Below are 72,089 nucleotides of genomic sequence, written 5' to 3' on the forward strand. Positions count from 1 at the left end.
GGCCACAGAGAGTTCACTGGTATATCTGACAAGGTGCTTTTACAGAAAATCACTACATAGAGTAGTGTGTGTACAGTACACAGTATAATATTGAATGTGTATATTTTTATTAATCTAGCCACAGTCAAGTCACTTTTATTGTCACATCACCACAGCACATGTGCCTTGGTGAGTGAAATTCTTGGGAGCGTACTCGTAGAAATTGCAGAAACATACAGGTGTGTACTATTAGACATACAGTAGCACTACATATTATATGCAATATGTACCTATATAGCCCTGCGATGGGTTGGCACTCCGTCTAGGGTGTATCCTGCCTTGATGCCCGATGACGCCTGAGATAGGCACAGGCTCCCCGTGACCCGAGGTAGTTCGGATAAGCGGTAGAAGATGAATGAATGAATGAATGTACCTATATATGTATATGTGTAAATATATATTATATATAAAATACGCTAAGGTGCAACACATTGTACGTATACAGAAATGTCATGGATGTCATGGATGTGCATCGGATGGTATCTAGTAGTAACAGATAGATTATTGTATTAAATGCAGTGTGTATGTATAGTCCAGTGTTGAACTGTTGAATTTAAAGTACAGTGCGTGGCATACCATATTGTGGAAGTATGCAGTAGGGTGTATTAGTTGTGACTGTTAATTAGTCTTATAGCCTGAGGGAAAAAGCTATCCCTCAGTTGGCTTGTGCGGGATCGGATGCTGCGGAGACGTCTTCCTGAGGGAAGCAGAGAGAGCAGTCTGTGGGACGGGTGGCTGGAGTCACTGATGATCCTCTGGGCCTTTCTTATACACCACCTCCAACAATGTGGCTGTCAGTTCGCAACGACCCTTTTCAGAGCTTTACGGTTGCCAGCGGTGCTGTTTCCAAACCAAGCAGTGATGCAGCCCGCCAGGATGCTCTCTATAGTGCAGGTGTAGAATGTTCTGAGGATGCTGGGGCTCAATCCACTTCCTCAGCCGTCTCAGGAAGAAGAGGCGTTGATGTGCTTTCTTCAGCACTGTGTCAGTGTGAATGGACCAGGTGAGATCCTCACTGATGTTGACGTCGAGAAGCTTGAAGCTGCTCACCCGCTCCACAGGTGTCTTGTGGATGGTGATGGGCTTGTGTTCTCTGCTCTGTTGCAAGCCAGTGACTTCTGTGCTGGTCCCATGCCTGGATAAATAAAGAGGGTTGTGTCAGGTAGGGCATCTGACATAAAAAGTGCCATTTTTAACCATGCAAATTGTCAGTGGGAATACCATACTAGATCGGCTGATGCCCGGGTTAACAATGCCACCGGCTCTGTTGACCTACAAGGTGGAAATGAAATGGTAAACGGAAATGGCTGTAGTTAACACATATTTCCATAAAAGAGATGAAAATAGAGTTAAATATCAGACTGGAGGTAAGATTACGTAGGTAGACAACATTCTATGTATACGAGGCAATTTGAGAGAGATTAATGGCTGCAAAGTGGCGGAAGGAGAGGGTGTAGCCAGACAGCATCGGATGGTGTAAGACGTCTCTGATAGTCAGGAGGAAGAGGAGAGGAAAGATAGAAAAGAAGACCAAGGGGTGGAAGTTAAAAAAGGAAGAATGTCATGAGGAAATCAGACAGAAGCTGAGACAGGCTTTGGGTGGTCAGGAAGAGCTTCCAGATGACTGAGAAACTACAGCAAAATCAGGGAGACATTTAGGATGGTGTTAGGTGTGCCTTCTCGAAGTAGAAAAGAAGATAAGGAAACGTGTTGATGGAACAAGGAAGTACAGGACATGTTAGACATGAGGGAAAGACTTGTACACATTGGAGAGACAGAGAGATAGATGAGGTGAGGAAGGCTGTGCGGCGAATCAAGATTGGAAAGGCTGATGGTCCAGATGATTTACCTGTGGAGGTGTGGATATGTCTAGGAGAGACAGCAGTGCCATTTCTATCTAGATTGTTCAACAGGATTTTAGAGAATGAGCAGATGCCTGAGGAATGGAGGAGAAGTGTTCTAGTGCCGATCATCAAGAACAAGGGTGATGTTCAGAGTTGTAGCAACTGCAGAGGTATAAAGTTTATGAGCCACACAATGAAGATATGGGAAAGAGTAGTGGAGGCTAAGCTAAGAAAGGAAGTGGATATTTGTGAGCAGCAGTATGGCTTCATGCCCAGAAAGAGCACTACTGTTGCTCTGAGATTGTTAACAGAGAGGTACAGAGATTTTCAGACGGAACAGCACTGTGTGTAGGTCAGACAGAGGAGTTCAAGGTGGAGGTGGGATCAAGGATCAAGGATCGGCTTTGAGCCCCTTCTTGTTTGCAATGTTTGACAGATGAAGTCAGACAGGAAATTTCCGTGGACAATGGTGTTTGTGGATGACATTGTGATCTGTAGTGAAAGTAGGGAGCAGGTGAAGGAAAACCTGGAAAGGTGTAGGTCTGCTCTGGAAAGAGAAATGAAAGTCAGTCATAGTAAGACAGAATACATGTGTATGAGCAAGACAGTGTTAAGTAGAACAGTGAGGTTACAGGGGGCTGAGATCAAGAAGGTAGAGGAGTTTAAATATTTAGGGTCAACCATAGAGTGCGACGGTGTAAAAGAGGTAAAGAGGTGGGCGCAGGTGGGTTGGAGTGGGTGGAGAAAAGTGTCAGGAGTGTTGGATGTAGAAAGAACCGAGGAAAGTAGCAGGATGGACATGAGGGAAATGTCAAAGGCCAACCAGAAAGCATACGATGAGTTGTATGCCTTGTTAGACATGAGGGAAATACTTGAACACATTAGAGAGACAGCAAGATAGAGATGGTAAAGATGTGAAACAGATAAGGGTGTTTAAAGAGTGTCATCAAGAATCAAAGGAAAGGTGTAGAAGACAGTATTGGGAGCAGATCTGCTGTATAGGTTAGTGACTGTAGCAGTGAGGAAAATACATGAGGCATAGATGGAGGTAGCAGAGATGAGGATGTTGAGGTTCTCTTTAGGAGTGACGAGGATAGACAGGATTAAGAATGAGCACATCAGAGGGACAGCTCAGGTTGGCTGTTTTGGGGACAAGGTCAGAGAGGCTAGATTGAGATGGTTTCAGATATGCAGAGGAGGGAAGGTGGTTATATTGGTAGAAGGATGTTGGAAATGGTGCTGCCAGGTAAGATGTCAAGAGGAAGGCCAAAGTAGAGATATTGATGTGTTGGAAGAGAACATGAAGTTAACTGGTGAGATAATAGAAGATGCCGAGGTTAGAATTAGAATTGGAAACAAATGATTCGCTGTGGCGACCCCTAACGGGAAAAGCCAAAAATAGACGAAGAATTGTATGTATTTTTTAACATTATTATTATTATTATTATTATTATTATTATTATTATTAGTAGTAGTAGTAGTAGTAATAATAGTAGTAGTAATAATAGTAGTAGTAGTGGTAATAGTTGAAGTACATTCAAATTAATCATGTTTCTCAGTTTTCCTTGGCTTCTTGTTAAAACTAATATTTACTCTCAAAGATACAGTAAGTGGTGGTGACGAAACATATTATACAAGCACATGGACTTCAAAAACTCTCCAAAAGTTTAACAACATTAATACTGTCACATGCATCACTTCTGAAACTAATTCATCTAAAACATTTATAAATGTTCCTACAAATTTAAAGAATAACTTCAATGCACATTACTGTACTTTCATTTACTTTCAATTGTAGTTTATAGACTGATAAGTATAAATCAAAGTCCAGTTGACACAAAGCACTATGTTTGATCTAGTGTTTTGGCTTTCCTCTCCTTGAATGGCTCACCATTTGAGTCAAAATGGGTCAGTGACTCTCATATACCCTTTTGTATTCCATGTCTACATGTCTAAAGGCAGCTAAAAGACTGGAAATATCCCTTTTATTTAGACAAATGTTATATCTGGGGGATTTGGAGGCAACACTTTCAGCGTTTTGTCATGTTCCTCAAGCCATTCCTAAACAATGTTTGAAGTGTAGCAGGATACATTATTCTGCTTAAAGAGGCCATTGCTATCAGAGAATACTGTTGCCATGAATGGGTGTACTTGGTCTGCAACAATGTTTAGGTAGCCATTATGTGTGAAAGTAACAACATAAATGACAGGACCCAAGCTTTTGCAGCAGAAAATTGCCTGGAGCATCACACTGCCTTCACCAACTTGCCTTCCCATCTTGGCATCCTTAAAGTAACACACACTCACCCGGCTGTCCAAATGGAGAAAATGGTCAGTTCTAATGATCATGTGCCCATTGTAGGCACTTAATGCGATGGACAGGACATGCCGTTTTAGAGATGTTCTGACACCATTGTCAGGTGCCATTGTAAGGAGATAATCAATATCATTCCATTCACCTGTGAGTGGTTTTAATGTTAAGGCTGGTTTGTATATATATATATATATATATATATATATATATATATATATATATATATATATATATATATATATATATATACACACACGTATATATATAGTATATATATATATATATATATATTTTTGTATATATATATATACACACACACACACACACAAATATAATATACTTATAATTATATTACATATATTTTGTATATAATAATTCAATTCATAAATAATAAAAAAAAGTCTCGTACACACATATCGACAAGAGTTATCTGATTTTTCGTATATTTTATTGAATCTTCTCTACTAATTTTTTCTCAGTCCACATTTTCATATTAATCACTACTATGTTAGACCAGTTTCCCCTTCACTGCAATAGCAGTCAACTACATAAGAGCTCAAACCCAGACCTTCCCTCCAACTCTCCTCTACTGCAAATTCCCTAGGAAGCTACAGTACATAGCCGTCCTTATAAAATAATGTGTTTTCTGGATATTTAGATGTCACCAGAGGCATCAGAACATCCACATACTTAAATGTTGATGACTGATATAAATAAGATAGATTAAGTATTAGACATGGTTGGAATTTCACATGCTGAGACATTATGCACTGATGGTCATACTGCCCTGAGCTATACTTTAAGTATCCATAGTCTATACAGGTAAGGTTATTAAGAGAGATGGAGAGTCGGCACTGTGGTTGGAGATCTCGTTAAAAACACATCTCTAACTCTATCTGTACATCAAACACAGATTTCTTTTTTTTTGTAATACTAAAAAAAAAACAAATAAACATTAATTATTTTAAGAAGAGCATGATCTCATCTCATTGGCAAACAAACATCACAAAAATTAAAATAACATCTAAAAAAAAAGGCCACAATGCTAAACAGTATGTCACCTTCCAGTGGTGTTTGTTGGAAAATAGCAGTTCAGCAAGAACTGGAACTGAATGAATTGAGTACACAGAATAATGCCAAAAGGTCTGATAATGTTGATTGCAGAGAAAGAGAGAGAAAGAGAGAGAGAGAGAGAGAGAGAGAGAGAGAGAGAGAGAGAGAGAGAGAGAGAGAGAGAGAGAGAGAGAGAGAATGATAAGACTTTAGAGGTGATAACATTTAGGTAGAAGTTGAGAGAAGATATAGTGTAGTTTACTGTAGGTGCTTTTGGTGAGAATTCAAAGTACTTGAGGAAGTGTGCAGGACAAAAGGCACAGTGGCTTGGAGTGTAATCTTTAATGACCACCACGTCAGGGGCTACCAAACTCATAAGGTGCTCTACACACAAAACAACACATGCACATTTATATAGTAAGGCCAGCAGTAACAATCAGTACCCATCTCTATCAGTCAGTGGCACAAGAGGCAAGATAAGGTACAGTTCATTCAATCACACAAATTGTTTTTGGGGTAAGTAATGTGTGAGAATGCCATAAACATTATTAGTATAGAAAACAGGGAGTCAGTCCCTTATAGTTCATTAGTCAGTCAAACTGACAATAAAGTGATATGTCCTTGACACACTTTTTGCAATAATTAATAAATAAATTATCAATACATTACAGTGCCAACACTTTAGTGCTGAAGACTAGATTTTTGATTGTATGCCTGATTAGATCAATAGTGGATTTGTTGATTTCATCAACTTTTTTTGATTGATTGATTGATTGATTGACCACTTTGTAGTATGATTAGGAACAGACATTTGAATCTGCAGCATTACTTCAAAAGAAAGTGACTCAATATAAACAATAACCCATAAACAAAAGGTTTGGTCTATATTCAAAAGACAAACAAAATTCTACTTTCATTGAAAACAATGAACTTTGCACAGTGTTTTTAACATTCCAGACCAGTATTCTACCACAACCATTATTATTACTGATATTGATATCACGTTTATTCATTAAGTAATGAATTCTTCTTAAAATAAAAAAAACATTTAAAAAGAGCTTTTTTCTGTTTTTATTTTTTTTAATAGTTATAAAAGCTACACATTTCTATTGGGATGTCTATGAAGGTGTTAGTGATTTTATTAATAATGCTTCTTATTGTTTCTTTAAAAAACTATTGATCTTAAAGATGCCACAGTTATTAATATTTTTTATTGGATTTGCCCTGATGCTTAGGGACCTATGTCTTTCTTGTCTCTCTTTTGGGTGATTTACAGGTGAGAGAGAAAAAAAACTAGGAATGACTGACTGAGTCTCTTTGAGTTGGACTCAATGTTTTTGAAATGCTTCATTCCATACATGAAAACCAGTCCTCAATCCTTCTTAATGTCTCCTCGGAGACTGTGATCCAATTTCATCCAAAAACAAAGTCATAGTGGTATTTATGATGTAAACACTACAATTTGTTCTCTGTCAGCTGGCCATCTGTTCTCACGCTTCTAAAAAGTTCCGCTCCTTCAGGCTCAACAGACAGGTCACAGTAACTGCTGCCACAATGTTCCAGAACTATTTTACCTTACCTAGCTTTTACATAAATTGGAATATACTGTATATATGAAATATAATTTCCTTTGTTGTAGAATTCCCCTAAAAATAAATACAGCACCAGGCACTGAGACAGAATGAAGTAGAAGGAATCTTGTTCTCTAGAAGACTGCCAAACCTAGCTGATAGCATATTTGGGGAGAATATTATTTGCCCTGTTGTTTATTATTAAAAAAATTTCATCATCAGTACCATTTTGTCATCACAGCATACTGTGCATAAAACCTGGTAAATGTATGGAAAGAAATTTTATCCATTTGGTTATTGGTGCAAGAGTTGTCAAAATGCAAAAAAGATTTTTGTCAGATGGATATTGTAGACTACATCTAGCTCTTATTTTAAGCCTTTTTTTTTTTTAGTTAACACAAGATATTGTATTAGTACAAAAAAAAATCTGATTTATTTTTCTTTTTTGCTTTTCCTGTCCTAGCAATTAATATTTCCAGATGCTTTTGACATAGGAATGTCTCACAGTAGAAAGAAATATAACTTGGCAATTACCTTAAATGACAAAAACGAAAAAAAATATACAAAAAGAAACCAGCAGTCAAGAAGGCCTCGGGACCCCTGAAGGCTAAGACTAGCATAGAATACTGGATATATATCTGTGTGCAAGTCTTTGACTATGTATGAAACTAGGACATGATGTCCTTGTGTTGGAAAGAACATGATCAGCCTCATTTTAGTTTTCTGTGTCTAATTTTGCCAATAGATCCTTGATTCCAGCTCTGTGTTCCTCTGGGGGATTTGAAATCGCTTAGTTCTTCACAAGTTTCTCCCCATCCTCGTGCAACTCCTCCTGCATCATGTCTGATAGATCCTTTGTCATGCCCTGTTGATGGCAGTTAGCTTCAAGTTCACTTGTTGTTTCCAGAACATCCTCTATTTCTTTCATTTCATGATCATCTATGTTATCCAGTTTGCCATCTCCTAGTTTAAGCCCTTGCTTTGTAGGTTCCATCTCTAGGTCCCCATCTTCCAGACTGACCCCATTTTTAGACCTTGACCTGTATTTTATCCAGTCATCCATGGCCATGATTTCATCACCTTCACTAAGAAATTTCCACAGTGCCAAAGGGTCATGGTTCATTCCATATAGGGTCAGTCTGGAAGAGTGGTTGTCACTTGTTACAACTCCCCCCCTTTTACGACGGGACTTGCTGGTGTGGTTGACTTGAAGATGCATTGCCATCAGCTCAGAAGAAGAGGTTCGAAATGGACAAAAGACACACTGATTTAGAGTATCTCCATCTCCTTTTGGTCCCCCTGTTGGACTATCAGAGCTACTCACTACTCCTCCGACTTGTTCCACTGCACCTATACTAGACACAGGGCGGCGAGAAAGGTCTAGGGGTCCACATTCTTGGGAAGCACTAGAATTGACACTGCCTTGATACCCATTAGCTGGCATCATACGACTTGTAACCATTGGCTTGCGTCTGGATATTTTGGGTGTTTTTGGAGCAGGTGTCTCAACTCTCCATCCCCCATCTAGTCCTCCTGGGTACAGTTCCTGCATCATACCAGACAGAAAACGATACTGACTCTCCAAATTTCTTTCCTTTTGAGCATCTCTGGATTTCAGATGACTCTCTTTCTTTTCAGTGGATCCAGTGGCCAAGTTCTGGCTGTGTCTGAATGTAGGAAATGAGCCCTGGTTTGCAGTTGATGGACGATGTTGTTTCTCTCGTGGAGAACCAGTCAATGAGGGGGGGTGGCTTGAAGAGGAAGAGCTAGGAGAGTTTGCCATGGCATTTCTCTCACGATGGTGACGTTGTAGATGGTATTTAAGAGATCCAGACTGTGTGCCAGCATAGTCACAGTGGGGACATTTGTATGGTCTTTCACCTAAAAGAAAGCATACATCAAAATACTCATTACAATTTGCAGTTTTGTTCCATAACAGCAGATGGCACTCTTTGTCATTTTTGACTTTCTGAATTTCTATGTAAACAGTAACTGGTAAGTGATTGCTATTGTAGAAGAATACTTCAGATGAGAGAATGAGTATATTATTAGAGTAAGTATACTATATTTATTGCATGCATTACTTAATTTCTTGTAGCAGGCTCACCTGTGTGCACACGTAGGTGTACTTTAAGGTGATGGGAAGACCGGAAAGATTTACCACAGTAGGGGCAATCCTTCATTCCTGTTCCTCGCACCCGCTCCCTTGAAGCTCCAAATGATGTTCCTCTGAGACCGCTGTCCCCTGGGATAAAAAAAAACCAAAACAAAATAGATTCTAATCGTTAATATATCTTTAAAATATGTTCTAATTTAAAACAGAATTCATCCATTACATTGTTGAATTTCACTTGAAAGCAACAGAAAACTTTTGGGGAAAACATCTTCCTTAAGCTTACAGTAAGTATTCGGTTAGGAACAGCATGAACCGATTGATAGAATCACTGAGAAATTATGCAAAAGTCACAACAAACAATAAAAACAAAAGCATATTAATAAAATCAATAATATGGCTTTTAATTATATTTTTATTAGATTATCCTTACCAGAGAGATGTGCTATAGTTGAGTGGAAACCTCCAAGTGTCCCCACTCCAGATTGGAGCTGTTGAGAATCTTGTCTGCCTTCTTTTCTGTGCCCTCGTCCTTCTCCTGCTTGGAGTCCAGCAGTTTTTTGTAGACCATCCTCTTCTTTTCTCCCATGTACACTACGATACTTTTGTGGTCTCTGAGAATGAACACGAGCATGAGCCACTACCTGCTGAAGATTCTGGAAAAGCTTTCCACATTCAGGACACTCCCAAGGGGCTCTGGAAGCTTCCAGGTCTTCTTTGAAGCCATGGCCACCTAAGTAGGCATTCATCTGGTCAGCTTCCCCAACAGCAGAGCATTGTGAGGAAGGGTATTGTTGCTGCACCTGGGACCTCTGCTGCTGCTGGCTCTGCTGCACTGCTGCCAGTCTATGTGCTACCAGTTCCCACATAGCTGCCTGCTCTCGTCCATCCAATACCTCTGTTCCTACTCTCTCTCCACCATTACCGATCTCTGCCACCTGCGCCACTGCCTGAAGGCGTTCCATACAACTAGCACCACTGCTGTCATTTGGCAACCTGAGGTAACCCCATAATGAAGATCTGCTTGATCCTTCACTGAATTCTGACCTTTCTGTCCGATTACCTGCCTTTGCACTTCCAGCTGCCCCACTGTGTGAGAGGAGCACATTAGAATAGAGAGCCCCTAAGGCATGGCTCCTAGCAGCACCTTTGGAATGTTCAGTCCCTGAAGGTCCCAAATCGCCTAGACCAGCCTTCAGGCCCAGTTTGTTGAGGTGCACCTTCATATGGTTCTTGAGGAACCAGGGCTCCTTAAAACCACGGCCACAAACCTGGCATTTGTGGTCAAGCGAGGCCTTGTGCTTGCGCATATGACCCTTGAGGAACCAGGACTGGGTAAACCGCTGACCACAAGTCTCACAACGGAATGCTGGAACAGCAGGTGCTTGTGATGAAGGTGTCTGTGGTTGCAATGTGATTGGGGAGGAAGGGAAGGCAGGATGTGTCAAAGGCTCTTCAGGTGGGTGGCTTTCCTGTAGGTGAATAGCTAGGCGTTCCTCCTTATTGGCTGAGAATGGGCACAGTGTACACTTGTATGGGTTATGGAGAATCCGAACATGACGAGCTAGCTCAGAGGCTGTACGGAATTTACCCTTGCATGCATGGCAGCGGAAGGAAAGTGCTGCCACAGGAGGGCTTGGATCTTCCATGAGGGCAGACCCTAATGGAGAAAAGGTTGAAGAGACCGGTGCATCTTCTGTTAGAGGTGGAGTCAGAGTTGAGGTTTCATCCATTTCAAACTGAGGGCTATTGAGGGTTTGAAAAGAATCCTCTGGTACAGTCTCTTCTCTCTGATTCAGGTGAAATGACTTATATATTGAATTTGAATTAAGCCTTCTGTGTTTTCTAATAACAGTATCATTTAAATGGTTTTTTTCTGGTTTAACATGTGACGTTTTGTTCAGGGCAGTGGACTGGCGGTCCCTGTCCAAACTATGAGCTCGGGCATGCAAGGACAGAATGCTCTGAAAGCGGAACCTCTTCCCACAAACATGGCAAGGGAACCTGAGGGCTGGACCAGTGGTAGAACCTCCTTGGACAGCCATGCTTTCGTTGTTGAAAAGCTGCAGGTCTAGTTCATCATTGCAGGTAGCACCATCCCCAGAAGAAAGTACTTGCTCCAGGGCTACAAAGTCAGGTGGTGGCGCAGATGGAGTGGCTGGAGGACTGCTCTCTGAAGAGGGAGTACACAACTGTTCTTCGTCTTGAAACAGTGTAACTGTATTGGGAGATGGTGGCCCTGACAGGTCCTCATCTTCATCTTCATCTTGCTGGTTGCCGTCATCAAAAGGTGACAGTTGTGTATAGGGGTTAGTAAGAGGGCTAGATTGGGCAGAGTGAGGGCTTTGGGGTAAGGTGTGAGGACTGTCATCTAGTGAAGGCATTGATGGAGGGGACAGGGGAACCTTAGAGGAAAGGGCAATCAAACATTCTCTTGGAGAATCCATATTCTGTGCCTGACAGATAGTGACAAAAGTCAGAAATATGAAAAAGGTGTCATGCCCACATGTTTAAATATGACCATGCTTCTGTTATGTAGAAGAGTGTTTACTCACTAGTAGTGTGTGTATTCCATCATTTGCTTCCTTAGATGAAAGAGGATGCAGTTCTGAAAGGGTCTCTGACACCACCTGCAAAACAGAAACAAGTGTGCATGCTTATACACTTTTTGTTCACAATTTGTTCAGATTTTAAGGAAGACATATTTTACTGCCATTTTGGATAATATTCCTTGATCATATGAATGTTTATTGTTGGTCTTGAATGCACAAATATGCATGCCTGAATAGTAGTAAAAGCTTAGGGTACAGCAGGACACAACCTATCCTAAACAGGATGGGCGCGAGATGTTTTGATTTCCACACACACCCTTCCTGCACACACACATACACAGACATATATATACAGTAGCTGTTTAAATAAGAAAGAAATTATAATCTATTACCCACTCCCACAGCCCAGTCAGAGGTAACAATCATCACAATCACAGATCTTCACTGGCATGTACATGCAGACTTATACACACCAGGGCAAGAAATATGCTCTGTATGAGGACATGTCCAGACATAGCATGAAGAAATGCTGAAAGAAAATTGAGCTCATTGATAATTGTGGCAAAAATCTGCTGAATAGATGAACATGTGTGGGTGCATCTGTGTTTCCGTATGTGTGAGTCACAGTTTGTGACAGTTTGTGTTTTTCTGTGTTGATGACAGTATGTTTCTAATTTTGCACAGAGACAGTGCATATGAATATAAGTAATTGTTTAAATGTGATTGTGTGCATATGCGATACCGTGGCCAATTGACATTTTAGTTCAATCACGTATCTGTCGCTACAATATCAATAGCACTCTCTCCTGCCCTCCTTCTCTCCTCTTTAATACACCATTATTGCTAATTCTTTTCTTTCCATCTTTTCACCTCGATAGACTCCCATCCCCCTCTCCTTTTCTCTCTCTTTCTCTCCTCCTCCCTCTATTACTCACTAATTTTCTTTCATTCTCTCTCTCTTGCATCGTTGCCAGTTGGCACTATGCCAGGGAATGCTGCTATCAGCTGGTAGATTGGGGCCTCATAACATGGCGAAGGGAGAAGAGAAAGAAAGAGCGAGACAGACGGAGAAAGGGAGAGGGGGGTGGGGGTGGAAAAGAGACTCACATCTGAATGAGCCATATTTGAGTGGCAATTTTCTCATGAAAAAGGGGGCATGAAGCATTCCCAGCTCTAGAGTAGAGGATGCTGAACCTCTTTGGTCTGATGGTATTATTTTCATATGAATATTGTTTGTGCCAACACATTGTTCAGCCATGACAGATTATGTTTGTGACTGACCAGGCCTGTCATTCTAATAAAGGTCTTTTTTTTGCCTGAATTTGGATAGAAGGAGTGATAAGGTGCTAGACGGAGGGGGGAGGGGAAAGATGAAGGCAGGAGAGTGATAAAGCAGCATGCACAAATAATACACACACACACACACACACACACACACACACACGCACACACACAAACACACACATTTGCAGTATGGCAGCAAGTCACCAGATGATTCATGCATGCTAAACACCTTTGTCCAAATGGCTACATGGTACACAAGAGAAACAACATAGTTTTTGTCAACTACTACATCCAAAGAAAAAATTATTTAAGACAGTATGTTTCCAGATTTCAAAATTGGCATAGATAAAGAAGTGGATACCAACACAGACAGTGGAATTGCACTACACTTCTGTTGCATTGTTTAAATCAACCTTCTCCAGACTTTAATCTTGCAAGTAAATATCTTACCGGACAGAGCCTCTCATACAAATCAAAGCTTATTATATACCTATTGAATGTCATTTTCAAAGTACAGACAGAATGTTACTTGCATAACATTTATAATGACTATAATAACAAGCATAGTGAATGTAATTATACAATAGTAACACGAGCAGAGTTAATCATATCTAAATTGCTCAGTGTCAACCTTCTTAGATTAAAAAGATTAAAACTGGAAGAAAAAAAATCTAACATTAGCTGAAAACCTTTCTGATAACGTCTAAGAAACATTTAAGATTTTTATGGTGACCTTAAATCTTGAGTGGTGTTCTCAATGATTAATATGTTAATAACTATATACATCAGTGATATGAAAGTATACAGAGTTGATTCAAATAGAGGAATCTTAACACAGAAATAGATGCATTCCTGGTTTATTATATCACACATTTACTGGATTTGCTCTTCTAAATCTGTACACTCTGTTACCATGTAATGTATCTAAAGGATGAACAAGCGGCTATTCATGCAGTGTGTAACAGATGCCCTTGAGAAAATTTATGTGAAAAGGGTGTGTGTCTACTCGTGTGTCTTTGTGGGTGTGTTGATGTGCCTCTGTGTGTCTGTGTCTCTGCCTGAACCAAAATCATTGGGTATGGACTATACTATGTTAAATTGTGTTTGTATGTGTGGATTTGTGTGGATTGACTTAGGGAGTTTGCCTAATATCACAGGACAAGCTTGCACATAGATGCAATTCATTTCCTTTAAAAAAACTAATAAAATCTTGGCCTGAACTTAAGTCCGTTCTTAAACCTCTCTCTTCTGTTTTTCTTATGCACATCCATAACATCTGTATGTTTACTTTCAGTACTCAATACTTAGTTTGGTAGTTGGTGGTTTCATTTCTTCTAACAACAAACATTACAATGGGCATCATTTATCATTCAGCTTTTAGGCCAGAGCTCAAGGTCAGCTCCATAGAAGTTGCCATTATACATATGCAATGTTATTTATTTAAAACTCTATAAAGCATTTTTCTTTTATTATATTTCAAGATCTGATGCCTGTTACTACTTTTGCAGTGATTAGACAGACAGTTGCTAAGAACAACATGTTTCTAAGCTTGTGAGAGTAAATCTTGGTCAATGGCGTTTTTGTCAATAAATTGCCAGTGTATCTGATTTAAATATATATAAATTAATTAAATAAAATAATGTACAAAATCTCAAATAGTAGGTCTATTGGAAATGCAAATCCATATTATTCACACAACTATAAGTGCTGATGTGGCAAAACACTACTTTCACTAGTAAGAATAAGATACCGCATGGCATTAATTTGCAATTCCAGAAAAACAGTTTATGCCCACGTCTCAACTTCCCTTTAATTGAAAATCCCACCTCGATACAGACTTGGTAGACTTGTACCTAAGAATATTTGCTGTAATCATTAAAGATTGCTTTGTACTCATCCCAGGATTCTTATTCACACTGTGTTCACACTGAAAAAACAACAACAAAAAAACAGCCTTCTAAACATAGCCTTTTTTCTTTATTATTCTCTAGGTGTGTACTGTAATGTCTTAAAATCCTAATGTCTGGTCTGTCTGGTGTCACCCAGCTGCTAAGTCTGTTTCCTATCAAGGTTGCTTCCTTATTTAATCTCAAGAAGTATCTTTTTGTGACGTTTGACTCCTCCTAAAATATTAAGAATCTAAATTTCAGAATTCTGTGAAGCTACTTGAAAAAAGCAACCAGAAGATTAATTCTGAGTAAGTAAATAAAATGCTGAGCACCAATGCCTGCCATTAAAAGGTACAAATAGGAGGGAAAAACATTGATTACATTAATAAATCAGAGAAATTAAGACAGTGATTTGACAGAGATGTTAAAATGTATATACATTGAGCAAGCCTCTTTCACTGACCATTCCACTTAAATTCTTTATGTGTTGTTAACTAAAGATAGCTTTTGCTCATTTACTAGTCTGACAAAATAACTCAGCACAAACTGCAAGCCTGTGGCATTTTAGCAATATGTGCAAAGCGTTTTACACAGACCCAGGAGGGATGTAAGAGAAGTAGCGCTTCCTCTGCAGGGGAGAACGAGCAGATCTACTTCCAGCTGAGTGTTAATTGCCCAATTAAACCAATCAGAACTTTCATTAGTAAAGTCGACTATATAGTTTCACCAGATGCAACCCAGAAATGCATCTGGCTACTGTTTAAAAAGTGGTATTGAAATAAAGCTGCAGTCACATTTCCACTCTAAGGTGATGAGGCTGCATTTATGCTAAAAATCTGCTAAAATTTCTCACTCATACCAGGGGTTCTCAAATATTTTGCAGCCAAAAACTCCCTTATCTTTATACAGACACCCTCCAACCACAAAATGTTAGGCTCATTATTTAGAAATGTGTACAGAAACCATTGGCTATTTATTATTATTATATTTATTATTATCCATTGGCTATTTTATTCCAGAAATTTCCATCAACAGAACAGATTTGATTGAAATTTACTGTATTTTTCTCAGATTGTGCTTAGAGTTACTTAAGTTTTGGCTAAGTGACCAGTCAAACATGCTAACAAGTACAACTTGGATAATAACAGGTTGTGATTTCATGCACTAACAGAGTAAAGATAAATTAGGCTACGAATCCCCAGGCTATGCTTCATAGACCCAATTTTGTGAATCATTGACCTACACTCTCAGAAAAAATATTGCTAAATTGCACCATCAAAGATGCATCTTTTGTACATTTGCTATATTTGGAAACACAGATATAGTGTGCCAAAGTACCTACATGGACTGCAATTAGTTTCTAGAGTAAAGCTTTAATAATACACTAAATGTAACTTTCTAGGTAAAAGACAATGTACATATGAAAGGTACAAAGGTCTCCCCTTCAGAGTAGCACCCCATCAACAAGGATAGATACAGTTTATTAAGTTTTTTTTCTGAAATATTATTTATACGCCTGTGAATTATCGAGCTTTTGTACAAGTGACCAGTCAGCTCAGTTAACTATAAGAACTGAATTCTGATAAAGTTTGATAAAATAGGAGGAAAAAAGTCTGAAATGTATGGATCCTCTGTCTGAGAGCTCACTGTGATAACTTACCTATATATTTACTACACCAAAAAACACAATATTTCAGGGGGTGTTTTAGCTTTAGTCTTTCTTCCTTAAATCTGTTTCAAGGAGTTTTACGTGTAGATATTTTTGAAACATGCAAGGTTTCATGCAAAAGAACATTTATTTCAATTCCAAGTGATTTTTAGTCTTATATTTTCAAGCTTATTGTTCACCTCACTTTAAAAGGTTAGTTGGAAGCATCAAGGGGAAAATTATACCCTAATGAATGTCTAGATTGTGTCACCTTTGAAAGTTAATAAGAAAAAGAGCTACGTTTTAGAGGGAAAGGTGGAAATGGGTCTTTGGGACTGTATCCTTCTTTAAAGAGCGGAGGGCGACATTTGATGACACGTCCGCTTGCTTATCTCGAGAGGAATTTCCACCACGGCCTTTGGGCGTCAATAACGCGCAACCATTTTCACTGGCTTTTTCGCCCTTCCCTCTCGCGGCCATCTCAATTTTTTAAGGAGAGAGAGAGAGAGAAAGAGAGAGAGAGAGAGAGAGAGAGAGAGAGAGAGAGAGAGCTCATTAATAAAATAAATAATGGCTCGAGAACAAACGCGTGCGCTCGCGAGCATCGGGTTTAACCAAATCACAAAACAACATAATGGTGCGCAGTGATTTGAGGTTTGATGCTGTTTGCACGCGATTCAGGGCTGTTTTTTCTTTCTTTTTTTACCCCTACATTTTTCCTTTTCTTTCGACAAAAGATAATGGAAGGGGAGGGGGTAAAGGGACACGAAGAAGGAGCAGCTGAAAAGTGCCATCACGGGTTTCATCTTGAATTTCGCTGCCAATATCGGTTCCAAGCTTAACTCCGTACCTCGTAGACCAACAGGCACTTTCAGAACTTTTGTCAGATTTCTACATTTAGGAAAAGACGGCCTTTGCACGCATGCATCCGTGTTATTTTTTTCTTTACCTTAAATAGTGGCACGCATTTCGAAACAGCACTTACGGAGAGTTATTTAGCAAAGCGCAGCGGGGGCATGCAGTGGCCGGAGCTCGTAGCCTTGTGTAAGCTACTAGAAAGAGGTGAGAATAGCCCAAGAGAAGTGGTCCTGCTGGAACTGCGTGTTATAACAAGCAAGCTGTTATAACAGTGTCCAGTTAAGTTCGAAATTGCATCGCGTAAAACACGAACAGTTCTTTTTTTTGGCTCAATCTGGAATCATGCAGGTCAGCCATTTAGCACATTACAGACTATATGATTACGCGACCTCGGTGCACTTCCATGACTCGTTTTAACGCACAAATTGGTGAAGAAACTGGTGCTATTGATAATCTGCCCCATCACTGATCTGATGCATGTTTTCCTAACATCAGTATGCGACGCAAAATCGGAATCAATTACATAATTACTTACAATAATGACACTTCATACATTTCTTTAACCAAGCAAGTTGGACAGTGTACATGCTTTAACTTGAGAAAAGTTATTGCTTATTTTTTTTTAGACATCAAGTTCAACATTACTTCAGGACACTTTATTCCACTCATAAGTTCTTCTTTGGGACGTGCAAAAAAAAAAAAAATTATATATATATATATATATATATATATATATATATATATATATATATATATATATATATATATATATCGCTTTCTCTTTTCTCATGCAACACACGCTCGAGACATTCGAATTCGAATTCAAAGTTTTTTTTTTAATGACCGTTTACATGATCATTTGTAACCCGAGCCCTCGTGCACAGCTTAACCCAGACCAAAGACTAAAGGCGAGCACCCCATTCTGGTGGCAAGGGCAAGGCGCACATACATGACACACTCAACGCTCGACTGCTGAATTGTGCCTTGTGCGTTTACACGTATGATGCGCCCTGTAGGGATGCGCGAGCCGCCAATCATCCCCAGACCCCACAAACCAAACCGTTTTAAAAAAGCGCCAAGTGTGTGTAGCACCAAAGCGACGTGTTTTTTTTCTATCAGCATCCCTTAAAAAAAGTCGTCGTCGGTTATTTGTTGTTTATGAAGCCCACAGCAATGCTACGTATCCGGGAAAAAAAAAGAAAAGAAAATTCCATGCGTAACACTGACAAACACATGATCATATAATCGTTTCTAAGCGCGCGCTCCGTGCAAATTAACGAATAGTTTCAAATTTATAAGATATTTTCTGATGAAAGTGAGACTCAATGTACTTACGGGAGAGGCGGCGAGGAGATTAATGACAAGACACGTCATGATTACGTTTCGCTTGAATTAAATACATTACGAGTTGGGGGGGAAATGGAAATCGAGGTAGTTGTATACAAGCTTACGCTGTTCTTCCCCCTCCCTCTCTTTCTCTTTCTCTTCTCCTCCTCCCCTCTTTTCTCGCACGTCTCTCTCTCTCTCTCCCTCTCGCTCTCTCTCTCTCTTTTTTGCATTTTTTAAAGATCCGTTTATTGTGTAGTCGTGAGTGAGTGAGTGAGTGAATGAGACAGTGAGAGCGCAGATGAAGGACAGAAGTGGCTGAAGGTTGCAAGCGCAATTAAAAATGGACATGTTTCCATTTTAAACGCGTTCTCACGTGCAGGGCGCGAGAGTTCTCTTACACACCAAAGCAAGTGCAGCAACTGCGTTTTTTGCCCAATGCACTTTAGAGTAATTGCATGAGCAAAACTTGTGCTAGATCTCCTCTGCACATTCCCTGATCTGGCAACTCTATATCAAAATTTGTTCCAAATAACAAACATGGTGATAACTTATTTCACTCTAAAGGTAGATGGTAGTCCAGATGGATTTGCTTCCTATGGGAAGGTTTGTTAAAGAAAAGTTTTCTTTTTTCCTTTTTTTTCTGGAAAGCGTTCTTTCAGGCAGGAGGTTTTTAAGAGTCTTGCGTCACGTGATTGTGCGCAGGTGCAGTAGCTTCTCTGTTCGGGCCGCTCCAACCTGTGTCCACTTCTATAGACGGGCAAGCGTTTAGTTTTACGCACACCTTAATTATTTCAGTGTAATTGTTTATACACGTAATTATTCAAGATTCTTGCACAAAAGTATGAAACTTAAAGAAGTGAAGGCACTCTTTCAGACAGAGAAACAAATAAAAAAGTTTTCTTGTTATGGACATTATGGACATTCTGTTTTCAGATTCGAGTGAAAATATTCCTTTGTTTTCTGCATTAATACATTCCTTTACATGAAATTAGCAATAAGACTAAATGTCTAAAATGGTTTTTAAAATGCTATTTGAGTATATATTTATTTATTTGTTTGTTTATTTATTTATTTATTTATTTTAATGGAAAAAAGGGGCAAGAACTCCATTCTTATCTAATTTAGGCATTTTGCTCTATTTTTTTTTTTTATTATACAGTATACATTTGTACAATATAGATTTATTTAGTCTGGAAGTCTGTGGTGATAAACTTGGTTGCTACACAACTGTTTGTCATTCTCAGACAGTTTCCTCTGTGCCATTTTACTCAGCCCACCTTGCAACACTTGACATGACGTTCCAAAATGGCTACCTGATTAATAAGCCCAATTCCAAATAGGACAAATAGGAAAACGGGCATCTCATGTAGAGGCACATACTCATTATCATTTATTACAGTTTAGGAGCTAGGAGTTGTCATCCGCCTAATATTAGATTAATATGTGCATGTACAGACCTTATGTATATTGTTGATTGTCTATTGTGTGTGTGATACAGTAGCATGGCCACCCGCCCCTGACAGCTTTGATTGTTTTTCTTTTTCCTTTTTTTTCTTTGCTCCGCAGCAAAAATGCACCAATTAATATGCAGAGAGTGAGTGAGACAGAGACAAACAGAGAAAAAAAAATACACGCAGGGGAGGAGGGAGGGAGGAGGGAGGGCATGAGGAGAAAGAAGAGGGACGATGGTAAGGGAAGATGAAATGAGAGATGATGAAGAACAAGGCGTGAAAGGGAAAGAGTGATGAGTGAGGTATGGAAATGGTGAGAGTTGGTGTATGGGAAAGATGTAGAAGAGAAAAAGGGATGGAAGGAGAGAAGGATGGGGTAATGTGAGGGGGATCAATATGTACATATTTAGTGGGAGATTGAGGGATCGATAGGGAAGGGGGAGAGGATGGGGTGAGGAGGGAGAGAAAGAGAGAGATGAGCGGATGGTGAAGGGGTGGAGTGATGTGGCAGTGGGATGCTGTCTCTTTGTCGCAGTGTCAGGGGTATTGATACTGTAGTATTGCCATGACAATAGCACCACGACGATGGCCATGACGACTCCGGGGAGCACAATGTGACCACAAAAACTGAGGGCACTGAAGCATCACATATAGCTGAGAGTTAGTAAGAGAGATTTGTGTGTGTGCGTGTGTGTGCGTGTGTACGTGTTTGGGGGTGTGTGTGGCAGGTGCTTTTCTGGAATTTTAGGGACAGATATATAATACTTGTTAGAAGCAGTCATACTCTAGACACACATTCCTACAACATACATGACAGAACTTCAACTCCCCAATTTCAGTTTTATTACTGAAGGGCATGAATTCTGATTGGACTAAATTACGGCATAAATGGTTCCTTGTTGCTGGAGTGATACCCACATTTAAGCGACATGCTTTGTACTTGTAATGTAAATATTTCATTTAGAAACCTGGATCTAATTATTTAAGATGCACAAAAGGACTACAATAATTTTATAGCTAAATTTTCATCACCTTTCAAGGCTAAAGTTACAAAATGCAAGATACAAAATGTGTACCAGTCCAGCAACAAGAAAAGGTACAGATTAGTATCATTTTTCTAAGACTGTACTTTCTATATCCTTATGCCATTTCAGTGATCACGTTTATGTTATACATAGTTCATAGTTTTCAGCACTGTGCATGCTCTCGAAGATACAAATGGTCGCTTGTCAGCCTGGAAGTCAGTGTGAGTGGCCACCCCTTTCTCCCAGTATGATCTATAGTACCCTCCCCGCGCCCCTTCCCTCCTTAATATGATGTAAAAAGCTAATCGCATGCAAATGCCTGTTGTCCCGGTAACGGGGGACGAAAAATCCCTTTGATGTTTCACCCAGCTCATTCTCTCCACGTTCCCCTTTGTTCTGCCGAGTCTCGCTGCTTTGTCAACATAGCCCGTCTATCCCTCACTCTCCATTCCTTTCCCTCTCTATCTTCACCAATCTTTGGCTATCTCTTCTCTATAACATTATCTCTCTATATCTCTCTCTCTCTAACCCCCAAAACTTTCCTTTTTTTCTCTTATCCTCTTTCTCTCCCAAACTTCTTTGTCCATAACCTTTGGTCTCTGCAACATTCAGTCCCTCTCTTGCCCACTCTTAAGATTTCTAGTGAGACAAAAAACTTCCCTGCTCTCAACCATTCCTCCATGTACAGCATCCCCCTCTCTCATTCTTTCACTCTTGTTCTCCGTCTCCCCTCTCTGTGCCTCTCTGTCTGAGCCCTCTCACCCTGTCATTACCCATCATCCCATCTACTGTCTTTTGCCCCGTCCTCTCTAAACCCCTTCCTGTTCTCACTGTGCTCTCCCTCCCTACATTCCTCCCCTCCCATTCACGCTCTATCTCTTTCTCTCTTAAATATCTGATCCCTTCTATTGACCACTCAGCCGCTGCCATTTTCACTGTGCCACTAATGTTTTCCAATATATATCTCATAATGCCTGGTGCCTTTGTACCACAATACGTGTTAAATGACAGTACACTACACAGTAAAATGGCTGCACTCTTGTTCATGTCCAGTTTTAATTCTTGAAGAAACAAAATCATACTTATCAAGTGCAAAATACATAGCAACACAGCATGCAAATATTAAATCATTAAAAATAATAAGAGGTTTTGCATTACCAAAAAATGTAAACATGAACATAATAAGAGTTATACTATAAAGCTTACAAAAGGCACCTTGTTTCTTTGGTTAATGCTTGTATTTACAGTGAGAACGATGAATCATGCCAAGGTATTTATAGTTATGAAGAGACCTGCTTTAAAAGCGCTGAATTGAACACATTTCCCACTGTGCAAAGTATATTTGGATTAAGTCTGGCTGTGGGTTTAGCTTCATTCCTCATGTAGCTTGCATGCACACTCATACCACCTCTTATATAAAACAACTTAATAATTCTCTAGATCAAGGCTCTTTTTTAAGGAGCTTGTCTGTTCCAAAATGGATTATGAGTGCTTGGTTAATGTCAGCTATAACAAAGCGGGATTCAAACTCTTTATGGAGAGTCCTGGAATTCAGTGACTATACAAGATTAAGACTGTGTAAGGTTGAGTAGAATATAATAGAATATAGGAGGGTGGGGTGCACCAATTACATAACTCAAAGATTAAAGCAGAAACTCATAGCATTTCCTCTTATGCAAGCAATCTTTGGATTTGGCTGGTGGAGCTGCCATGACAATCAAAGCCAGCTGGATCATAATGCAACTCATAAACAGACAAAGGAAAAATCGACTCTTTTCACACAGTGGGAGAAACTGAGTGAGAGGTGGTGGGTATGTAAATTCATATGGGAACTATGTGAATTCATATGGTGCTAAATATGGAACTAGTAACAATAACAATCAGAGCTGCGTGGAGAAATCTGTTCAGTTCTTGAGAGTTTATTCAACTCTAACACACTCTTTTATTTATTTGAAGTGCTGGGGGGAAAAAAGGCCAACGTGGCAATTTTGTCAACATTTATACCATGTTGTTTAGTGCAATATGTGAATGTTGCCTAGCACAGTTTTTTTTACTGTTAATGAAAAGAGTATAAGTGCTCCACAATCGAGTCTCAATGTGCACAGCATCACCACAAATGAGCAGCTATTCATTGTCTTGCAAATAGTCTATTGGCCTTAAAAAATAGAAGACACATTGTTTCCAAGCTGCAGTTGCTCATTAACACCACCTATTGGACAAAACCTGATTTAAAAAAAACAACTTAGGATTCATTTCAGAAACCTTTTGGCATCTCTGAAAGATCATGTAAAATGCGGAGAAAAAAAATCCTTTTTTTGATCAGAATTATATAGAACAGGATGAAAGTCCATCCAATTGTAGTCATGCCACTTGCACTATAAATAAAAAGCCAGTTCTCCTCAACCTATATCACCCAGTGACAAAAATAAAATGTTATATAAATTCTATAGACCCCCCAATTAGACATCATACTGTATATAATACAGCTAATCCAATATTAGGTTAACCATTTAAATCTGTACCATAAGAGTCAAGCTATTTATTATTAAATCCATGGAGCTTTATCTGCACTTTCTATGAACAGAAAACTTTATTCTTTCCAATTTGACATAATATTTATAGGCTGACATCTTTTAATGGGTTAAAGAGGATTTAACTCATTCAGTACAAGGAACCAGTTAAAGAGTCTAATAGTAAAGGAATGCAAAAATGATAAGACTGGGTTGTTATTTCCCCCACTGAATCAAAAAACTAAAATAAAATAAATAAATGACCTCTTGGATATGCCTCAAAGACCAGACTTCAAGAACCGTGGTCTAAGATTACAGTCATTATGCACTGCTGATCTATTTTTATTGTGCTTTGATTAGGTAATGGAAGGAAAAGTTATAGGGATTCAGGCCATAACCCTACACTTATTCAAACAAGTCTCAATTATCGTTCCCTTGAAAAAAAAAAACGTATATACATAACATAATAAGCATTAGAGAAAGAATGTACTGAATAGTCTTCGGTGAAAAAGGAACTTATTTTGTGGTTGCAATATGAAAATCGATTGATTATTCTACAGAGAAAATAGGGGCTTTGCTCAACAGTTTTTAATGTAAATCACTTTCTTTTTTGTTGCTATGGTACATGGCTACAGCTAATGTAATTAGATAATGCAATCTGTAAATTGTTTTGAGAATTTATAGCTCGGTGGATTCGCATTATCTTTGAGCTTGTACCAATATTGCTATTGTCCTACTGGATAATAGGAAATTGACATGATTGACACCAAATCTATAAGTAACAGGGTAAAAAATAGGCCCAAACAAAAGGGTTATAACTGATTACGTTCTATGATTAAAATGGAAGACATTAAGCTAGTATTGAGGGGAGCAAGAAAGGCAAAAATACACAGTAACTTATGGTATAATATTGAAGTCATTTTTGGCAAGCAGCAAATCAGTTGGAGGCAGCAGTGCATGAAAGCCTGAAACACATTACCCTGCTCCACGCTCCAGTACCTGGCGATTAGTTGCATACAGAGCAACTGCGAGAGGCAGAGCCAAGATGGCCTTGTGAATTGTAGCATGGCTTATAAAACAGTAAAGCATTCAGTATACTGTGTCATGCTGTAATGTTGCTGAGACATCATCCAGGCTGTGTTACTTAAACATTTGTCCAGTTGAATTTCTGTGAAGAAGGAAGAAAAGGAGAAAAAAGTGTTTAATTGTGTGATATATCTATCTATCTTACAACAAATTTCAGATTTAAAAAAAATATTTATGAGCGAAAGGACTAACATTTGTAGTTCAGATGATATTCAAACAGACGTCGATGGTGATGAGCTCTAAACAAAAATAATACCAATAAATCAATCAGTAATTTAAATTACTTAAAAGTTTTTTCTTGATTGTTCGTGTCTTCTGGGTCAGAGATGTTAAACAACTGTAAAACATCTCATATAACAGCCTACAGAAACTACACAGATCTACATTTGCCTGTTGATACATTATCCTTGGCCACTATAATAGGAACGAACATGCATGCAAATACCCAATCGGCAAATCAACTGGAAATAGTGCAGTGCATACAGATCATGTAGATATGGGTTAATCTTCAGTTACTTTTCGCATCAAGCATCATAAAGAAGAAAAATGTGATCTTAGTGACTTTGACAATGGCACAACATGGCATTGTTGGGACCAGACTGCTGATCTTGCTGATCTTACACACAAGAGTCTCTAGAGCTTACGCAATTGTAGCTCAAATATCCACTTTGTACTACTGTGTTAAGCTAAGCAGAAAAGTACAAAGGTACAATGCATCAACCCCTGAGGAGGATAGGTGGAACAGTAGCAGACCACATCAAGTTCCACTCCTGTTAGCCAAAGACACAAATCTGAGGCTACAGTGGGCACAGGATCACTGAAACTGGACAATTGAAGATTGGAAAAAATGTTACCTAAGCAGCATTTCTGCTGTAAAGTCCAAATGATAATGTCAGAATTTGGAATCAAAATCATGACCCATCCAAGCCTTCTTTTAATGGTTCCGGCTGGTAGTGGTTGTGTAAAGGTGTGGGGAATTTTTTCCTTGGCGCACACAGTTCCTCTGAATATGTGTTAAGAATTATTTGAACGACATCACCTGGTATTGCTGCCAACCATGTGGCCCCTTTATGGCTACAAATTTCCTATGGATTTTTATGGATAAAAATGTTGCACCATGTCGCAGATTGGTCTCAATCTGTTTCCATAAACATGCCACTGAGTTCATTGTACTTCAGTGGTCTCCTCAGTCACCAGATATGAACCCAATAGAGAGGCCTTTTGGATGGCAGGTCAGAAGATTTGCAGCATGAATGTGCATCTGAGAAATCTGCAGTATGTTTGTGACACAATCATATCAGTCTGGACCAAAATCTCAAAAGAACCTTTTCAAAACTATGTGGAATTCTGGCCACAAAACTTAGGCTGAAGCTATGTCCTTAATGAAGAGGCCAGTGAATGTATCTACAGTATATGTGTGTGCTGTTTGAACTTCTCACTTGTGTATGGCCAGTTTGTCCGGAATCTTTCTTTGGTTCTCTTGTGATAGAGGGAGATCCCCCTTCCTTCTGACTTCCCACTGAGGAAGAGTCTGAACAGCTACTCTGAACTGGAAGAGAGAGAAAATCATGTTAAAACAGATAGTTATAGTTCGGTAACAGTTATATGTTGTATATATAGAAAATGAGCATTATACATTATCATTGGTGACACTGTTGACATAATGTATAGCAAACACCAATTTCAATACTAGCAATGAAGTACTTCAATTTAGAGTTAGAAGTGTTTATGTATACAAGAGATTTTGATTTATGGTATTTGGCAGATGCAGATGAAATTCGAACATGATAGATTCTGAAACCTTGAATATTTCCTGATAGTATTAACCAGGAAGAATTTAAGATGGCCATTTAATATGGACAACACTTCTCCACAGGATAAAATTCATAATCATTCACGACTTCTTTGTAGCATATATATAGGTATGTATTTAAAAGAAGTATTTAGAAAGGAGTATTTATTTCAAAACAATAAGAAATCTGTTTTAATTACTTAAAGTAAAAAAAAAATCTAAACCTGCTAAAATAAAAGCTTTTTAGTCAGACCGGATTGTCTAATATCATTTTCTGCTGATATCGATATAGGATTCTGTCCATCTTTAATACTTCATCTAATATTCTGACTGGTATAATATAAATGTATCTCTATTTTACAAATTTTCTACAAAAAGAATTCCAAGAGGTTAAATATGTTAGAATAATTTACTTGTTTTTCCATACTGGTATTTACAATTAAAGGTGTAAATGTCTGAGAATGTGCATTTGTGTGGGTGTACATTATACCCCTGTCATTAAGGCTGAAACTTGAGTCTAGCTCGGATGTCTGAGCTCCTGTCACATCCAGTAGCAACTTGCTGGATACTCCCATGCACAGAGATTCCTTTAGACACAATTCTTTTGAAACACAAAAACAAAATATTTATTTACACATTAATGAATCATCCTGATACTGTTGAGAATAATTCTGCAGGGATACCGTAAAGGTTTGAATTTTCCAAAACCAGGTTTTGCCATTTTATTTGCATGCACAAGCTCACAGAAGACTTCCTCGTGTCACTCTCAGTGTTTTTTCTTCATGAACTGGAACTTTCAGGAACGTGGTACTTTCTACCCTCGTCTCTGTTTTTTTTTTTCCAACTAAACATACATCTGGATTTCTGTTGCCTGTTGCAACAGAAATTCTCTGCAATTCTCTTTGGCCACTTTATGCCACATGCATGCAATTATCCAAACAGCAAATTAACTGGCAACAGTGCAGTGCACACATACTGTATCATGTAGATGTGGGTTAATTTCCAGTTACTTCTTGCATCATAAAGAGCAAAAATGTGATCTTAGTGACTTTGACAATGGCATGACATGGCATTGTTGGTACCAGACTGCTGATCTTACACACAACAGTCTCTAATAGGCAACTGTATCTTAAATATTGATAGGATAGGAGGAACAGTAGCAGACCACCTCAGGTTCCATTCCTATTAGTCAAAGACACAAATCTGAGGCTACAGTGGGCACCAGATCACTGAAACTGGAGAAGTGAAGGTTGGAAAAAATATTACCTAGGCAACATTTTTTTCTTGGCACACACAGTTTAGCTGAATACCTGTTGAGCATTATTTGAATGCCACAGCCAGCTATTGCTGTAGACCATGTGATACCCATAATACAGGATGATATTGCACCATGCCATTCAATTGGTCTCAAATTGGTTCCATAAATGTGACACTGAGTTCATTGTAATTTAGTGGACTCCTGTTTTGTGATACTGTTAATTGTTAAAAAGCACAAACAGATATTGGATAATAATAATTTTAAGCCTGCATTTGGTGGCTCATGTCATCTTTTTATTGCCCTTTATTCTGTCCAGCTTATTCAGCTACTTATCTCTACATTCTGATGTCTGATACTGACATGAATGCCATCACGCTCATCATTTCACACAAAAACCCTGCCAGTTTTCCCTTACGTCAATCATTGTACATTCGCCGCCAAAATAAGGCATCAAACAAACAAGCACATTATTAATATTTCAAATAATAACACTTTTTTTTTTGCTTGTTTCAGGTATTTCCTGTTTCACTTTTTTTTAATATGGTGAACAAGTTGCAGTCTCCTCCTAAGAGCCTACACAGAGTTAATATAATTAAACTGTCTTATATTGATCTCTTAATTACACATAAAACTGGGTCATTAATGACATCTCTATGATTTAAAAAAAAAAATCTTAATTAAAAGAGGTGTGCTCAATTAATTAAATAAATCTTTACATGGTTAACAAATAAATATAACTGATTTCATCAGTAATTAATTCAAATTAAAATATTTTTTCTATCCAAAGATTCATAACAAACAGTAAAAACATATTTTCATTTAAACTATAATGAAGTTTTTTAAGCTTCATTATAGTTTAAATGAAAATATGTTTTTACTGTTTGTTGCAGTAGTACATTTGAGATCATGAAGTGAGAAACTCTTCACACTTACACTGTATCACACACATAATTGATTGTTAATAAATTCATACATTTGTTATAAAAGGAAAGACGACATTAAGGTGCTAATTTAAGGACCAAATATGACAATAAGTCTTGTTTAATTAAACATATCAAAGATTCAAGTTCAGTGCCTTCAAACTCACCTGTGTTATGGATGGCATGTGTCCACAGGAGCTGGGCAATGTCATGTGTCCAGGCTTCTCTGTCCTCTAAAGATGAGGCCTGGAGAGTGAGACAATATTTGGTGCGAGAAGTCTGTCTCACCCAAACCTCAAACCTCAGACCCTCCTCGCCGACGCACTGGGTCAAACCCATCTCTCCTGTCTGGGTAGAGAGATGTGATCAGTGTCTGTGCTGAAGGACATGAGAAGTGTGTGTGCTGTGGTGTAGCCTGTGTGGTGTAAGGTGTAGTGCATTTTACTTTAACAGCAGAAAGCCCAACTAGAGCAGCTACTATCTACAGTATCCATAGCATTTATGATTTTTCTTTTCCACTGCTAGAACAATATAAGAGACAACAAAAAACTATGCTTTTCTGCTGGATCAGAAAAATCAGTTTAGAGAAAAGACAAGTCCACTCTTGCCAACCACAATGAGAAATTATTTGGGAAAGAAGTGAAAATGTATTAAAAGATGATGCAGTTCATTTACAAATTGCTTGTCTAGTAGAAACCATGAAACACTTCCACATGGATGACCATTTTCATTCTTAATGTGCTGCTGTGCTTCACTCTTAACAAACAGTGCTTTTTTATTACTTTAGAATTATTCTCATTATCATCAGCATCTGAAAAGCTTGCATTTGACATCTCAGGCCTAGTTCTTAGGCCAGCTTCTGTTAACTTTTTCTGTCTAAAGAAAAAAAAAAATTACACAGAGCAAGCAAGCAAGCAAGGGTGCTGTGTCAGTGCACCTTTCAAACAGGAAAATCTGAGTTGAGACAAGAGCACTGGTTTAAAATGATCAAGTAGCACCGCAACACAATTTTACCTTTTTTGCTTTAACTTCTCTTTAACTGTGGTCCATTGACATGAACTATACTCTCTGCCTGCTAGGATTTTCTTGTTAGCAATATATAATATAATATATAATATATGTGTGTTTGTCTGTGTGCGCACCTTTATGCTGTTTTTATAAGTGTATACACTGCAGCCTTGACTCTGAGTTTTGTGTTTGGTGAGAATAATGTAATGCTGGTAGAGGAACACGGTCCTGATGCCTGTCTTCTTTCTCCGCCCACCCGGACAGACGTACAGCTCACCCTGGCGTACCAAATCCCCACGTTCTCCAACAGGTACCTATGACACACATATACACACATTTCCAGCATATGAATTAGAGTCAAACATGTAGAATATTCTATTATTTATATGATATCTAATATCAATATTCTAATATTCTGCTGTTTTGGGAATTATAAAAAACACAGTAAATGAGTTCATGACGAGTTCATCCTTTGGGATATACAAAAATGTTAGCAGTAACAATGACCACATGAATTGGATCAGTTACAGTAAGAGCTCCATGCACACTAGCATCATTTATTAATTTATATTCTTCTTTATACTAAAGCACTGCTGCATTTTTTCCACTGGAGTCTACAGTGTCTGTGCTTTTTAAAAGTCAGAGATAAAGCTGTAACATTATGTTTTCTACCATGGGAAAGTTAAAAGGACAGTTGTGCCCCATATTCCATTTTGTTTCTATGTTTTATTGGAATTGACAGAGAAAAAAGAGGGACTGGTGAAGTGTTTATATCTGGCAAATATATTAAGTACTTATAACTGGTTATTAACATGCAGTATTATAAAAAGAATAAAATGCAGCCAGATGTGCTGTTTAATGTACTCCTTGTGTAACTTTTAATAAAAAAGACTATAATCACACGTCCATACTGTGCTCTCTATGTCTCACCGGACAGCCAGTGATGAGGTCGCTTGTCCTCAGGTCCTCCCCATGGCGCTGTGCATGTCTGATTATGGAGAGTGCAGAGTCAGGGCCGGGGTTGACCCCTCCTAGTTCCTCAAGGATCTCGCAGTAGTGCTGTAGACGTTGAGTAGGAGCAGCGAGGCACTGAGGAAAGGAGATACTGGCAGGCACAGGAGAGCTGGAAAGCTTTGACTAAAAAGAGAAAAAATAAGTAACTGGTGTTGAAAATGGCTGTTTAGCAGGAGGTTATATAAAAAACTATAACATGCTGAAATTCATGTCTGTATAACATATTTTTGCGAATTAATATATATATTCTTAGGTATTAACATGCAGAGTTGTATCTGCATTTTCATAGTTGTGTGAAATAATCAAATCAGAATCAACATTTTTATAAAAAATAATTTTTCATTAAACCTTGATTAAACCTTCCTTAAGTTTCAGCTCATTTTGTAAGTTATACAAGGCTGTGGGAACAGCAAATTGAAAAGCTTTTCATAACCTTATGGGTGAACAAAAAATTGCCTTTGCATTCTATGGTCCTGCTCAGTAATTTCATTCGCCACCTAGTGTTTACAACTTGTAAATGCAACATCAAATGTTAAAATGCAGCATGTGACCGTCCACTCCTTTGGACCTATTACCAGACACATGATGGCAGCTAAGCTAACAATTACAAATTAAATCAGAATCATGACTAATTTGGTTCATCCAGCTGAGTTCAGGAGCTCACCTTGAAGTAGTCTGCAGCTTGGCTGACCAGCAGGGAGTCCGGCTCAGGCTTCATACGGATGTAGTGGGCATAATGCAGTAATTGATCCCTCTGGGCATTAGTGAGTTCCAATTTGAGCGTTTGTGAAAAAGACAAGGGAGTCAAAATTAATTTTCAATTTTATTAGAGATTTTAGATTTGTTTAAATAATGATTTCATGTATGGGATCCGGATTAACTTCAGTAAGATATTTCTAATATTTCTAATACAAATGCTTATCTTGTGAACCATTTACAATTCATTCACTCCATCACCCCTTGGGATGCACTGATATTATATCATATTAGATCTGATACTGAGTAGCAGGAAAGATACTGAAAATGAAAATAGTGGCTAGATATTTGTAAAATTATTATATTGTGAAGCCCCAAAAAAGGCAACCAGTTGCCATAGATGCAAACATAATTAGCTGAATGTTCACATAGGTGCAATTTGGGTGCCATGTGATCTCAATATAAATATGCCTGTTCCTGGAAAACTGCAGCTTTTGAACATCAATACACTATCGAAATAGGTAAAGGTAAGGTGCAAGTGTCTGGAAACGTATAAGAATTTGGTTATGAAGTGATATTTTTAAAGTCTGATAAGCTTGCAAAAGACAATTAAATGCCTAAAGCAGAATGTCAACCAATCTCTCTGATGAGTTAATTAATTTATAATGGTTCTGGTATATACTGTATATATATACTGGTCCCACACCTGAGTCCCAACCCACTCCAAAAGGTTTAAAGGGGTTTGCAAGCCACTATATTTTCTGCCAAGAACAGAAGTCTTGTACATGTCTTATAGGCAGGCCACTAACATGCCCCTGATGATGCACATAACCTTGCAACAGATGCTTGCTGAGTTGGCTCACTTGCTAACAGGAGTCGGCAATATTAGGTCGCCATCACGGGTCATTGTCTGAGCTGTATTATTATAAGTGGGAGGGAAAAATACTACTTATGGGACTACTACCTTTAACATAAATATATGTAATATATGTGCAAACACAAAACACAAAATACAGACACAAAATCTTACATATTTGCTGAAGCAGTCAGTTTGCTGTAGCGTTTGAGAGAGGGCACCCTCGATGGCAGGGAGGAGTAGCTGAGAATGAAAAGTGGCAAGGTTGCTCCAGTTGGAAAAGATTGAGTCAGCCTTTCCTCTTAAACAGACTGGTGTATCAGCACTATCCAGCAGAGGGAGATAAGTCTCTTCCACTGCCTTCAGTAGAGCTACGTACTGCCGCTCTGAATTGACCAGCCTACACCACTGCAGATACAACTTACTAAGAAATGGGGAGAGAAACAGAAAAAGTAATGCTTTTAGTAGTGATAGGTACTAACCAAGTAGATGAGTGCAAATATGCATAATAAAACATAAATAATAAACTCTTTTCACACTCTGTGGTTTTCACACTGGACATGCTTGTTGCATTATAAATCCAATTTTTCCTGGTTCCCCCAGAGCACTAGTCTGCTTTCAGCCTCCCTTGATTTTATCAAACCCCGGTGCATATATATATTATATATATTATATATAATATAAATATATATGAATATATATATTTTAATATATATATATATATATATATATATATATATATATATATATATATATATATATATATAAAATAAATATATATTAATATATATATTTTAATATATATATATATATATATATATATATATATATATATATATATATATATATATATATATATATATATATATATATTAAAATATAATGTTATAATATATTTATTAAAATATAAATATATATTAATATATATATTTTATATATATATATATATATATATATATATATATATATATATATATATATATATATATATATATATATTAAAATATAATGTTAATTGATAACATCATCAGCTAAAACATGTGCAGTAAAGTCAAGTAGTAAAGTATACTTCCAGAAAATGTACAAGCTGCGTTTACATTCACAGGAATCACAGCACAGTTCTAGTGCAACACCAAACTCAAACATCCTCCTACAGGTAGCTGTGATGGTCCTCATCACAGCTTTTACATTACTTGTTTTTTGTAATTGTTCATGTAAATCATGCTCTGTCTGAATAAACTGTCAGCCCCCTTACTTATTTGTGCATGTCTGCTTTCTTTGTTTCAACTGGTGTTCTGTTATAGTGCACTACAAACCAGCCAACGATGAAAAGGAATAGTGTATAGGTGAACATAGGGAGGAGTTTGGCAAACATGCAATACTTTCACAAACCATTTGTCTAAGATAGAAAATTAAGTGTGCATATATACAAGGTTTTACTGTAGCTATTAGGAACTTGGGGAAAAGCTGCTGTTTGTCTGTTCTAGTTAAGATGTTGACACTAGAAAGTTGCATGCAATTCAATAGACCTGTTTACTTTCTAGCTAATACAGGAAAACGATGTTCCATACAACATTTAGCTGGGATTATCCACCTTGTTTGGACACTTGTTTCGAAGATTTCTAATCATGTACCAACTACACCGACAACAGCTGTGTGCTGTTATCCACCATCTGTTACTGCACACAACCTTGAGGTGGTCCTGGACAGCAACCTACCCTCCTTGCCTCACATGACTAATCTGTCTTGGTCATGCAGGGTTTGTCTTTTAAAAACAAAAACAGGATCTGTACATGTGTAACCACAGAAACTGTTTAGGTGGTTTTTCAGTATTTGATCAAGACAATATTTCTACAATTCCTTCCTAGCTGATCTACACATGAGCCAAAAAAGATCTATGTTAGTGTTAAAGCACTTATCACATCCTGCTCTGTGCCATGCTCCCTATGATCTTCTAGCATGGCTTGACTGGAATCACCATCTTTTGAAGGTACTATATAATAATCACTTTCTAATTATCGTTAACTTTAAAATTCATTTTAGACACTGCAAATTACTTGTTTAGTGTTTAGTGTTTTTTTCCAGTCAAGCCCTACAGGACTTTTTCAAAAAGTGCCTTCAGTGGCATCCCTAATATATATACAGAAGTCAATCTGTACACCTTACACAGATTAAAAGTTCTCCTTAAAACCACACACAATCTCTAAAACACATGCATACCTCTGTGCTGTAGTTCCAGGCCTCTCAACTCCTGTCTCTCTATCAGTCCGGCCGAGAAGTACATGCTGTCTGGTGAGCCCTGTATGATCTGCCACCTCTTTACTGCTGACCTCCACACCACGGATCAACACACCACCTCCTCCTACACCAACTCCAACTTTCTCATCCCTCCATCCTGGTACAGCTGTGGCAATCCCTGCCATGAGGATAGGCTCAGCTACAGCTTTCCTTCCCAGCCAGGACAGGGGAGATGAGCGGCTGCTTGCAGCAAGTGGAGCCTCTGCTGGCTTTGGTGCAGCTGCAGCTGAACGACGGGGTGCGAGCAGGGCTTGGAGGTCAAAGCTTGGGTGACGCCTCCGAGGTGGTTTAGGAGGCAGAGGAGCTTCAGTGGGCTAAGTGAGGTGAAAGAAAATGAAAGCTTATTTGCTGTGGAAGGAAGGGCAATTATACAACTTGCATGCAGACAGAAAAACTCAGTGTGATGTTTTAAAAATTGAAGCAAAAATTCCATTATAAAAAACCCAAGTAACTTATACAATTTTGTCAAACTCTATTTACAAACAGAAGATTGTATTTTGAATAAAAAAAAAAAGTAATGGAGATTATTCTAAAAATATTCTGGCTAGTCTTTTAATAATTGGTTCCAGGTGCTCTCCTGTCAATGCCTGAGCCTCTGGTCAGTGGAGATGTCTGTGTGCTCTCTCATTTGTTATCAGTCTTCTTATATGTCCTGTTATACCTCACAAGCACAATCTACAGTAGCTTTATTCTGACTCCATGCCAAACTACACAATTAGGTTGAGTATATCAATCTAGATCTACCCTGCCTTGAGGAACGTAACGGGGCTGCAGGAATTGCCTCTGCCTCAACCATTACTGCTCTAACAGTGGGTGATCACCTGTCTTTTTTCACCTAATGTCTTGTTAAACTCTTACATTTTTAACAACAATTTTTTGAGCATATTCTCCTTCTTTGGTGATTTCTGTTGTGAAATATTTTTTGCTAGTGTTTTCCTAGTGACATTTTTGTTCCGGTTATGTTTTGATTGGTAAACTAAAGTGATGGATTGATGAATTTAATGTAATTGTACAATTTTTGCACAAACACAAAGCCTCTTGTTTTACTCTTGTGATGCATTCTCTTAACAACACAACAACCACTCTCACAGACTTGTAGAAACTACCACTCACACTTTTTTTGCTTGGGTTTAGCAAGTTCTGCAGGAACTTCCCTCCCCCAGCAGCCCCTGCAGCTCCCTCCTTCTTCTTCTCTTCTCCTATCTTTAGTGTAGAGCAGTTCTGTGGACGGAACAATGAGGCCAGTGAGCCCCAAGGCTGCAGTCCTCCTTCTCCTCCTCCGCACCACTCTCCATCTCCCTCTCCCTCTATCTCCCACAAACTTGTGACACTGGAAACAGATGTTTTAGGTGCCTGTGCCACGGCCACATTGGGATCCTGACCCTGGTTGGTGGGCATGCCTCGCTCAGCCTGAAGTATGCGTGTCTTGAATTGTGTTAGTGTGCGTTGGTAACGCTCCAGAGTCTGGGCCCACATGTCTAACAGAGCACCGCCACCAAGCTCAACGGCCAAAGCTCGTGCGTCTTGGAAACGGGATGGAGGAATAGGAGGGAGAGAGGACAGAGGAGAAGAAGGTGAGGAATTGGGAGAGGATGAAGAGACCACATCACACCACTGGGAGGCCTGTAAATGGAAGGGGTATTAGTATAAATGCTTGTATAGTAGTGGAGATGTGTAGTTATATGGGGTATGTGCATGTGGAACCTCAGTAAGGGTGGACAGTAGTCTCTGTGTATTGTCCAGTTGGGTCCAGCAGTCAGACAGGCAGTGAGACATTCCTCTCACTTTCTCTCGGATCTGTGGAAGTCGTTTAAGGACTGCAGTAAGACCTCCCCATTCCAGCTCAGACCAGCTCTCGATTTCCCCCAGCACCACTAGTGTCTCACTGTGAAGTTCCTACACATGTACAATGCCATCAGTGACAGAACTGCTATAATTTCATTGTTTAACACAAACACACTTACCATAGCAGATTCCCTGAAGCTTTTGAACTTCTGCTGTTTGAGTAAGAGTCGGCTTAGTGAGAGTGGCGGATCCTTATATTCCTCCAGTTGCTCCTGCACATGATCTATTTCTGTCTCAAACTAAGGATGAAAGAGAATTGCTATCTATAGAGGATTTACAAACTGGTCTACAGAAGTAAGTTCCACAAAATTAGAAATATCTCAAGCACCTTTTCCAGTTTGTCCACTAGATTTGACAGTCTGCTGAGTGCTTCCAGGTCATGACTTCTCTGATTAGAAACACGCACCAGCCGATGGAGAGAATCATCAATGCTGTCATAGAGACTGGAGGTTGCGGCGAAGGCAGCTCTTAAAATATGAAACATCAGAAATAGAAACAGAATTACAAGATTACAAGAAGTGTCCATTATCCAAAAATGTTGGGCCAGAACACAAATTTGTTCTAGCACATGATTCATCATAAATACAGATGGAAAATAAATTAGTCACATACTGTTTCCATTCATTTAATTCAGTCTCTATGGCTACCTGCAGTCTGGTGACCTATGAGCCAATCTGGACGTTTCATTAGCCAGTCCAGCCAGCCAAGCTCCACCCCGTCTTTGCAGCTCTGTCAACCGTGGGTCAGACAGAACACCAGTCATCAGCTGCTTGTGCTTTTCAACACTTAGTGGTACAGACTGGAGTGGAAACAAAAGATAAAAAGGTCTCATTTGACAGATCATGATTTGTGCATACAGAGGTTGCTGTTTCCAGATTTGCATGCTTGCCTGCGTTTGTTACAACAGTATGTACATTTGAAAAATTAAAAGCAACCTCCACTAGATGGCATGTCAGAGCCAAAACATCCCTGTCAACCTGGCTTCCAAGTCACTCTCACTCATTTTCTACCGCTTATCCAAACTACCTCGGGTCACGGGAGCCTGTGCCTATCTCAGGCGTCATCGGGCATCAAGGCAGGATACACCCTGGACGGAGTGCCAACCCATCGCAGAGCACACACACACACTCTAATTCACTCACACACTACGGACAATTTTCCAGAGATGTCAATCAACCTACCATGCATGTCTTTGGACCGGGGGAGGAAACCGGAGTACCCGGAGGAAACCCCCGAGGCACGGGGAGAACATGCAAACTCCACACACACAAGGCGGAGGCGGGAATCAAACCCCCAACCCTGGAGGTGTGAGGCGAACGTGCTAACCACTAAGCCACCGTGCCCCCCGGCTTCCAAGTCAAAATGTAAAATGCACAGCATTGTAAAACTATCCACTGTCATTAAGATGCATAAGCTGCATCTCAAATAGAAACCTTAAGTTCAAAAGTATTTACTGAACTAAAAACAGTTTTAAAACTACCTGAAAGGTTTTGCACATTCTGAAATAGTAAATACCAGTTGGTAGAACAAAAAGTGTGCAATCTGAGACACAACACTAGTTTATTTAGCTAGTTTTCTTCGCCCTGTCAAATAATGCAATACTTTCCCCACAATTTACGGTTGTACTGTACAACATAGAAATGGCTTTAGTTTCTGAGGACATGCAGAAGCTACCAGATAGAAAGGGCAGCCATCTTGGATATGCATACACATCATTAAAAGCAAGTACAGTATAAGGCCTCAGACGTAACCATCTCCATAATACTGTACTGAGCTGTTGACTAAAATTATGACCAACCAGTTTGACTTGGTTGTAATTACGTCTCATTAGAATCTGTGTGAGAAACAAATTTAACATAAGGCTGTAATGCATAAAATAAGTCAGGACAGGTTTTAAACACTTTGTGAATGGACTGTATTACCATATTACCTTAATGCAGTCAGGCAGTGGTTCTTCTCCCATAGACTTTAGTGCAACATCCAATAGAGAAAGAACACTCTCACAGTGTTCAGTTAGCTGTTCCAGACTCTACACATACAAAGAGGAATCCAATAAGTGTTTATAAGGTATTTCTGCTGTTGGCTTAGATATATCATGAGCTAAGCTATATTTAAATTTTTTTCTATAGCACTTTTAACAATTGACATTGTCTCAAAACAAAAGAGTGGTTTTAAGAGTGATTTTCACTGATTACACTAAATTCAGTGCAACAACTCTAATTGTAGGAAGTTAAAACATTACAGGACATGATGTTATAGGAAAATTATGAATGGCTGGGTGGTATGAAGCAGCTACATGTCCTGTCATGATATAGTCTACTGGATGTATAAAGTATCACTACAATTTGTTGATGCAATTGTTTTTTATTCATTCAAGCAAAGTCCTCCTTATTCTAATGAAAACTTGAAATATGCATCAATATATCTAATGAAATGAAATATACAGTAGCATGAAATCTGATTATTAAGAAACACTGACACTGGAGACTGCCACTAAAATGTTATATAAACATATCACACTAAAATTACAGCATGTCAAAAACCACATGAACAATGGCACATAATTTTGTTATCTGTTTATGTGGAGAATCCACAGGAACCAACACGTGAATTAAAAGTTAGTATAGAAATTTTACTATATTAGAATGCGTATTTTAACATAAAACTGTGACTTGACTCAAAACTACCTTAAAATCGATCAAATTTAAGAATTCATCAGTGCTGTGATGTAATTGGTGTAAATTGAGGGAATTCTCACCAGTCTGAATGTTAACCAGTCATTATGTGAGTGCTCAAAATCTCCATCCATCTCTTTAGTCAGCTGCTGTCTATCCACATATTGCTGAAGGACTCCAGTTCCTTTTACTGTGTGTACCTTTATTAGTACAAAGAGAGAGAACAATTTATAATCACATGGTTCATTATGTGTCACATTATGTGTGTGTGTGTGTGTGTGTGTGTGTGTGTGTGTGTGTGTGTGTTTATTTATTACTATTATCATGCTAAGTACAGTTATGTGGCACACCTCTATTCCATCCAGGTTATATGGGCCTGATTCTTGCTCTTCTTCTGTAAGAATGAGAACACAGCCAAGACCTGCTGGTACCTGAGCCTGAAAACACATATATTTAAAATGTATAGACACATAGTCTTGTACATATAAACAATAATTGTATAATACTAAAACAATGTCTCACCTTGAATGACCTCAAGGCAGAGAAGCAAAGCTCTGAAGGAGAAGCCTGCCTACTGTCCACCAGCACCGTCAAACCCTTTTCTCTAGCAGCCGGTCTGGTATTTAAAAATAAATATGATAAAAATATAAAAAGCAAAAAAAATAAAAAATCCAAATTAGGAATGTTAGAACAGTTTAAGCAAGGGTCCTAGACTAATGCCCACATATGGACAAATGTGGGGATAAGCAGGAAACAACTCAAGAATACAGGGATTTTGTGAAATATGGTTATCCTGAGTTTAATGTATTTGTCTTTAAAGCACATGTAAAAATCAGCAAGTTCTTGTGGTCTTGATCTCTTAACCCTCCTGTTTTCCTTACCTGAATTCCTATGCAAATTAGGAGCGCCGAGTCAACTTGACCTTGTCTGTTTTGACTGCTTATAAAAAATGAAGTATATATGATAGCCATTTTTTTTCACCTTTTTAGTCTAACTTGTTTCCAACATATTAACATATATTTTGCAAAAAAAAATAATATTTGGTATAATAGACCTTATTTATATACAAAAATGCCTCATTTTTTAGTAAAAAAAAAAAAAAAACAGAAATTTTGAATTATTTTCACTATAGAGGCACAAAAGTTGCATAATTACAGGCTGGTATATTTCAAAGCCAGAAGATTGTTTTGAAACCATTTTGACCATTTTTAATGTCAGCAAATAATAAAACCTGTTTTTTTTCCAGGTCAAATTGACTTGAATGCTTATAAATCAAAAATTATACAATTATCACCATTCTGTGTGATCAGCCTTACATTTGGTACATTTGTGTGTGTGTATGTGTGCGTATGTGTGTAGCATCATTTCGGTAGATCATATTTTGCCCTCTGCTAGGCAAAGGCATATCAAAAGAATGAAATATTTACAAATATGTAGCTGTGTTTTGGGTGCACGTGTGAGTGTGTGTTTTGGGTGGACATTTTATGTGTGCATTTTTGTATCTGTATGTATGTTAATTGCGCTGAAAAGGACAAAAGTGTGACCTCTTGGCCAACTAAATGTGGCCGGGTCCAACTGACCCTGGAGGATCCAAAACGCAAAGTAAATAGTGGTCCGAACACATTAATTTTACTTGCAAAGTTCATAATTTGGAACAATCCTGGTAAATTTCAGGCAAATATGTGGAAGAAAACCCAAGTTATGACACATTAAACTTTCATTAAACCTTCCAGCCGGGTCAGATAGACAGGAAAATACAAGGGTTAAGGCCTTATTAAGTCTTGGCCACAATCCTGGATTAGTTTCTAATAACCATGCATTATTTCATCAGTCATTTGGGTTAAAAAAGAAAGATTTCAACTTTTTGGTTGCATGTTCAAATTTCAGTAAGTATTTTTATTGGTTAACACCACACTGGAATCCCATTGTATATGGTCTAACCAAAGAAAACTGAAGATGTCAAAATAAAGCATTTCGTTCATTATCTTCAATATCCATATTTTTTATATATTATTATGTAAAATGTTTTTAATTTTAAATGTTAAAATTTGGCATATATATGTTGTAAGTTACCTGGTAATGGAGTAATAACAGGATAATAGCTGTACAATGTCATTGAGATGATGAGCATCATCAGGAATGTGTTTTTCTGTAATAACCAACCCGCGCCCGAGTCTATCCACAGTACCTTACACAGATGAAGAAACACACAAGGTAAAGATCAAATACAGCAAATTAGAAACAAGATCATATTCTGAAAATCATATCCAGTTTACCCGTGATTATGAACTTTCCTGACTGGAGCAGATCTTCGTTTAAATCTCTAAGCAGAAAAGAGGCTTTTGGAGATGGTGCCTTTGATAGGTCAGAAGGTGCTGATGGTACTGTCGCTTCTGTTGACTGATCAAGTGAAACTGAGTCTGATTGAGTTTCGGCATCTGGGATGATTTCTGGATAGCCTTTTGGTTGTTTTTCTGCCAATTAACATATGTTAATGCACTGCAAGCCCAAATGTATGACAACAACCATGTGAGTTATTAGATTCCAACATACCTCCATCTCCATCGGCAGAATTAGGGTCTGCTTCATGACCATTCACTATCTTCTTTAATGTATTTTTACCCTCATCCGAATGGCTGTGTTTGCAGACAGCTGATGTAGCCAATGAATTAGATGTTTCAGCTAGCTGACTTGCTTTCTTCTGACCCTTTGAGGAACTGAGATCTTCCTTGTTTTTAGGGTTGCCACGGCCACCAGATTTACCCTTCCCTCTCCCCCCTCTAGCTTTCCTTCTTCTCCTATGACCAAATAAATAAAACAAAAAAGCATTAAATAATTACACAATGCAATACTGCTATATACTACTGCCATTACTCTATACTATATGGCCAAAACAATTGCAGACGGCTGTCCATCACACCCTTATGTGGGTCTTCCCCAAACTGTCACAAAATTGTCTAAGATGTCTTTCTATGCTGCAGTATTTAGATTTTCCTTCACTAGAACTAAAAGACCAAAGCATGACAATGCTTCTGTACACAACGATATATAACGATATACATGAAAGACTGCAAAGTTGAAGTGGAAGAACTCAAGTGGCCCGCATAGTACTCTGAACACCTTTAAGATGTACTGGAATTCTGACTGCCCTCCTGGCCTCTTATCCCAACTTATACACTTGCCAAAGTACATCTTAACCCTGGAGTGAATATTGAAGATACACTACTGACACATACCTGTACAGTCTGAAAACAGGAATAGAAGAGGCATACACTATTTTTATGTGATTATAATTATTATTCATGAAAAACAATATAAAATTTTAATTTAAATAATAACAGAACAAATATGTTAAATAAAACATATGTGCTTGTGGAATATTCAGATGTGGGTAGTAACTTGTTAAACCTTTAACAGAATTGTCATGTTTTGGCTGATCATTTTTGCTTTGTTTTTTAATGTTATTTTTCTTCTAGAAACATTACATTGCATTTGATTTTTATTACATTTTATATTATATTTATAATGTTATAATTATTTACAATCTTATGACTTTGCAATAATTCTGAACTTTTTGAACACATTTTATAGTTGATTATTAGTTTTTTAAAAGAATAAAATGGCTTTATGGAGTATAACTCCAAGCTGTGATGTAAAATGGAAACTCAATCACTAAAGTCGAAAAAAAAAAACTATGTATTTTTGACAGTTTTTCTCATACTTAGGTATGGTTGATATATTTTTTTTCATACTTTACTCTTCTTTTATTGAAGTATATTTTGCCTACTTATACCTGGGTGCTCGAAATCCTCCCACTTTGACATCCTTTCCCTTGGGGCACACACGTTCCTCCATTTTCCCAACTTGTGGTTCATCAGCAGTGTTGTCAGTACCTGTTTGAGAAAGATTTTTTTCCAGTTTCCTATGTTGGTTACATTTTCCTTTCTGTCCTTTGGAGTTTCCTGAGATTTTGGTTGTGTTTTTAACATTGTTAGAAGAGTTTAACTCCCTGTTTTGAGATGAATCTGGTTGTGTGTTAAGCTTTGCTTTTGATCCGTTTGTCAAATGTCTGCTGAAATCAGACATGTTATTTATGCCTGCTGTCACATTTGCCAATGTTTCTCCTTCAGTCAGTGACTTATCATCCTCAAAAACACAGTCTGAGTGGAATCCTTGATCCTGATCCGATTGTTCTGCCCCTATATTTCCTGTTGTATGAGTGTCTATTTCAGTGATGTATTTACTTCTAGAGCTTAGATCACTAGTGCTTCCCCTTCCTCTATGCCGCTCTTCCCAGGGTAGTGTGGTTCCAGCTGCCCTCCTCTCCTCACCCACACCAGGCCTCCTCTCCTTGGATGGACCTTCTAAATAAAGGTCCCGGTTATCCAAAACTACTGTATTTCCAACACATCCATCTAAGTCCTGAATGCACTGTGGGGATGACTGTCTCTCTCGAACCAAATCAATGACTCGAGGCGGGGGTCTAGAGTTGACCAATTCCTTGCGAGAACCTCCACTATTCTTCCCACTGCTGTTGCTGTCCCTCCTACGCAAGCTCCCTGTCCTTCCACTGATCTCTGTCTTTGCGTACCCCCAAGCCTTTCCCCGCCGAATTCGAATGGCCTTGCTTCGCCTGCACAGAGGCAATGTTTTGGTTTTGCAGATCCCATGCATCTCCAAATAGCGCTGCTTGGAATCAATGCCACCATCCGGACCTCCTCGAGGTTCCAGGAGCTCCACATAATCCCCGCATCCATCACTGGACTGTCTGAGGCGCCGCAGAGTGGAGTCAATATCAGTCTCATCACCATCTGGAGGAAGATCATCCTCTTCATCCCAGGACCAGGTGTCAGGATCTGCAGAAGAAGAGCACCATCCCAGACTCCCAGTGTTTGGAGAAAGGTAGTCATGGGCAGGGGGATTTGTGGAGGGATGCTCCAGGTCAGTGGGATTGTGTAGCAATTTTGGGTAAACAACCTCGTCCCACGGAATACGTACCACACCATCAGAAGTACTAACCAGACAAGTATCTAAACCACCTCCACCTAAAAAAGAAAATAAAGTTAATGGCTTTCAAACAAATAAGTCACTTTCTGGAAAGAAGATAATCCTAATTTTTTTAACCATTTAGCATCAGGTACCAAATAATTGTCAATTGATTGAGTAACCAACTGACTGATTCCACACATTTAGAGGCATCATTCAACAACCCAGAGGAATTACTGTACTGCAGCTATCCACACACTCAAGGATGTGTCTTTGGTGTAACAAATTATTATGATACCCCTTCATCCCTCCCCTTCTTTCATATCAGCCTGTTAAATATTTTGTTGCCACTCTGTGGTTAGAAAAACATGTTTTAAGTAATTCAAATATGAACATTAACTTCAAAATACAAACTCATATAAATACAAGTTTAATATTTTTTTTGTATTATATTAATCTTTGTATAATACAACATTTTCTTTACAACATTATGTTCTGTAAAGCTCCTTTGAGACAATGTCCATTGTTAAAAACACTATACAAATAAATTAGAATTGACTTGAAAAGAATTTCACAGCTTTAATATACACAGAGTATAGTAATTAATTCCAGTAAATTGTTATTCGGTTTAAAAACAGGTGCTTAATTGGTAACAGAGATGAGTTACAGAAGAATTAATTCATATGAAGCAATATCATAAAAGAAAATGTTGTGCTTTGTATCTATTTATGTTATAACCTTATGTAACTATAAAAATATCAAGCTCACCTTCTCTCTTGCATCCCCGTTCCTTATTGATGCAGTGCAGCCACTCCGCCGTAAACACCAGAGGGTGCTGGGATTCAGGAACCAGGACCTCCTGGACATTGCGTCCACCCAATGCTAGACACTTGAGAGCCAGGCGGGGACAGCGTGTGGAGAAAGGTACCACCTGAAGGTAGAAGTCATTGCTTCGCAAGAGCCTCCAGTCAAGAGTAGAAAGCTGAACCACCACCTTCTCACCCAAACACAGGGGCCATCCCGAGTGCAGGAACAAACAACCCAAATACTGAGACTGCAAAAAGAGCATTGTAGCAAAATTGTATTCCAATGCTTGATTACAGCAAAAATTTTTGGCCTTTCTTTGTTTAAACCATGAATAAAAAACGTTTCCTCTCTGGATATCTGGATATGTGTGATCATCTTTGATGTTTATTGTTACTATTACAATACAAGATATACTATACTTACTATACTATTTCAGTAAAAATGAAAACCTTCTCACACCAGAGAAAATAATATTAAATAATCATGTTTACAAAGAAACATGAAGAAATGTGGTTCTGGACCCACCGGAAACACTAAAACATGTTTAGAGATTTAAATACCTTTTGTGCTTTCAGAAAATTTTCATTGAACCACTTTACCAGCAGAAGCCTTTTCAAAGTAAGGAGCCACTACTAAAAAATAACAGCAACTATCACAAAAGTCCCAGCTTGCAAGCAAAATTCCCCCATCATTTACTTTTCTCCCTTCTTGTTTCCTGTTACAGATCTTTCTCTTCAGTCATTATACTGTAAACAATCAGTTATTCCGGATGCTTAGTTTACTTCATTTTCAATTAACCGTCAGTTTTAATTCTCCCCATTCACAAACTCATTTTGTGATATGAAAATATATTCAAAGGAAACGTTCCATGTCTCTAGTCATTTTATTTGAATCCTTCTATTAGGTTTCTTCCACAACAGTCACTATCTGCCTCAGTGCCTCAGTTCCACTTTCTCAATGTCTGCCTCAGAATTCAGTTACTTTAGCCCTCCCCCTATTTCTCAATAAATTCTCTATAACCCCAGACTCCCCTCTCCCTCTCTTTCTCTCTCTCTCATTCTCTCTCTCATTCTCTCTCTCTCTCTCTCTCTCTCTCTCTCTCTCTCTGTCTCTCATACTCTCTTTTGGCTCTCTTTTTCCCTTTCTTAACTTCTTTCTCACACAAGTAGCAGTCAAGCCCCTTTTCCTTAACCCCCCTTCTCTTGTAGACACACATGTGGTAAGAATTATAGACATGACTCATAGCTCTCGTCCCAGTCAGTTCCTCATTGCGACAATGAAAACATAGCAGGCAGAAAATGTGAGTTGGAGAATTGAGTGAACCCCTTAAGTGATCATACAGTTTCATGTGCATATGTACCTGTGTAAAAGCATCAGGAATATGTGTATGTGTGTGTTTGATTAAGACACTGTTTCAAACATTACCAAGAGTGATAGAAGCCTGAATGTTCGAATAGCAAATCAAAGTAATTTTCGAGTGTTCGAAATTTTCATGAAAATACATTCATGAGCAATATGCAGCATACAAGAAAACCGACTCACGATTCACTGAGTGATGTACTGTATGTGTATGGAATAAAACAGTCGTTTATTACATTCTTATAACAGCACGTACCAAAGTGTTTCATTCTTCTTAACTGGTAATTATACAATAATGCCAATTTGCTAATGATTTCATTTGTTTATTTATTGGCCAATGACTTTCTCTACTTTATGTTCTCTGTTTACTGTTATATTTAATGTTGTGGAACGTCCTAAAACTATTTCCTGTTAGCACTAAGGCCATGCATCTATAAACAGTCATTCTTTCTAAAGACTAAATTCTTTTTCCTCTTATTTTAGACAAAATGTAGCTTGTCATTATACAGCGAAACTGGAAAGTCCTGTGTCCTAGAAACTCCTGTGGCAGAATACATACTGTACTGTTTCAAAGTGCTGATGCAGAGACTCCTTCCACTAAAATGGAATTTGAGCACCCATGTGTTATATGAATGAAACAATTTACTATTGTTGGGTGAGTGTGCATACTTACACAAGCATGCTGCTGGAGTCTGTGCAGAAGATGTTTGGCTGGGATAAAGAAATCCAACAGATACCTTAAACTGTCATGCTGATAGGTGGACTCCAAGACAGAAAAAACCTGAAGCCACACAGAGACAACAGACATAAAAATGGTACTATGAAGTAAATAAATGATGTAGCATAATAAACACTCCATGATTTAGGACAGAGTTATTGAAGGATTCTTGAAGGATACCCATCTGCATTATTAACCATGATTTTTCCAAGAGGATGATTTAAAAAAAAAATTTCCAATATATTTTCAGGTATGAAAAATAAAGTGTTTTACTGTAACATTGCCAGTATTTCCACAATTATTGAATATCTGAGAGAATCACTGACCTGGGAAAGAAGAGGGGGTGCAGTGCTCTCAAATGGTGGATAGAGAGAGGAGAGCGCCCCCTGAACACAGTCCTCCACTGCTTCCGAACCCTGAGATAAAGCAATCATGAAAAAGAATATAAAAATTTTATGTATATGACCAAAATGGTGCAGCTTGTTCGTCTCACATACAGATGCAATTTCCTGTTGTGTGTTCCAGAGACTGTCAAAAACTTCCTGAAGGCCAAATGGTTTTTGTGTACTTTCAAGTAGTTACAGTGACCTTTAATCCCTCTCATCAAAACAAACACGCACACACCATCTATAAACTCTAGAAGAGACCTGCAAACTCTAGTATCGTATCATGCAGCCCAGTTGTCACAGCAACTCAAAATATTTTCTCAATTTTTCCAGCGTTCTTCCTCTTTTATTATTTTTACTTCTCCCCACTTCCCTAAGCTTCACACTCTCCTCTGCTCTATTCATCTCCTCCTCTCACTTAAACATCATCTGACAATAATTATAGTGAGACATTTTCTGAAAAGGTACGGAGGTCTAGTGGAGTCTTGGCTGGCAGGTCAAAAAAAGAGCAACAGGAAAAAGGGGGTGGAAAAAAGTGAGGGATGACTAGGGAAAACTAGCCAGGAAAAGAGTGTTTTATGCAAGGCCAAGAACGAGTGGGAATAGAGGAAAAGAAAAACATGCTAAGGGGAAAGTGGTAGGAAAGAAAGTAAAAGCAGAAGGATAGCATGATGAAAGCAGTATGGCGGTTAAAACGTGGCCTAAACAGTAAGACACAGCACACTGTAAGCATAGCTTTTTCTTGTTTCATGTTTTGGTCTGAAATGATCAGATTACTAGCTACATATCTCAGGACAGTAAAAAACAGAACCATATGCTACGTGGCCATCTAGCTTAATGTTATAATCATGTAGACGTAAGTAAAGAGCCTGCTGGCTTTCCCATTGTTTAATTAACAAAATAATACTGAATTAAACATAAGAATGGTCCAAACATCTGTGTCCATTAGGGAGAACTTTACATAATCAGTCGTAAAAAAACTTTACATAATCAGTCATAAAAAAAACTAATTAAAGATTTAGTCAAAATAAGTGTGGGAGCCTGGGAAACCCTTCATAAGGTCAAACTTGGACTAGATAATTCTAAACACAACAGGTTTCCTGAACTGTACAAGGGTTTTTTAATGTAACTTAAAAAAATTTACATTTAAAAATCTAGTTATCCAAAAGTGAAGAAAAGAAACATAATTAACAATATCATTCCAATTCCACTGAAAGCTACTTGGCCTACTTTATTAATAATCTAAACTACTTTTGGATAAAGTGGCAAATTCTAAAGAGTTATCACTCTGCAATAAAAAAGTGAGTTCACACTTATCGGCATCATTCACCTCAGTCTTTGTTTGATGAGACAAAGACTGAGGTGAATGATGTTGATAAGTGTGAACTCACTTTTTTATTCCAGAGTGATAACTCTTTAGAATTTGCCACTTTATCCAAAAGTAGTTTAGATTATTAATAAAGTAGGCCAAGTAGCTTTCAGTGGAATTGGAATGATATTAATTATAATAATAATATTAATTATAATAAATCTAATAATTAATTATAATTATATACTAATTATAATGTTCTTTGATTAGTTTTGCTGATCTACAGTATATACCACACCATAACTGTCTGAGTTAATCAGAGGAAATAATCCAAAATGATTATTTCCTCTGATTAACTCAGACAGTTATGGTGTGGTATATAGATCAGCAAAACTAATCAAAGAACATTATAATTAGTTCACTTAGCTAGCAAGGATAGACAGTAGCCTAGATAAAAAATGTTTCCACATTGTTTGTTAAATATATATTAACATATTGAATAATATAAATATATGACTTTTTTTGCCTGTTTCACAATGTTATCCAAAGGGTTTCCTCAGACCACCACAGATTTGTTATTGGAGAAAGAATGAAAGTGTGATGCAGCCTGACATGAAACATGGCTAAAGTTACCATTACATAGTTATTTTCCTCTAATGACACACATTTTACTCCTCTTATACCACAGCAATTTACCAACTGTGACATTTTCCATTTATTCTTTTCCAAGACACATCATACTTTCTTTCTGTTTATAGATACAGTACATTTAATTAGTTTTGTGGAAAGTCTGTAAAACAAGATCAGGTCCTAGCTATTACTATTACTTATAGTAGATTAAAACAGTTAAATCCTTTTTTCTCTTTCTTTAAGTTATTTAGATTTGTAAAAATGCAATGCTGTTCCTGAGAATCTGCAAATCCTTCTGTCCTAGGCTTTTCCATGTGATAAATTTGAATCTTTTTCCCAAGTCATAAATTTAAACCTTTTTACCCATGTCATAAAAAACTGGCACTGGAGACTCCTTACATAAATGCTATAAAATGTCTCTTCACATAAAGAACCATACTTTTTTAATTTGTTAAAATGGCACGTTTACCATACAAGTAAAAATCCCTGTGCAGACGGCTTCATCAGAACCAAGAACTGAATATAAAAGCCAGTAGGAAGTTAGGTCTATCAGGTAATGAAGCTGGAACTGAAACTGGATTTTACAAATAACAGCAAAATGTTAATTGTATGTTACACCAATGGTGAAATGTTACTGTGTATTAGGGATGTGCATACAGATAGGAATCTGGAGTGTGACGCTTGCTATGTGTTCACTCATTTCACAGTGCTTGATAACTCAAACTCTGCACAAAGACATTCTTTATGATGCCACACAACAAGCAACTCTGTAGCAGACAAAACAAGCTCACCAAACTATGTACTAAACTCAACAGCCTAAAGACAAATCACCAAAATATCTCCAGTTTCCTCGGATTGTCTCTGGATCACATTGTGTTTTGCTGGAATCAGACTATAGAGTTTACTGATTCACTCTAAAGGAAAATAAAGAGGAAAGCCTTCAGATGACTAGGGCTTGAGACACAGTTGCACAATTTAGTTGGATTTGATGAATCTATTATTTTTGATTATTGTGACTGAATTGTCTGATATTTTATTATGTTTAAAATCTGACCTACACTTCAATTTTATTATTACTATTATTGTGTCCATTATGTTTAAGAGCTGTTTCTACAATAAATAGCAGTTAGATTTTTTTATTAGATCATAGTTTCATGAAAATGTGGGAAAATATAGTTTTCCTACTGTATTTTTTTTTTTTTTTTTTGCACTTGATGACCTGAGGCAACTCTTTAGTTCACTAAAGCTAAATTATAGCAACAACCAAAGAGTACAAAAAAAATTATATATAATATAGTATAATATAATGTAAGTATGTTTTCATGGTCATATTTATTATCTTAATATTTCATTGTAATATGTTAAATTAAATATGCTTCTTGGGTACCCTTCATTTAATATGCTTAAACTTTCTCTTTTTTAGATACATTCAATAAAAAAAATACATAATATGTAATAAATAAAACATAATATGTGCCATAATTTTATCATGTGAAGGTTTACCCAGGCCACCACATATTTTACCTACTTCAGTTTTGTTTTTTTGCTGAGAGAGAAAACAAAAGAGGAAAAATGTTTCTAGAGCACTATTGCCCTTTTCCCACAATGTGTATTGTATTTTGCTAGAGATTTCTGATTGAAATTGCTTTTCAGTTTCACTTGTCAGTTTTACTGACACTGCTTTTTCCAAGTTGAATAATATACAGGTCAGCAAGAAGCAAGCCATTAATTTGTCATGTGTTCTATTTGTCACAAATGTGGCGTTTAAAAGCTTATAAACAATAGGGTGAAAATCAGAAAGTTAATATTTACAAAGTTTTTTTTTGTTGACTTTCTACCACAATCGATTGTAGTTAAAATTAAGTACAGACTATTAGGTTTTAGGGTACTTTCACCACTTTTTAAATCAACTATTTGGTACATTCTTAAAATGAAAGACTTCACTAGTGAGCTTAGGAACACAATAGGGTAACATGAAGTCCAGAGAAAAAACAAAGACAAAAACTGTGATAGATGACAGAACCATTCATTCCATGCTGAAGAAAAATACCTTTACAAACGTTAGTGAGATCAACACCAGGAGGTGGGAGTATTTTGACAGAACTTCACCAGCGTAAGGACCAAAAACTCGAAAAGCAATTTAGAATTCATCAAACAAAAGCCTGTGCAGTTCTATATAGTTTTATATTTTGTTTAGAAAAGTTGGATAAGGACCACACAATTGTTATTTAAGCTCTGATAACCTGAAATAATTTAAGGAAAGTGCACTTTACTTTATCTGCCCATCATGGTGGGAAAATTCTCTGATCAGAGAGATTTTATAAGTATTTATGTTATTTGTTTTATATTTGAGTCCAGATATATTATTCCAGATATTTTTCTCAGAATGTATCTATTAATTTGCTGGAAATTGTCCTAAACATTGTGTTCTTGCCTGTTTGATTTGCTAGCAAGGAAATATCATAGGCAGGGTGGTCAGTATGTGTGTGACCTAGCACACTGTCTAGTAGGGTGTATATGCAAAGGGGGTTTCTGCTCTTCCTCTCTTTCCTCTCAACTTCCTCTCTTTCTCTCCAGCCTGAAAGTGTGCAGCTTCTAACGGAAAAGTCTGAAGTCCTCCTCCAAACAGACACAGCAAAAAAAGAGAGAGAGTGAGGGAGAGTCAAAGCCAGCAGTTAATGAAAAAGTGAGGAAAAGAGAAAGGAGCAGTATGATAGAATGCAGATTCTAGAGAAAGGGCGTGGGAAAACAGAAGAAACAGCAAGATGCTTAACTTTTTTCCCTCAAATGTGCTTTACCACAATGTATCCGAAATATACTCATGGAAAAATTGTTTTGCTATAATTCACCTTGATACATGTTTTGGTACATTTGTGCTTTTTATGCTCCAAACAATGTACATGAACTTATTTTCTGTGTGTAGGGGTTTTCCATCTTTCAATTAAAAAAATCTTTCATTTGCTCTCCTTGTGTTTCATTCTCATTTTCCCATCCTCCTTTCTCTCGTTCTGTGTTTCCTATATGGAAAATGCAGCATCACCCCACCATAACCATGGCTCTTTACGTCTCCCAAAATAAAGTGGGCCTCTCTCTCTCTACCTCCCTTTCTCTTTCCCTCTTTGCCAAACTACTCCACCCAGTCCCACACACCAAATGCTGGCTTCACCATTATAGAGCTTATTTCATCTACATTAACTCAAACCCTGTGCTTCCTTTTCCCTATTTTCTATTTTCAGCAGTTTCTTGTTTTTAGCATTTGTAGAAATTGAAACTGCTCAGGAATTTTGTGTTAAAGGTTAACAGCAGTTTGTTAGATTGTGGTTTGCCTTTAACCAGTCTCGTCCATACATGTTATTTTGCTACAGCCAGAAGCCAAAGATCATAAAACACAGACTGTGTCATCATTGTTGATTATTTTCTTACAGCACAAGTGAAAATGTTTCAATCAGATTAAGGTATCTCATGCATTATTTGGTCATTTTAAAAAGTCCAAAAAAAAATAGACACTTTATTATTATATTATATATATATTATTATGTGAAAAATGGAAGAAATATTATATATCTTTGTTGCCAGATTACTAGGTACACACGTGTGTGATGAAAAATGCCCAGGACAAACCAACTTAAAAATTGGTTATTTTCTATTTGCTTACATTCTCTTTTTTATTAAGCAAAAATGGAAGTAACTAATAGCCAAAGACTATAAATGCAAATGTTTTTAATTAACCATTAATGTTTCAGAGGGCATATAAGCTGTCACTCTGAAAACAAGCAGAACAAACCATTTCACAAAATAGCCATATTTCTAACTTATTTGATGAATTGAAAATGATAAATAGCCCTACACCTTCATAAAATCCATCACAAAATGCATTTTGAATGGTGCTATTCTGCATGTCAGTGCACTAATAAATTCTCCTTGACCTGGGATAGCTTTCCTTCTGATCCTGCATGACAGTGAGGATCCAAGTTTTTACATCTTTTATTAACAATGAATAAGAAAACTTAATACAGTAGATTAAAAAAAGAAAAACCAAAAACTCTACTTCATATAATGTAATAAGCTCTAATAGGAGTCCTCTACAAGCAACCTATAAATATTTAATAATATATATATGCTTGCATTTGTTATTCAAAGTGATTATACAACTGTAGCTATATACTTTATACTTAAGCATAGGTTGTAAATTTTATACTTTTTTTTATGAATTTCCCCAGTGCCAGAATGGGGGATTTCCCAAACCAACAACCACATTCCAACTCTGCAGACAAATGTTCTTTATAGATAAGAACAGGAAGTCTGAATCAGAGCAGGTCCCTTTTTTTTAATTGGAGCTATTTATTCTGCACAAAAGAGGTGTCAAAATGCAGAAATAAAAAAAATAAATAAAAAAAATACATAGAAATTGTGAAAACAAAGCAAAACAGGAAATATGCATGTATGGCTGGTAATTAAAAAGGAACATAAATTTACATTTTATATGTATATTTTACAGAAAAGTTTAATGATTGAAGCACTTACCATGATTGAGCTCTGGGTCTTTGCCTACATGGCCGTTATATTTTCTTTCTTCTCCAACATGTGATCAGTCTGAAATTGACACTTTTTAATTGAAACGGCTTGCATAAGTGTTTGTCAGTCAGAATGACTGTTGAAAATGCTCAGGACGAGAACACTGCATGACATTATATTAGAATTTGACTTCTTTAGCCAAAGCTTCTTTAGAGCGGAATGTGAGGGCGCTTGTCCCAAGACTGTGGCCGATGTCAGTCCAGGTTGCCAGATTGGATTTCTCCCTCTCTCTCTCTCTCTCTCTCTCTCTCTCTCTCCCCATACAACTCTATTTAAAGCATGATAACCACGTTATAAGGACTCTGATATCATATCATTACAATTTATTATGTTGACTTAGTTTCTACTAAACATACAAGCTTCTGTTTATAATTCCTTTACTTGCCGAATGCTGTCATCCGCCCATATCTCGGAAAAAGTGCCGGTGGAAATTGCCTGTTATGGCAACCCGACAGTCAGGTCCCGCCCCCAGCATTTAGAACAGCGGCGCTATAGAGGCAACTACAGCTGCTGATCACTCCAACTATTTAACATTTCCACTGAAGAGTGTATAAACAACGACACACTGTTCAACCACGTACCAATTTTCCTTTTAGCACACACACGCACGCACACACACACACACACAGACACACACACACACACACACACACACACACACACACACACACACACACACACAAACACAAAGCTAAAAATCACGTTCCTTCGGTTCTTATAACTTTGGTCCCTTTTTTCTTTTTAGATATATAAGATTTATTTTGTGCCAGTTAAGCATAATATCATTTCAATATGTTTATTTCTGAAAATTGAAATAGAACACAAAAGTGCAAGCTGTTTATATCAGAGATTATTGTAGACCTGTATTAAATAGCATCACATTTTTGTTCAGTTAAATTATCTATTATTGTTATTATTATTATTATTATTATTATTATTATTATTATTGTTATTATTATTTTTATTTTTATTATTATTATTATTATTATTATTATTATTATTAGTAGTAGTAGTAGTAGTATGATGATGATGATTATTGTTGTTGTTGTTGTTGTTGGTGGTGGTGGTGCTGCAACATTGCTGCACGACGTCATACGCATTAAGGATAGTGCAAATGTGCTACACAGTGGCGTGGCACAATATGTAATTCATTACACAAGGCATTCATGACATTTAATTTGACAACACAAACGCATTCCTGTAATGATCATCCTCCATATAATGGCAAAAGTTTTGCATAGTATTTCATGTTTCTCACGGTGCAGTAGCGACATCTGCTGTTCATAAAACTCTATTTAAATTTAAACAGCAAAGTAAGTTTTCTTGCTATAGTTTTTTCCTGGAAACGTATCCTGACTTAAATGTATAGTCATGTCAATATATAAATAAATTTCCTCATATTCAGTGTTGTTTTCAATGGATTCAGTGTTATTCAGGCACTCAAGTGTCTATGATATAATAAAGCAGCATGTCAGCTCCATTAATGTCTTCATATTAAAGATGCACTGCCACACGTATTTCATTACTTTTGTGGTAATGTCTGAAGTTTACCATGGACTCTGTAACTTTTTTTTGTGGAAATAATGCCTTGGTTACCTTGTTTCAAGCCATTCTAGTGTGGTATAGAAAGCCTGCAGGAAGACTCAGCTCGATTTGCGCCAGTTCTCATTAATATTCAATGAGCTATGCTGCTTGGCTCCGATTGGCTAACCGCTAGGATATGAGAGCATGATTATTCATTCACCCAGCGCAATAAGTAGCCTAGGCTAGAGGAACTTTGTTTACAATCACCTGGAATTCCGGCAGATTGGCTTCTTCAGGTATATTGCCATATATATACTGTATGACCCTGAATCTGAAGAGATATGGTAATTTAACCATTCAAGTAAACCATCAAGCATTTTGAAACGTAATAAAATGTATTCGTAGCAATTGTCTTCACTTTTGTCTTCAATTTCACTTTTAAACCGTTACACCATTGGTTAGTGGCCAAATGTGTGTAGATGACAAAAAGGGCGATGCCTGCATTTTCTTCAGAGTGCTGCTGCATAAAGTTTCATTCACATGAATGGGCCTTCCGAGGTCTAAGTTTTGGCTCGCAAAAAACCTGACCTACCTTTTGCTTTCTCAGGTGCACGTGCGGGAATTGTGTCAGAATGCCCACAGAAGTAGAAAATGTAATATAGACAAAAATGCTGCTTTGGGTGATAAGGCTAGATCTATTTTTTTTTAGATCTATTGCAAGCCGATTGTCATTACACCAAGATCTGACTGTACAGGTAGCAAGAAGAATTGGAGAAACTACTCCCCCCATACAATGTATGACTCTCCACCCAGGGCTGGAACCTGTTTGTCTAAACATTTATTCTCTGCAAAATGCCATGAACGTATACAGAGCAGACTATGGCCCTTTGCGAGTCAGGGGTTATGAAAAGTAAGTCTCAGATTAAATAAGCATAATATAATGTATACCATGCTAATATTACACATACAAACTGTAACAACATTTCGAAAAAACAGATATTTATTATTTTATACAAAAACAAATTAGACAGTTCAAAATCACTGTCAGTGTAGTAATTCTCTCAAATGAACATATTTACAAAGACAATGGTCCTCTGCTTTTTGGCAGGCGTTGCAGGCACCTAGCATACAGAACTTTTGTCAGCTGGTGCTGGGGCTATTTGGGAAGAAAGCTTTGTGTGGTCATTCCGTCCTGTGTGGTCCAGCGTATCCGTAGGGAGTTCCCAGATACTGCAGGCCAGTACGTTGGATCTAGACCTCCCCTTGTCTGAACCGAGATACGTAGGCAGCAAAGGCTTCTTCAAGGGGAGGATGCTCAAATTGTGATGCCAGATTATCAGGGACTGGAACATTCTGCAACTCCTCCACATATGGCTGGTTGTTGGGCACTACGTCATTGAAAAGCAATGCCATCATGTTGAACCCTACAAAAATGTAGTAGCCTACAAAAATAAATGTACATTTTGTATATAACTGTGTACAGAGCATTTGCATTTGTAATAATAATTATTCTTTGAACAACTTACAGTTTGTGGCCTGTGTTTTCACTGCCTTCATGGTGTGTGCTCCCTTTTTGGCCTTAGGAAATAGCAACTTGTATCTTAGTTTCCCTGATGTTGTCCTGGCCTGGGTATGGCCAGCATTTTCGTTGAAATGCATGGTTGCCAGGTACAGCCTGAAAGTGTAAATAGGGTGTAGTTGTGTACATAACTCTGGCATAACATAGTAATGGTTTAATGAAGTCCTTTACGTCAATGTTCAAATTGTTACATAGGTAATCAAAGCTCTAATATCCATTCATGTCTTTGTTTACTGTATGTTTTTCTTTTATAACAATAGTATTAGTGTTAAAGGGATAGTTCACCCAAAAATTTAAATTCTGTCATCATTTACTCACTCTCATGTTGTTACAAACCTGTATACATTTCTTTGTTCTGATGAACACAACGGAAGATATTTTGAGAAATGTTTGTAACCAAACCGTTCATGGACCCCATTCACTTCCATAGTAGGAAAAAAGAATACTATGGAAGTAAATGGGGTCCATGAACGGTTTGGTAACATTTATTCCTCAAAATATCTTCCTTTGTGTTCACCAGAACAAAGAAATTTATATGGGTTTGTAACAACATGAGAGTGAGTAAATTATGACAGAATTTTCATTTTTGTGTGAACTATCCCTTTAATACGACAAAACATACCTGCACAACATCCCAATGTATGGAAACATTTTTTGGAGTGAAGCGTATGACAATATTGTGGAAGGCCTCCAATGTTGAGATCTGGTACTTGGAGCTCAACTTCTCCACATCAGTAAGGACCCTCTTATTTGACAACAGCTTCTCAACTTTGAAGAGGGCTTTGGAACCTAAATACATATCATAAATTAATAACTGAATAACAACAAAAATAATTATACAACATTATGTACAGTGGAGGAGTACACACCTGGTTGAAACCATTTCTTATTATCTGTTGTCTGGCAAACTGGATGCAGGCACTTTGGAAAAGCAGGATTGTCGTGAGTGTGTTTGATTTTGTACAGTATGTGGATCACAACCGATGTCCATTTTGCAACCTTCTCTGTCCCTGTGGATGATGAGGTTGCACACCAATAAACATGGTTCCTGATGCCGCGCTGCCACTTCTTCACAACTGCGTCCTTCTCTTTGGCAATTTTGTCCAGTTTCTTCTACAGACCTGATGAACAACATAGAAGGTATCAAAATTAATCTGATGAACAAAATAAGTTGTTTACTTCTAAACACTCTATACTTTAAACCTATTACAGTTTTGGCAGTGTTTTAATTATACAGTTGATAAGCAAATTATATTTTGAATTGAAAAAAACACAGACAAGTTTTACCCTTTTCAAAGTGCCAGACGTCATAAAAGTGCTGTGTGCTGCGCTCCCTAAGCAATTTTTGAATTTGAGGATGACGATCCGTGACGATGTACTCAAAACTTCTTTTTAGCCCCTCTTTTTCCATATTGTGACTCCCGCCAACCTCATTGCTCTTGTTACAAAACAAGACAAAAAGTATATGCCATTAACATCTCTGCTGCAGTAATTTGACACAAAACACAAAGACTAGTACACAAATGGGGTTGATAAACAAAGATAATGTTTCAACGTATCAGTGTCATCAGTGTATCAGGATACCATGCTTGTTTTTTCACAGTTTAAATGTAGATTAAAAACTCATCTCTTTAGTCAGGCATACACATAATACATCCCATAATATTGTGCACTATTACACTAGACTTGCACATTCTTATGAACAGCAGATATGTTAATCCCTCTGCACTGCTCTTCTCTTCTCTTTTTCTACCCATGCTGAGACACCCATGCTATGATCGTCTTCCGTGCGATGAAATTTTTGGACCTCCACTGAGACAAGGCTGACTCTGTGAGAACCCTGAGACATCTGCAGATCTACCAGCTCCAGTTGGACTCTGTGATACTTGTATATTTGTAACCACACCATCTAGTGTCACCCATATGAGGATGGGTTCCCCTTGAGTCTGGTTCCTCTCAAGGTTTCTTCCTTTACCAATCTAAGGGAGTTTTTCCTTGCCACTGTTGCCTGAGCCTCCTCAGACTTGCTCATTGGGGACAAATACACATACACACATACATACATACATACATACATACATACATACATACATACATACATACATACACACTGTGAACTGTATATATCTTGAATTTTTATTATATTAATTCTTTATACTGGGGGGCACGGTGGCTTAGTGGTTAGCACGTTCGCCTCACACCTCCAGGGTCGGGGTTCGATTCCCGCCTCCACCTTGTGTGTGTGGAGTTTGCATGTTCTCCCCGTGCCTCGGGGGTTTCCTCCGGGTACTCCGGTTTCCTCCCCCGGTCCAAAGACATGCATGGTAGGTTGATTGGCATCTCTGGAAAATTGTCCCTAGTGTGTGATTGCGTGAGTGAATGAGTGTGTGTGTGCCCTGTGATGGGTTGGCACTCCGTCCAGGGTGTATCCTGCCTTGATGCCCGATGACGCCTGAGATAGGCACAGGCTCCCCGTGACCCGAGGTAGTTCGGATAAGCGGTAGAAAATGAATGAATTCTTTATACTTCTCCTTATGTTTATCTTTTGTTCTATGTTTATGTTCTGTAAAGCTGCTTTGTGACAATGTCCATTGTAAAAAGCGCTATACAAATAAACTTGAATTGAATTGAATTGAATTGAATTGAATTGTTTTTCTTTGTCTGTGTGTTTTAGCCCAGGCAAGGGAAAGTTTGGGACTTAATGTGTAATTGTAGTGTGGTTTGTAGGGGAGGGGTGTGTGTGTGTGTGTGTGTGTGTGTGTGTGTGATTGAGAGAGAAAGCTAAAGAGAGTGCCACAGAAAAAATGAGAGACAAGACTGATGTGTGTTGTGACATGAATACCCATTTATATAACATCTATGACACCACTAACCTGCACAAGTTGAATGTCAATGATGTTGTTGTTTTCTAGGTTCATCAGACTGTAGCTACCATATTTTGCTGAGTGGCCTACAAATATCAACATGATATTATGAGCACCACACTGTTGTGAATTAGACTTGTTTTTCCTTTTCTGCTTTATACTACATTTCCCACAATCCTCTGCAGACTGCATCACCATTTTCTAGTGCACTTCATTACCCATAATCCTCAGCTGAGGCCTATAAATAGACCTCATTTCCTTCCTTTGTTCTTTTATATTGGGGAGGTGTGGGCCTGAAACCATGTGTTTGAATCCTTTCCATAAGATGAGTTATGTAAGTTTTGTATTGTATTGTTTCATTGAATTTGATGAGTTGTATATTTGTCATTAGTAGGGTTATAGATATTATATTTGATGTTGTATGATTTCCATCTTTATTATTGTTTGTGATCCTGATTTTCTTTGTTATATTGTTTGTAGTGACCAGAAAACCATCTTTAGCATCTTTAGCATCCTTATCATCTTTACCATCTCTCCTGCTCATCCTGTGTCTCTTATGCATTCCATTAATCCTGTGGGACCTGTGTACTGTGCATCAAGCCTTATTGTCAATAAGAATAAATGAGAGCAAAGGGATTAAGTTGTTCCGTGTTTTAACCAGACACACCACCAAGTTCTACATGTCCACTGAACCTTGGATACTTTTAACATCTGTTATCCAACAAATGGTCCTTCGAGCCGGATTGTAGTAATTTGGTGGAATGGATTATCATGCAAGATCTGCAGTCCGGCGCAGCCAAAGAATGAGAAGGCCTCCCGCTCGCTATGCGGACTACATCATACGAGAACGTGCTCCTCTTCCCCCTCCCTCATGAACACCAGTTGTAAGTGATCATCACCAAATACAAATGGAGAATTCATGTTCATCATCCATGCAGCACGAACAGTCTCGAAATGATTTATGCGATATGGATGTTAAAGAAGAAATACTGGGACTGAAGGGTATGCTTGGCGAGATTATGTCTAAAATGTCACATTTAGTAGTTTCTTCTAAACATTCTGAGCTATCTGAGTCTTTTGATGATGATTATGATGATGATGTTTACAATGAGAATGATGTTGATAATACCTTTGCTAATACAACTATTGTTCAAGAATTGTGTGCCTTAATTGTGGCAATAATTGTGATTATACCAATATAATCGATACATATCAACCACAATCAGGTAGCATGATACAGCCTATAATGGTTCCAAGTCCGTCAAACTGTCCATCCCCTCAAGTGCAGACTCCTCAGGTACATCATAGTGGTTCACCACAACAAACTTCTCATGTACCAGGTAGCTCTTTCTCTCAGCCGTTAGTTCATACTCATTCATTTCCCCAAGTAACAACAGCACAGTTACCTGCTCCACTTCAGTATGCTGTTTCTCAGTATTCACAGCCAATAGGACCATCAAACTCTACTTTACCAATCCCTAATCCATCCTCAGCTAATATAAGTTCTCATATTCAACTTAACATGTGTTATCCAACACCACACTGCATATTTGTTTGCATTGTTTTTCAACATGCCACGGTGACATATGACATGTAATGACATCTCATACAGAACTTTACCTGGTGAGTCTGCCCTCATGTCTCCACCAATTTTGACTGGACTCTGGCTCAGGTGCTGAAATTCAGATTCCTGGAACGCATGCCATTTGTGGATCACGGCAGGCTCCAAGTAACTTCTAGCATGCTGTCTGAATGTGGAGTGTCCAATGCTTTTCAGATGCATGGCATTGAATACCTACAAAAGTATTGGTATTATCAGTAAAATACCTCACACTGTATGAGTAACACATCTTTTGTTTGTCAATAGAAAAAAGGCATTTCCAACACAAGCTCTGATTGGTTTGGCGTGGCATCAAGCTTTTGAAAAACTTTCAAGTTCAAAGTATTAACAGATGTAACAAGTTAAGAGGTGAAGACATATTGAAAATCGGATGGGTTACAACAATACCTTTTGTAACTGGAAAAATTAAGTGCCAGTGGGGCAGCTCCCAATCACAGGTTGGCTTTTCCACTGTTGAAAAAAATTGCAGTGATGACAAATCTGGTCAACTGCCAAGAAGGTACCGCGTCTGCGTGGCCTCACATCAGATACCCGTTTACATATGGGGCCCATTAGGCACTTCTCAAAAACAATGAACTTTGAGTCTTTGTAGCCAGACCTAGTTCTGTCACTGAATGAAAAAATTGTTCGATTGATCAATCATATAACATTGACAGTGTCTGTCTTTCTATGAAACAAATAAGCCAATTGCACTCACAAAAGCTGTGATAACTCTGTCATATCTGTCACATCTGTGACATCTGTCATAGAGTTAGCTGGGTCATATGTTGAGTCATGTGGTTCTGGAATGATTGTTGAATGACTGGTGTCATATTCCTCCTCTTCTTCTAACCGGATCCTTTTAGCTGGCCTTAGAGGTGCAACCTTGATTGGCGTGGAGGTCAGAGGTCCCCATGGTGCATCTGCTGTAGTTGTGCCAAAGTTCACACTTTCGGAACAGCCAGTAGTTTGTGTTCCTAAAGCACATTGCTGTATATTACTGGTTTGTAACAGCATTTAAATAACAATAACAGAAGCCATCAAACAGAGTGTAAACTCTGGGTGGTCTGTGAAACATGAGTGATCATGATAAGGAGGATGACAGCGTGTTGTATCATACAAATTAAAAACACATTCAGCCCATGTTCGATGATTATGGTTGTCTTCCTTTACTTATAATACCAGTAACCATTATCTGGTTAGCCACAACTACAGCATTGCATAACTGCAGTTATTACACACATGAACAATTTAAAAATACAAAACAAATCACTAACCTCTGCTTTTGACATGATGTCGTAGAGTACTCATGTGCCCCTTTTCCAATAAAAAGAACCAGGTGCTGGTTCAGAGCTAACACTGGTGCTGGTTCAAAGTTGGTTCCACTGGTGAACCTTCTAAGAACCTGGTTTGTCTTTCCACCGGCTAGAGAGCTGTCACAGAGCCGAGTCTGACGTCACTGTATACGTGTCACGTGTCCCAGCAACGTTAGCGCAGCAGCGGCAAACACAAACACATCAACAATGGCGGATGTTGCTTTACTGTTAATGCTCATGGCTTTGTGAACCTACATTAACACCCAAACGCAGTGAATCCAACGTGTACATGCAGCTTCATGTAATTTGTATAAACGGAGGTTGTAATCGAGAAAGTACATAACGTTATTTTATCATTAACACAGAAAAAAGTTAGCCTTAGCATGTAGCTACTTACTATCATGTGTGCTGATAATGTATCATATCGCGGTAAAGTAAAAGTGTATTAAACATTAGTACAGTATACTTAAGGTACATTATCAAATGCGCTAACAGTAGCCCTGCCCACAGCCCCTGACACAAGCGGTTCTTAAGTCTAGACCAGCAACGTTTTGGTGCTACTTAAGAACCACTTTTCCTGGTTCAGAGCCGGTGCTTTGGCTGTCGAAAAAGAAAGAACTGGTTCTAAATTAGGCTCTGGCTCCGAACCAGCACTCAAACTGCCTCGGTAGAAAAGGGGCAATAGATAGCGGAGTCCCCCGAGATGACAGGCGGTCTGATGGGGGTCTGTTTGTGAAAATGCATGGCTGAAAGTTGTCCCCGATGTGCTCTGTGGCATAAGACAAGACACGACGATGTTAGCAGAGAACAAGTGATAAAGCAAAATCGCCGAATAGAAAAACACGGAAGACTGGGTGAATCCGATAGTGTGGGGGGAGCTGAAGTCCAAATGTTACCGGATTACTCGGCCCAGGGAAGGAATTGGCTTCAGGAGTTCTAGTGGTCATGGCAGAAGGTTCAGAGAAATCAACTGACTTCCTGAATTTTCCGTTCTGTTTGGCCGTTGGTCTGAGGGTGGTAACCAGAAGAAAGGCTTACGGTCACATCTAGGAGTTCCATTCAACGGATTTCCAGACTCTAGAGATAAACTGTGGAACTCTATATGAAACAATATCTTCTGGGATACTGAAGTATCTGAACACATGTTGGAAAAGTAGTTCTGCACTTTCCATGGCAGTGGGTAAACCCTGGAGGGGGATGAGTTGAATCAATGAAACAGTCAACAATGTTGAATATGCAAGTGTTACCTTGGGAAGCTAGGAAGTCTGTGGCAAAGTCCACTCCTAGATGTGACCAGGGACAGTGTGGAATGGGAAATGGATGAAGTTGGGTGGGAAGATGTCTAAGAGTCTTGGAGATGGCACAATCCTTACAAAAATTCTGATGTCCTGAGCCATGTTGGGCCACCAGAAGCGATGTTTCAGCAGTGAGAGGGTTTGATGTATGCTGGGGTGACCACTGCCTGTAGACGAATGCACCTTATAAATGAGAGGATTTCGATGATGCAGAGGTACATACTTATGAGTCACAGGGCAGCCCGGGCGGAACATTTTGTGCTTTTGTGTCCTCCTCACTCCAATCAATGGGACAAACAAACAACTTTTCTTGTAGGATGGTGTCAGGGATAGCATTGTCTTCGTCAGAGGAAAAGAGTCTGGAGAGAGCATCGGCTTTGCAGTTTTTATTCCCCAGGCGGTAAGTGATGGGGAAGTCAAATCTAGTGAAGAAGTGTGCCCATCAAGCTTCTTGGGTGTTGAGTCTCTTTGCTTCACGTAGATATTTCAGGTTCTTGTGATCTGTAAGTACCGTGAAGGGATGTCTTGCACCTTCCAGCCAATGTCTCCATTCTTCGAGAGCTAGCTTGATTGTGAGTAACTCACCATTTCCAATGTAGTAGTTGGCTTCCACCAGACTGAATTTAAAGGAGTAGAAGGCACATGGATGTTGTAATGGAGGTTTACCCTGATGCTGTGATTGGACGGCTCCGACATCTGTAGATGAAGCATCTACTTCCACGATGAAGGGTTTGTTTGGCTCGGGATGGACGAGGATGGGTGCAGAGCAGAAGGCAGCTTTCAGAACGATTGATCCGCTTCCGGAGTCCATGAGAGAGTTTTGGGTTTTCCTCGTAGAAGGCTGGTAAGTGGTTGAACCACATTACTGAAATGGTGAATGAAACGATAATAGTAGTTAGCAAATACCAAGAATCTTTGCAGGTCTTTCACAGTGAGAGGGGTTGGACAGGATGTTATGGTTTCCACCTTCTTCTCATCCATACTCACTCCATCTTGAGATACATTATACCCCAGAAACTGAATAGAGGATTGGTCAAACTTACATTTTTTAGCCTTGAAATACAGCTTGTGCTGATGGAGATGTTTGAGAACTTCCTTTACATGCCAGGTATGGTCAAATGGATCCTTGGAGTAGATGAGGATATCATCGCTGTATATCAATACGTACTAATTAAGGATGTCTTGGACGATGGTGTGCATGAAATCTTGGAAGATATAAGGAGCATTAACTAACCCATACGACATGATCAAATATTCAAAGTGGCCAGTAGGGGTCACAAAGGCAGTTTTCCACTCGTTTGCACTGCGAATTTGGATGAGATTTTAGGCACTTCTGAGATCGAGCTTAGAGAACATCTTGGCTCCTTGTAACTGTTCTAAGGCTGCTGGGATGAAAGGAAGGGGATAACAGAATTTAGATGTAATCTTGTTGAGTGCCCGATAATCGATACAGGGTCAGTGTCCGCCACCTTTCTTGGCCACAAAGAAGGGTGATGCAGTAGGGGAGGTCAAAGGGTAGATGTATACCTGACTGAGAGCTTCGCGGATATATTTTTCCATGGCCTCCTTTTCTGGGATGGTGAGTGGATAGATTTTACTTTTTTTCACCGGATCACCCGGAATGAGGTCAATTGCGGAGTCCCATGGCTGATGAGGTGGTGGTTTGGAGGCACTCTTGGGACAGAAAACATTCTGAAACTCTGTGTAATCTTCAGGTATGGTGGTTGAAATATCTGCCTTCGAACTTTCGATGGAGGTGGAACATACTTTTATGGGTGAAGAATGACGAAGGCAAGGAATGGGTAATTGTGCAAAACATGATGGAAAACAATGATCACTCCATCTTCTCACCTCACCAGTATCCCAAGAGAGCTCTGGATGATGATGCACTAGCCATGGTCGCCCTAAGTTGATATCCACAGTTGAATTCTCCAGAATCAGGAATCTGATGGTGTAGTACTCCCACAGTCAGAACGAGCTCACATGTCCTGAGGTTGATTGAGGATCGATTGATGGGTTTGCCAGTTACGGACTGGACTTGGAGCTTTTGCTGGATCGGTTCCTTTTGGATTTTAAGGTCAGAGCATAATTGCGAGGAGATGAAGCTTCCAGCTGACCCAGTGTTCTGTAGTTAAAGGAGTATATACATAAGCTGTGGGTTGAACCGTACTCACAAAAGCTTGTGGAGGACAGATGGGACACTATCCAATAGCTTGTCCAGCTGCAGCACAGTATAGACACAGCCCTTGGGCCAGCGGTCGATGATGTTCTAACACTGGGATGAGGGTGGTCTCAATTTGCATGAATTCTGGCTCTGGAGAGGGTGATTCTTGCTGGTGGAAAATATGGGAGGTGACGGGTCCTTTAACATAATTATAACAGGATTACATACGGTTTTCAGTTCTGATGGATCTCTGAATGAAGCGCTCTAAGCCCATGATGTCATCATAGGCCGAGTTGCAACCTCAATGCTGGTTTAAGGCCATTGAGGTAGGTGGTGAGAAGGGTTAATTCGTTCCAACCACTAAAGGGTAACGTCAAACACAATTTTACAGTCACAGATAACACAAGACACTTTCCTTAACTTCACGTAGATGGGGACGACGACGATGACAATAGCTGGAGAGAGAGACAATAAATATCATTAAGGGTTAGAGTCAGGCAGGCAGCAAGGATACACTCCAAAGAGATGCATGTACTAACGAGACCAGATGGGGAATGAATGAAGTTGGCAGTCCCTTATACTGAGAGCAGGTGATTGTGAACAGGTGACAGTGATTAGTAATCAGGTGAAGCGGAGCATTGCGGGAGAGTGAGTGTGGAGCCTGGCAAATCCGTAACACACACATGTTCTTCTGAGGCCCCTGCATACTTAATGGCCCACTTACCTTATAATGTTTTACCATCTCATACCATATGCTTGTCCTTTACCTTTCCCCTACTTTACACTTTACCTTCAAATTTTTCTTACTTCATAAATTTTAAACAAATTTGTATTTGTATTTCTCACATATTTCCCCCCTTTTCTTTAGCAGCGGATGGAAAAGAAGAACATATCTTGTAGCAGAGCCACATAAGGTGACACAATGTACAAAGGCATAACCATGGCTTAATTGTGTACACCAGTAAAATGTTCCCTTTCTTTTGTATTGCCCCGTTTCCCGCTCTCGGGAGACCGCACCGATGATGTCACGCGACATTGCTTCACTTCCGGGTTTTTCCCCATATAAGAAAGCGGACCGATGGCGTTGGAGGTGGCGAGTTGAATGGTGATAGGTGCACTAGCTGTTACTGTAAGGAGTGTTCGCGGTTTTGTGTGGATTATTAGCTGTGTTTTTTGGCGTTCAGAGACTCACTGTGGAATAGTCTTCACCTCGATTGGATTATTCACCTGTGAGGACGCTATTACACCAATCCCTAAACCGGACTTCCTAACACGTCACTACATCCGGTGAGACTGTAGCATATAAGGACACCTTAAAGGACACTTCCCACACACACACACACACGCACATTACGCTTATTGGGTTTTGAGGTAATATTTGTATATATTTTGTAAATAGTAATTTTGTACAATACACTTTGATTTGTTTATATTGGTGGTGTGTGTCTGTTTACTATGGTGGCCGAGAAGTGCAAAACACATTAACAAATCCGAAAACAAATGAACAAATCTGAAAACACATTAACAAATCCCAAAACAAATGAACAAATCCCAAAACAAATTAACGAATCCCAAAACACATTAACGAATCCGAAAACAAATGAACGAATCCGAAAACAAATTAACGAATCCGAAAACAAATTAACGAATCCGAAAACAAATTAATGAATCCGAAAACAAATTAACAAATCTAAAAACACATTAACGAATACCAAAACACATTAACAAATCCGAAAACAAATTAACAAATCCAAAAACAAATTAACAAATCCGAAAACACATTAACAAGTCAGACAACCCGGAAGCGGTTGGTATAGTTTGTGAATGGAAACTTACCATCATCGGCCGAGACACCTTTCATTCACCTGTATTTCTTTAATGACAGGTGTCTTGTCCAATGATCGGTAAGTTTCCATTCACAAACTATACCTACCACTTCCGGGTTGTCTGAATCGGTGCATGAAACACATTACAGACACCTTAAAGGACACTTCCCATACACACACGCACTTTACACTTATTGGGTTTTGAGGTAATATTTGTATATATTTTGTAAATAGTAATTTTGTACAATACACTTTGATTTGTTTATATTGGTGGTGTGTGTCTGTTTACTATGGTGGCCGAGAAGTACAAAACACATTAACAAATCCGAAAACAAATGAACAAATCCCAAAACAAATGAACAAATCCCAAAACAAATTAACAAATCCCAAAACACATTAACGAATCCCAAAACACATTAACGAATCCCAAAACACATTAACAAATCCGAAAACAAATTAACGAATCCGAAAACAAATTAACGAATCCGAAAACAAATGAACAAATCCAAAAGCACATTAACGAATCCCAAAACACATTAACAAATCCGAAAACAAATTAACAAATCCAAAAACAAATTAACAAATCCGAAAACACATTAACAAGTCAGACAACCCGGAAGCGGTTGGTATAGTTTGTGAATGGAAACTTACCATCATCGGCCGAGACACCTTTCATTCACCTGTATTTCTTTAATGACAGGTGTCTTGTCCAATGATCAGTAAGTTTCCATTCACAAACTATACCTACCACTTCCGGGTTGTCTGAATCGGTGCATGAAACACATTAACAAATCAGAAAACACATTAACAAATCAGAAAACAAATTAACAAATCAGAAAACACATTAACAAATCAGAAAACACGATGACATTTCAGACAACCCGGAAGCGGTTGGTATAGTTTGTGATTGGACAAGACACCTGTCGCTCAAGGTATACATGAAGTTCAACAGTCTGCCGCAGGGAAAAGTTGGAATGGATAGATGGAATGGATTACTGTGGATTAATTCTGTTATTTTCTTATATTTAAACGGAGAACTTTACACATTACACATAAGATTCCATACCTGTATATCTTGAGTGACAGGTGTCTTGTCCAATGATCGGTAAGTTTCCATTCAAAAACGATACACTACCGCTTCCGGGTTGTCTGACTTGTCGTGTTTTTTCAGATTTGTTAATGTGTTTTCGGATATGTTAATTTGTTTTCGGATTTGTTAATGTGTTTTCGGATTTGTTCATGTGTTTTCGGATTTGTTCATGTGTTTTCGGTTTTGTTAATGTGTTTTCTTTTAATGTATATATATATCACAAAACATCAAAAAACTTTCATTTAAAAAACACTTACAATGCTTTTTCCAAGGATAAATGAAGTGTAAATGGAGATTTGTATAATAGGTGTGCACTCAAACAGCTACCAACAAAATGGCTGAACAACATGTGCTCCTCTTAAATATATGCAGGTCACCATTAGGGGTCACTAAATTACAAAACCCGAGGGCTGAAAACAGCACACTCCCCACCTGGCATCTTTAAGATGTCAAACCTTACATGTAAAACAAATATTTAATCTTCATCCTACAAACTAAGCACAAAGTCCTTTACCATCTTTAGTCACAAGGAGAATAATTTCGGAGATTGGTCTCAGGAACAGTTTAGAGCCACCTTCTTTGACAATTTTCACTTCTACCTTCCTTACTTTCCCATCATCACTAGGAAAGGTTTTGGTGATTAGGCCAATAGGCCAATCATGTCTTTTGGCTTGAGTGTCCTTTAGCAAAACAATATCTCCTTCTTGCACATTTGTTTTCTCCTCTGTCCACTTTCGTCTTTTCTGGAGACCACAGATATACTCACTCCTCCACCTTTTCCAGAATTCGTTGGCCAAATGCTGGACTTGTCGCCACTGCCGTTTATAGAGGTCACTTTCGTCGAACTGCCCAGGAGGTACAGTATGTACTCCAATCTTTTGCGTAAGGAGCATAGCAGGAGTGAGAATAAGAGGTTGCTCTGGATCTGAGGACACAGAATTTAATGGTCTTGAGTTCACTATTGCAGTAACTTCGGCCATAAAGGTTGTTAAAACTTCATGAGTAAGTTTTGCAGGTCCGAGTTTGAGAAACATGCCGTCTAGAATACGACGAGATACTCCAATCATTCTTTCCCAACTACCTCCCATGTGTGAAGAGTGTGGCGGATTGAACAACCAAGTACAACCTTGCTCTGAGAGGTAGTTTTCCACAGGTTTGTTGGCATGCTTAGAACCAGCCTGTAATTCTTTGCAGGCCCCTATGAAGTTTGTCCCACAATCAGACCTCAATTGTTTCACAGGTCCTCTGATTGCGAAGAATCGTCTAAGGGCATTGATAAAGCTAGATGCATCCAGTGATTCAGCAATTTCAATGTGAATGGCTCGTGTACTCATACACATGAAGATGACTGCCCAGCGCTTACTATTACTTTGTCCTCCTCGTGTTCTTCTTGTAGTGACAGACCATGGACCAAACACATCTAGACCTACATAAGTGAATGGAGGATCAGTGCTCAAGCGATCAGCGGGTAGGTCTGCCATTCTCTGTTCTTCTAACCTACCCCTTAACTTACGACATATTACACAGTTGTGTATTAGACTGCTGATGCATCTCTTGCCACCTACAATCCAGAATCCAGCTGCCCTAACGGCTCCTTCAGTGAAATGTCGACCTTGGTGGCAAACTCTTTCGTGGTAGTGTCTAATGAGCAGAGACGTAACGTGGTGTCTACCTGGAATTATAATTGGATGAACTTCATTTGACGGAAGTTGTGCTTTCGACAGCCGTCCAACTCTAAGTAGACCTTGAGAATCAATGAAGGGACAGAGTTTGGCAAGAGAACTTTGTTTCTGAATAGATTCTCCCTTTTTGATGCGCTGCAATTCCTCTGAATAGATTTCAGTTTGAACAGCAAGAAGGATTTTAGTCTTTGCATCATTCAACTGGACTGCACTTAAAGGTTCCTTGCACATATGCCAACCGTGGCAGGAATCCTGTTTGACTTCTTTTGAAAAGGAATGAGCTATGTGTGAGAGTCGTGCTACAGCTCTAGAAGCAGATGTCCAGCTTGAAAACCTTTCAAACCGTGTACTTCCAAGACGTGGTGAAAGGTTTGTTAAACATGTCATTACCTCAGGTCGCAATTCTTTATCTGATTCAGGATGGATAAGTTCAAAAGCTTCTGGTTGGCCGATCTGTGCATGTATAAGAAATTTTGGACCAGTTAGCCACGCCGAGATGGTAAGTTGGTTTGCTGAAACCGTTCTCGTTCCACAATCAGCTGGGTTGAGATCAGTTTGAACATGGTGCCATTGGTGTTTCTGAGATGAACGTCTAATTCTTTGCACTCTGTTATTAACATACACAAAGAAATGTCTTGATTCATTGAATATATATCCAAGAACCACCTTGCTGTCAGTGAAGAATTTCATGTTCTTTAGTTCCAGGTCCAGCTCCTCGGAGATTACTTCTGCCATTTCTACTGCGAGAACAGCAGCGCAGAGTTCAAGTCTGGGAATGGTAAGATCAGGTTTCGGAGCCAGTTTTGTTTTACCATAGATGTCCCCAAGCTCAGACTGTCCTTGAACATTGGTAACCTTTAAATAGGCAACAGCGGCAATAGCTTTGGTTGATGCGTCACAGAATATGCAAACTTCTCTTTCCTGAGCTTGTGAATGAGGAATTGATGTGTACATTCTTGGAATCTTCACTTCTTTCAGATCTTGTAATGAAATGCACCATTTATGCCATTCCTGGAACTTGTGCTCAGGGAGTGGTGCATCCCAATCACAGACATCGCTGGTCAGATCTCTTAGGATTTTTCGACCTTGAACACTCACAGGAGCAGCAAAGCCAAGCGAGTCGAACAGGCTATTGATAGTCGATAACACACCACGTCGAGTATATGGCTTTTCGACATTAGCCACTTGGAAGGTGAGTGTATCTGCAACAAGGTCCCATTTGAGACCTAGACTTCGTTGCACAAAAGAAAGGTTTTGACCAACATCAAGGCCCTGTAAGTCATTGGCAAGATCAACAGCAGGAAAGGCTTTCATAACCTCTAATTTATTGGACGTGATTTTATGCAACTTAAGATTGCATTGGGCCAACATCTCTTGAGCTACTTTCAGCACACGGACAGCTTCCTCTACTATGGGAAATTATTTGAGGCCATCGTCTACATAAAAGTGTC

General features: G+C 38.5%; 2 protein-coding genes across 3 annotated transcripts; both read right to left on the reverse strand.

Annotated features, from left to right (window-relative positions):
• Positions 1-5,365: 5,365 nt before the first annotated feature.
• znf219 (zinc finger protein 219) lies at positions 5,366-18,651 on the reverse strand. Its single transcript, XM_060864316.1, has 5 exons — positions 18,501-18,651; positions 11,490-11,564; positions 9,368-11,390; positions 8,929-9,066; positions 5,366-8,702 (listed from the first exon to the last, which is right to left on the reverse strand). The coding sequence occupies exons 1-5, from the start codon at positions 18,537-18,539 to the stop codon at positions 7,612-7,614; spliced, it is 3,366 nt and encodes a 1,121-aa protein (XP_060720299.1). The 5' UTR covers positions 18,540-18,651; the 3' UTR covers positions 5,366-7,611.
• Positions 18,652-22,007: 3,356 nt separating this feature from the next.
• arhgef40 (Rho guanine nucleotide exchange factor (GEF) 40) lies at positions 22,008-53,908 on the reverse strand. Of its 2 annotated transcripts, XM_060864317.1 has the most exons (27): positions 53,648-53,908; positions 47,125-47,214; positions 46,754-46,861; positions 44,683-44,968; positions 42,722-43,973; positions 41,482-41,726; positions 41,205-41,402; positions 41,002-41,116; positions 39,451-39,544; positions 39,279-39,365; positions 39,012-39,128; positions 38,184-38,282; positions 36,901-37,052; positions 36,582-36,720; positions 36,373-36,492; positions 36,113-36,304; positions 35,522-36,031; positions 34,331-34,722; positions 32,285-32,534; positions 31,223-31,312; positions 30,475-30,681; positions 29,679-29,858; positions 28,704-28,884; positions 26,849-26,959; positions 26,006-26,115; positions 24,759-24,805; positions 22,008-24,648 (listed from the first exon to the last, which is right to left on the reverse strand). In XM_060864317.1, the coding sequence occupies exons 1-26, from the start codon at positions 53,648-53,650 to the stop codon at positions 24,779-24,781; spliced, it is 5,355 nt and encodes a 1,784-aa protein (XP_060720300.1). In that variant the 5' UTR covers positions 53,651-53,908; the 3' UTR covers positions 22,008-24,648; positions 24,759-24,778. The 2 variants fall into 2 exon arrangements, with proteins under 2 accessions (XP_060720300.1, XP_060720302.1); XM_060864319.1 differs by lacking the exon at positions 24,759-24,805.
• Positions 53,909-72,089: the final 18,181 nt, after the last annotated feature.

The sequence above is a fragment of the Tachysurus vachellii genome, chromosome 2 (genome assembly GCF_030014155.1).
Source record: "Tachysurus vachellii isolate PV-2020 chromosome 2, HZAU_Pvac_v1, whole genome shotgun sequence".
Classification (NCBI taxonomy): domain Eukaryota; kingdom Metazoa; phylum Chordata; class Actinopteri; order Siluriformes; family Bagridae; genus Tachysurus; species Tachysurus vachellii.

Excerpts from the sequence above, each read along its gene's own strand:
- znf219 (XM_060864316.1), bottom strand. The coding sequence starts at position 18,539 with ATGACGTGTCTTGTCATTAATCTCCTCGCCGCCTCTCCC. Across the intron at positions 11,565-18,500 it reads ATCTCCTCGCCGCCTCTCCC|GTGGTGTCAGAGACCCTTTC; the intron begins GTAAGTACATTG and ends TCTGTTTTGCAG. Across the intron at positions 8,703-8,928 it reads ACACCTACGTGTGCACACAG|GTGAAAGACCATACAAATGT; the intron begins GTGAGCCTGCTA and ends GCTTTCTTTTAG.
- arhgef40 (XM_060864317.1), bottom strand. Across the intron at positions 44,969-46,753 it reads GACTCCAGCAGCATGCTTGT|TCTCAGTATTTGGGTTGTTT; the intron begins GTAAGTATGCAC and ends CTCTTTTTGCAG. Across the intron at positions 36,305-36,372 it reads GCTTCAGGGAATCTGCTATG|GAACTTCACAGTGAGACACT; the intron begins GTAAGTGTGTTT and ends GTACATGTGTAG.